Consider the following 65126-nt stretch of genomic DNA (forward strand, 5'->3'; position numbering starts at 1 on the left):
ACAAGCAAACCCCCCTAACTCGGAATCGCTTGCAGAAATGTTTGGTTGCATAGCAGGGGGCTAGACTAGATGTCCCTTGAGGGTCCCTTCAAATTCCGTGGTGTGGTGGAATATAGTTCCCTCCATTGCCTGTTGGGAAACCTTCTCTGAGACAGAATGCAGTTGGCTCGGGGGCTCTTAGGACCCCTGCTACCCCTGCTCTGACGTCAGAGGCCCTTCTCCCTGGCCTGCCCCTCGGGACCCCCGGGTGGGCAAGTCCTGGCTGGGCGGGGGACACGGCAGTGATGCTTCTGCAGCTGCTTGCAGGAAGCCCCAGAGACGAACCCCCCCCCCCATAAAAAAAGGTCAGGGAGGAGCGCACGCCTCTCTCAGCATGCAGAAGGAAAGCTGGCTTGGCTTCCCAAGGAGAAGGAACAGTATTCTGCACGTGCTCAGAGACAACCCTGTTCTTTGCTCGGCCTTTTCCAGCCTCGAGGCGACGCGCTCAAGCTCAGCAGACGCGGCACCTCCGCGCCCTTTCCCTCTGCCATCCCAGACGGGCTTGAAGAGGGTTCCCACCTCATCCTCGGGACCGTGGGTGCGCGCCATCCTAACGCAGAGGGGCGGCGTCACCTGCACATGGCTGCACGTAGTGTGCGCGATGTCACACGCACCATGTGCAGCAGGCATGTATCCGTGGCATCGCAGGTCCGTGTTGCAGCGGCCAGCGGTGGCAGTTCCTCTTGCCCCCCTCTCTGCAGCCAGCGAGACCCCCTTCTCTTTGGGGAGGGACTCGGGGACGGAGAGACTCTGCCTCTGTGTCCGAGCCCCCCACGGAAAGGGGGCCTCGCGGGCTGGCTGCGGACGGGGGAGCTGAACTGTTTCTCTTGGAGGCAAGACCACCAGCTTTGCCCACTGACTTTGTGGGTGCCCGCCCCCCAATTATATTATTCTGGGCGCCCAAGCCCCCCATGGGTTGGCTCCTCTGTGACTGACTGCCCTGCTATCTCCCCAGCGATGCTGCCTTGCGCCCTGCGCGCCCTTCTGGCGACCCTGGTGGCCGCGGCCGGAGCCCCCGACGCCGCGCCGCCCTGCGAGTCCGAGATGAACAAGATCAAGGACCTGCTGCAGGTGAGCTGCGTGGGGCAGGGGCTGAGCAGCGTCCCCGCCGCGCTGCCCACGGACACGGGCATCTTGCTGCTGGGCTCCAACCGCCTGAGCCGCGTCTCGCTGGCCTCCTTCCAGCACCTGAGCGCGCTGGTGGAGCTCGACCTGTCCAACAACAGCCTGAGCGCCCTGGACACCGGCGGCGCCTCGCTGCCCGGCCTCCAGCAGCTCGACCTGTCGCACAACGACCTGCAGAGCCTGCCCGCCTTGTGGGGGATGCCCGCGCTGAAGCGCCTGGCGCTGGCGCACAACGCGCTCTCGCGGCTGCCGGCGGGGGGATTCCGCGCCCTGCGCGCCCTGGAGGATCTGGAGCTGCAGGGCAACGGGATCCGGGATCTGCCCGAGGGAGCCTTCGAGGGGCTGCAGAAGCTGAGGGACGTGGACCTGGCCGACAACCTGCTGGAGGAGCTGCCCGGGGGGCTGCTGGCCGGGCTGGGCAACCTCGAGATCCTGCGCCTGGAGAGGAACCGGCTGCAGAGGGTGCCCGACGGCTTCTTCCCCGAGGAGAACTACTTCGCCTACCTGTACCTGGCGGAGAACCCCTGGGTGTGCGACTGCGCGCTGGTCTACCTGCGCGACTACATCCTGGACTACGAGACCAGCGTGTATACTCGCGTGCAAGGCCCCGGGAAGGAGATCACCGAGAACAAGCCCGAGAGCGTGGAGTGCCAGGCGCCCGCGCCCGAGAAGGGGCGCCCCGTCATGCACTTCCAGGCGCACTGCGAGGGGCCCGAGGGAGACAGCGACGGGGGCCAAGGGGAAGGGGGCGCCGCCACCACTGAGCCCCACGCCACTGCCCACACGACACTGGTCTCCAGCACCGCCGCGCCGGCCACGCGTGTCCGCACCCCACCCTCCACTGCAGCGCCGACCACGCGTGTCCGCACCCCACCCTCCACCGCCGCGCCGACCACGCGTGTCCGCACCCCACCCTCCACCGCCGCGCCGACCACGCGTGTCCGCACCCCACCCTCCACTGCAGCGCCGACCACGCATGTCCGCACCCCACCCTCCACTGCAGCACCGACCACGCGTGTCCGCACCCCACCCTCCACCGCCGCGCCGACCACGCGTGTCCGCACCCCACCCTCCACTGCAGCGCCGGCCACGCGTGTCCGCACCCCACCCTCCACTGCAGCGCCGGCCACGCGTGTCCGCACCCCACCCTCCACCGCCGACCACGCGTGTATTTGTCTATGCTAATCTCATACTGAGTCTTGCCCTGCAATGTCTGCTTATGCTAATCTGGTACCAAGGACTTGTCTGGCATGTTTGCCAAGGTTAACCCCTCCCCTTTTGTGACATGTCAATGATGCTGTACAAACTGTATTCTGGGATACAGTGGGAAAGTTTTAAAAGTCCTTGTCACCCCATCCTCGGGGTTCAAATTTGCTCTTTGAACCTGCTGCGCAATAAACTTTGGTCTACAGCTATTTGCTCCGGTTCGCTGGACTCCTTTCTTTATTCTGCAGGGACCCGCGGGCTCTGCTCTGCTCTGCTGGGGGACTGAGCAGCCTCGCACCCAGATTTTTCCATAACATGATGGAAGAATAGTAGCCCTGGAAAGGCACCCGAGGGTCATCTAGTCCAACCCCCTTTGATGCAGGAACTTGAACTGAAGCATCCAGGACAGATGGGGCCCCAATGGTCAGGGATGATGGGAGCTGTAGTCTAGCAAGAGCGGGAGGAGGGGCGCAAGTTTCCCACCCCTCCTGGGGCAGAAGAGATTCGTTAAATCCACTTTTGTCTCTCCTCACCAGAAGATGCGGCTCGCTTCCCCCTTAGTCCCAGGGCAGGGAGTCCCCTTACTTACTCTGGCCTTGGGTTTCAAGCTTTCTGGGGCTTCCCACTGGAATTAAGAGGCAAGCCCAGGAGCCTGAAGACGCCCCCCCACCTCCCCAGGGGGCCAGCCTGTGTTTCTGGGTCACCCCCAGAGGCACCGCAAAGCCATTTCCCGTAGGGTTTCTGCTTGGAAGGTCGCAATCCAGCTGAGCTGTCATTTGGGCCGCATCTGGACGCTTGAGGTTCCATCCAGTTTGGCGAACAGCATCAGCCCAAAGGAAAGTGTTTGCGTGTGTGAGAGGGAGAGAGATCAACAAGCAAACCACCCTAACTCGGAATCGCTTGCAAACTGGTATTCGACATCCTCCTTCATTTGAAAATAAAAACAGATTATCTCATGTTCATGGAATGAACTGCAGCCGCAGGATTTGAAAGATGATTGTAGCAAGGGGCAACCCCTTACCGGAGCAGAGGTGTTTAGAAAATAATCACATGTCACACACCAATTAAATACGAAGCTGCAAGGAAACTAACAGAATATGAAAAGATGGCAATAAGAGATAGCATGACGACTAAAGGGATCAATTCCCCTTTCATACAAATGTCCAGAACAATTGTGGAAGGAAGTTTGTCAAAGAGGTGTCTCCGATTACAGCTCAGGCAATCCAAATAACCCAAATAACTTTAGCCTTACTTAATTGATATACTTCAGAACTGTACTGTTTGCGGACATTCCCACCACATATGTTTGTATGTACCTATAAACTGACATCCTCTCCCAACATAACAGGACATCATTGGGCTTCATATCTGATAGGCGCCTCAGTGTTAAAACATCCACACGGACCAGCAGCGAGTCCCACTCCCAAGGAGAAGAGATTAGTCTCTGTGGATGTTGCGTTGGCCTGTTTGATGGCCTTGGATTTGGACTCAGAGGCTGAACCTGAAGAATCCCAGCCTGCACAGGATTCCCCGCCTCCAGAACCAGCTGAGCCGGGGCTGGGGCCTGAGCCTGAAGGGTCCTCCCCTGTGCTGGGTCCTCAGGTGCAGGCACCAGCTGAGTCTGCTCTGGCTCCGGAGGTGATGGAGGACCCATTGCCTGCAGGTGCTCCACTCTCAGCTCCGTCAGAGGAAGCGGAGGTTGCCTCTGGGTCCGGTAACCCTCCAGCCTCTCCCGAGCTGCAGAGGCTCAGGGGCAGAGAGGCGGAGGGAACTAAGTTCCTGCAGGAGGAGTGCTCGCCTCCAGGCCAGGAGAGGCGAGTCACCTGAGGATCGGGGCCGCCCTATGCCTCGGGGCAGATAAAAGCCGGCCAGCCCCAGTCCCAAGTTGCGGGAGCAACATTGTTGGTTGCTAGCTCCTGCCTGAACCCTGTCCTGCCTTTCTGCCAGAGCTCCTGACCCCACCCAACTCCCCGCCTTGGACCCAGCTTCAGCTTTGACGGACAGCCTCCATACCGCACCCTCGACCTCGACCTCGGACTGGACTCGGACCTCGCCTCTCGGTTAGCCCCCGGGACCAGCACAGCCTGTAGGAAACTGGGAGGTGGCAATGCGAAGAACCTCACAATGGCCAGAACCAGCCCAGGCCCAGCCACTGGGATGGCTGTGAACATTGCAACGCTTTTTAGGATGTGTTCTGTAGACCGAGGCCAAAACTGTCTCTCCCAACCTGGATCCCGGCCCTCTCCTCATAGAGTTGGGTCCCCATGAGTCATCTAGATCAACCCCCTGCAAGGCAGGAATCTCCTTGTTTGGTCTGTCCCTTGTGACCGGTCCCAATCCTCTTTTGTTCACACTCTGCAATGCAACCATCACAGCTCAAAAAATAAAACCTGTGACTCACAGTCGTCCCACCCACAGGGAAGATTTTCCTGCAACACCCATTTGGCATCTTCCTTCAGGTTCCAGGGAGGCGTCCCGCCCCAGGGTGGTGGCCTTGAAGCTTCGCCCTTCAGCGCTGCCTCTGAGCTCCTTCCCTCCCCTTTGGCCTTGCAGAGGGGGCAAAGGTGGGAGACCTTGAGCAAATGATTGAGCAAAGAGGATCCTGCGGACTTGACGCAATGGCGTCCTGGCCTCCTGGGCCAGAGAGCCTTTCGTAACGGCACAGCTGGAGAAAAGCAACGCTGCCTTCGCGAGATGCTTTATCCTTTTACCCCTGAAGGGTGAAGGAGGACGGGGGCTGAGAGAGAGGAAGCAGGGGCTGGAGAGAGGAGATGCACCCTCCCAAAAGAGCCCTGGGGGACCAGGCCCATCATTCTCCCAGCCCCGCGTCCTGTTCTCACAGAAGCCAGCCAGATGCCTCAATGGGGAATCCGAAAGCTGGATCCACACACAAGAGCAAAACACTCCTTTTCCAGCAACTGGGATTCAAAATCATCACTGCCTCTGACTGTGGAGACAGAGCAACAGCCATCCTGGTTTCTGAACGTCTCGGAAGTTGAACGCTTCAGTTTCCGAAGGCCGAAAACCTGGAAGCAACTGCTTCGGTTTTCGAACACTTTTCAGAAGTTGAACGTTCCACGTGGCTTCCGTGTTGAGTTTTCTGTAAGTAAATTCTTCCGGAAGCAAACGTTTCAGTTTTCTAAATTTTTGGAAGTCGAACGTTCTTCCGGAACGGATTACGTCCGGAAACCAAGGTACCACTGTACTGTAAAGGTAAAGGGACCCCTGACCGTTAGGTCCAGTCGCGGACGACTCTGGGGTTGCGGCGCTCATCTCGCTTTATTGGCCAAGGGAGCCGGCGTACAGCTTCCGGGTCATGTGGCCAGCATGACTAAGCCGCTTCTGGCGAACCAGAGCAGCGCACGGAAACGCCATTTACCTTCCCGCCAGAGCGGTACCTATTTATCTACTTGCACTTTGAGGTGCTTTTGAACTGCTAGGTTGGCAGGAGCAGGGACCGAGCAACGGGAGCTCACCCCGTCGTGGGGATTTGAACCGCCGACCTTCCGATCCGCAAGCCCTAGGCTCTGTGGTTTAACCCACAGCGCCACCCGCATCCCTCCCAATGTACTGTATTCCATCGCATAATAGTCACAGCCCCCCCATTTTTTGGTCCTTAAAACTGGTCCCAAAGCATTCGCTGCGTTAAGAGTTGCAGGGTTTTCTCCACACACCTTTTCAGCGCCAGTCGAATGTGCAAGGGGAGCAGGCGGCCGAGCGAAGCTGCCGTGAACGACGTAAATGTGTTTGTTAGTAAAAAACCTTTTTCTCGCATAATAGTCGCACACCCCTTTTGGGGAAAGAAAAATCAGCATCAAAAATGTGACCGTTATGCAGTGAAATACGGTAGCCAAAGACAGCCCTCTTCTCCTTGGTCCAATCTTCTTTCAAAGCCACCTGGCTGCCTCTGGCTCCTGTGGCAAGGAGTTCCGCAGTTCAACTATCTGGACTTCCACTTATCGGTCTCAAATCTCCCAGCGTTCAGCTGGGTGCCCAACCAAGAGCACACACCCCCTCAGACTCCGCAGAAGGACGTCACAGCAGAAACAAAAAGTTTTTAAGACCATGATTGGTTTTTACTAAGTCGAAAGCAAAGTTGGGGATGGGGACGGCGGAACCGTCACTGGCCACATGGCCACAACCCAGGCGGCAGTTCGGTTGCAGGGAGGGAAAGGGAACGTCCCACCGGCGGCCCCCGGCATAGAACTCCCCCCTCCCCAGCAATAAATAATTTTAAATGCATTTTAACCCCCCCAAAAAAAACACAGCGTTCTCCAACATCTGCCCACAGTGCAACAGGAGGGGAGGAACCCTGCCTCATGATTGGCTAGATGTGTGTGTGTGAGAGAGAGAGATGGGGACAGCAGGCCTAGACAGACTCTGAAAAAATGAATTTTTTAGGGGTTGGGCGAGGGAGAAGGCAGGCACCCCCTCCCTCCCCACAGGTAAGGGGCTCTCGGAAGGTGCGCTCATGGCACTTGAGAAAGGGGAGCTCCAGGAGTCGAGGGGGGTCTCTCCTTCGCTCCCCCAAACTCAGGCACTGAGGAAGAACTGCTTGTAGAACTTGTTCATCTGTTCCAGGAAGATGAAGGTGAGGACGGTGTGGGGCCCCAGGCGGGCGTAGTAGGGGGTGAAGCCTTTCCACAGGCTGAAGAAGCCCTCGTAGCGGATCACTTTCACCAGCACGTCCTGCAAGGCAAAGGGAGGCGGGGTCAGGGGCAGCGATGGTACAGTGGTTAGAGCTAGGGGAGCAGCGCGAAGGAAGCTCACTTGAGGGCCGGGGAATCACTCTCTCCACCTGACCCACCTCACAGGGTGGTGGTTGTTTTGGGGATTAAATGAGGTGGGGAGAGGTGGTATTTGACTCCTAGTAAGTTAGCAAAGGGATGCGGGTGGCGCTGTGGTTTAAACCACAGAGCCTAGGGCTTGCCGCTCAGAAGGTCGGTGGTCTGAATCCCCGCGACGGGGTGAGCTCCTGTTCCTCGGTCCCTGCTCCTGCCCACCTAGCAGTTCGAAAGCACGTCAAAGTGCAAGTGGATAAATAGGTACCACTCCGGCGGGAAGGTAAACGGTGTTTCCGTGCGCTGCTCTGGTTCGCCAGAAGCGGCTTAGTCATGCTGGCCACATGACCCGGAAGCTGTACGCCGGCTCCCTCGGCCAATAAAGCGAGATGAGCGCCACAAGCCCAGAGTCGGCCACGACTGGACCTAATGGTCAGGGGTCCCTTTACCTTTACGTAAGTTAGCAAAAATGTATAGGACAAGTTCAAATATCTGCTGGAAACGTAAAGAAAGGGAAGGTACCTTTTTATCACATGTGGTGGAACTATAACATAACAAAAGCTTTCTGGCAGATGATGTATAATGAAATGAAGAAAATGTTTAAAATAACTTTTGTTAAAAAACCTGAAGCTTTTCTATTAGGTATTGTAGGTACCGACATCCCAAAGGATCAGAAAAGACTTTTTATGTATGGAACAACAGCAGCACGGATGCTACTAGCCCAGAGATGGGAAGAAGGCAAAGTCTCTACCAGAGAGGAATGGCAAATGAAGCTGTTGGACTATGCCGAAATGGCAAAACTGACCGGAAAGCTCAGGAAACAAGAGGACAAAAACTTTATAAAAAAGAATGGGGGGAAATTGTAATTTATTTAGGAGAGCACTGCAAGCAGATGAAAACATTAGCAGGGTTTTAATCTCAGTTGTAATGCAACCAACAATATGTCTAATATGGATGGATACAAAATATAGATTATGGGATAATATGCAGTTTTCAAGGTTGACAATAGGACCCATGGTGGGGGAAGTCTCGAGATTCAGAGTAATCTCTATATAAGGATATGCATCTGGATTGTTATAAGTTTATATTTGTAAAATCAAATGGAAATGATTTCAAAAACAAAAAAATGAATGAGGTGGGGAGAGCCAGGTGAGGATGCCCTCTTGGACCCCATGGGGAGAGAAAGGTGGGGTGCAAATGTGATAAGAAGGAAGGGGAAGGCGGAACAGGCTGGCTTCAGGGTGGGAGCAAAAGAGCTTCCCTCCACGGAGGCCAACAAGCAGGAACCCGAGGGATTAGCTGGGGTTGGACTGGATGACCTCTGGAGGCAAGAAGAGGATGGTGCAAAGAGAAACAAAATGAAGGAGTCTTAAGATTGTTTGGGAAGGAATCAGGGAAGAAGATGGGGACTGGGAGAGCTGGGGCAAGGCAACTGACCTACTAGGAGAGTCGCTCGGCTCCCCAGGCCTGACCTGTTTTTTTCTTTCCATAAAGAGAATTTCACCAGCCCTCTGTGATTTATTGCTTTATTGCTGGCAGCGGGGAGGTGGGTGTCTGGTGGGCAGATATAACAGTGGGAGGACAGGGGAGGCCTGAGGGGGTCACCAGCCCCCGTGCAAACCTGGCTCTCCAAGAAGGGAAAGAGCGACCAGCCGCTTGGACTTTGGCCCCTTCTCTCCTCCGGCAAAACAAGACGCACCGGAAGCCGACGGGGCAAAGTCCAGGGCAAAGGGAGATCTGTTTTGTACCTGCCAAGCAGCCCCTCCGAATCGGCTGCAGGGAGAAGCAAAACGCCTCTCCAAGGGCAAGAGAAGGGAGGCCGGCACTGACCCCCACCGCTGGCGGAGGAGCGAAGAACAGAAGTGAAACCCTGCAGGATCCGCCCATTGGTCCACCCAGCCCAGCGTCTGGTTCCCACTGTGGCTGACCAGATGCCCCCTAGGGAAATCCAGAAGCAGGACCCAAGTGCAAGAGCAACCCTCTCCCCTCCTGCCCATGGACTGTCTGGCCAGAGTGGTGCATGCTCTGGTTATCTCCTGCTTGGATTACTGCCATGCGCTCTACGTGGGGCTACCTTTGAAGGTGACCCGGAAACTGCAATTAATCCAGAATATGGCAGCTGGACTGGGGACTGGGAGACCACATAACACCGGTCTTGAAAGACCTACACTGGCTCCCAGGACATTTCTGAGCACAATTCAAAGTGTTGGTGCTGACCTTGAAAGCCATAAACGGCCTCAAAGGCCCAGTAGACCTGAAGGAGCGTCTCCACCCCCATCGTTCAGCCCGGACACTGAGGTCCAGCTCCGAGGGCCTTCTGGCGGTTCCCTCGCTGCGAGAAGTGAGGTTACAGGGAACCAGGCAGAGGGCCTTCTTGGTGGTGGCACCCGCCCTGTAGAACGCCCTCCCGCCAGATGTCAAGGAAATAAACACCTACTTGATTTTTAGAAGGCAGCCCTGTTTAGGGAAGCTTTTAATGTTTGATGTTTTATTGTGTGGCTGGGGAAACCTAGCCAGATGGGTGGGATATGTATGTAAAGGCAAAGGGACCCCTGACCATTAGGTCCAGTCATGGCCGACTCTGGGGTTGCGGTGCTCATCTCGCTTTATTGGCCGAGGGAACCAGCGTACAGCTTCCGGGTCATGTGGCCAGCATGACTAAGCCGCTTCTGGCGAACCACAGCAGCGCACGGAAATGCTGTTTACCTTCCCGCCAGAGTGGTACCTATTTATCTACTTGCACTTTGACGTGCTTTCGAACCGCTAGGTTGGCAGGAGCAGGGACCGAGCAACGGGAGCTCACCCCGTCACGGGGATTCGAACCGCCGACCTTCTGATCGGCAAGCCCTAGGCTCTGTGGTTTAACCCACAGTGGCACCCACGTCCCTTGGGTATGTATGTATGTATGTACGTATGTATAAATAAATAATTATTATTTCCAGCAAATTGCGTTCAGAAACATTGCTGGCTCCAGCTGTGAAGGGAGAGCAAGGGTTAGGAGCTCTCCGTGTTTTTCTACCCAGGCGCACAAGCAAGGGAGGGAATACCGTGGGCTCCGTGATCCGTCTCCAGAGCCCTTGGCTGGGAGGGCAAAGTCCTCCTCCGAAGGGAGAGGGGCCAGGGGTCCAAAGTCTCCCCCCCCCCCTTCCAGGAGAGAAGGAGCAGAAAGCAGCTTCCCGCTGCCAGCCAGGGAGAGAGGTGGCCCTTTGAACTGCAGGCTCTGGGCTTGGTTCTGGTGTGGGGCATGAGGCAAGCTGTGGGGAGAGGAGGGGGGGGTGAGAGTGTGAACCCAGCCTCCCCACTTCCCCAACAACTGCAAGGCATCCTGAGCAGCCCACTCCAGTCCATTCCAGCTGCTGATAATAATAATTTATTATTTATACCCTGCCCATCTGGCTGGGCTTCCCCAGCCACTCTGGGCGGCTTCCAAAAAAATTTTAAAATACTGTAATACATCAAACATTAAAAGCTTCCCTAAACAGGGCTGCCTTCAGATGTCTTCTAAAAGTCTGGTAGTTGTTGATCTCTTTGACACCAACACTTTGAATTGTGCTCGGAAATGTACTGGGAGCCAATGCAGATCTCTCAGAACCGGTGTTATGTGGTCTCGACGGCTGCTCCCAGTCACCAGTCTGGCTGCCACGTTCTGGATTAGTTGTAGTTTCCGGGTCACCTTCAAAGGTAGCCCCACGTAGAGCGCATGGCAGTAGTCCAAGCAGGAGATAACTAGAGCATGCACCACTCTGGCAAGTCAGTCTGCGGGCAGGGAGGGTCTCATCCCGCGTACCAAATGGAGCTGCCCTGGACACAGAACTGACCTGTGCCTCCATGGACAGCGGTGAGTCTAGAATGACTCCCAGGCTGCGCACCTGGTCCTTCAGGGGCACTGTTGCCCCATTCAGGACCAGGGAGTCCCCCACACCCTCCCGCCCCCTGTCCCCCAAAAACAGTACTTTTGTCTTGCCAGGATTCAACCTCAATCTGTTAGCCGCCATCCATCCTCCAACCGCCTCCAGACAGCTCTGCTGAGCAGTTGCTCGCTGCCAAACTGACGTTGCACATCCTTGAGGACTAGAAACCTCTTTCCCCCCAATGCCAAACCCCATGGGGGCTTCCATGCTTCCCTGACTGGGGTGGGGAAGAGAGGCTGGATCCCCCCCAAAAGAGCCCGGCCCACACTCACCAGCCCGTTACGGTATTCCGGCTTCCCGTCAATCATCCGCATGTTCTGGATCCTGGAGGGAGAAATGCAAAAAAAAAGAGAAGGGGGTAGATGCACACCTTCTGCTGCTGAATCCGCTTCCGGCCAGTGCGGAACAGTTGTGGGTGTGTTGGACTAGGAGCTGGGAGAGGCTGGGGTTCGAATCCTCCACTCAGGCATGGAGCTCGCTTGGGTATGACCTTGGGGGGTCAGCCACTGACGTCTCTCAACCTGGCCTACCACACAAGGTCGTTGTGGGTATTAAACAAGGAATCAGCTTGAGCTCCTTGGAGGAAAAGGCGGTTTAAACGCCATAGATAAATTAGGAACAAATTGCCTGTTTGGCACCTGCCTCTTGCAATATTTCTCTTCTTGCCTTTTGTCTCCCTACCCTGTACCTGATCGGGCTCAATTGTTCCGTTTCTCTTGAAATTGAAATTTGGGGATGTTCTTCTTGTTATGCATTTAATAAGGTCCACAAATGACAACATTTTGGAGGTCCCGAGCCTCAAGGAGGTTAGATTGGTCTCAACTAAGGCCAGGGCCTTTTCAGTACTGGTCGGGCCCGACTTGGTGGGACGCTCTGTCCCAAGAGACTAGGGCCCTGCGGGATTTCACATCTTTCCGCAGGGCCTGCAAGACAGAGCTGTTCCGCCTGGCCTTTGGTTTGGACTTCTTCTGACCCTTATGTTTCCCTCCCCTTATGGCTACTTTTAAATGAGGCTGCATATTAAATTGCATTTTAACCTGTATTTTAAATCGGTTTCCCCCCCCCCCCATTATGTTTTTACTGTAATTTTACTGGTGTTAGCCGCCCTGAGCCCGGCTTTGGCTGGGGAGCGCGGGATATAAATAAAATATAAATAAATAAAATTATTATTATTATTATTATTATTATTATTATTATTATTTCTACTACTACTACTTTAGTATTATTATTTTTTACAAAGAAGAGGGTCAATCCCAGGCTGCTCTCTCCCTCCCTGACCTCATTACCCACCCCCAAAGGCTGCTCTTCCTTCCTCCCCCCGCCCCCAGCAGACCCAAGACCCACTTCCTGCCCTCCTGGACCCTGACCTGGTCTTGGCAATATCCACCGGCATGGAGGCTGCAGTCGTCACCAACCCACTGATCATGCTGGCACAGAAGTGGCACAAGATGTTGTCCCGGAAGTAACCTGCAGACAAGGCGGGGGAAGGAAGTTTCGGATGCTGATGCTGCTATCGCCTTTGGGACCCCTGAACACACACCCCCGGGAGTCCTCAAGCCCTACAGGAAAGAGGGCGGCAGAGCTTGCAGGGGCCTGACTGGGCTGGCCAAGAGGACAGAGACCCCTCCAGGCCTTCCTCGCCCCTCCGCCCCCAACTGGGACGCCGCTTACCCGAATCAAGGAGGAACTGCTTGGACTGGGAATAGGAGGCCAGCTGGGCTGCGTTGACGACGACGGCTCTGGCCATGGTGGGGACGCAGCCCTGTGGGATGGAGGAGAAAAGCCATTAGGGGTTGGGGGCACCAGAAGCTCCCCTCAAGGAGGGGAGAGGGGCTCTCGCCTCACAGTGGAGCAGCTGCTCAGATCAGCGGCCACGAAGGGCAGAGGGAAGACCAGCCAGACCACTGGGTCCGTCTAGATCAGTGCTGTCTACACTGACCAGCCGGGACGCGTGTGGTGCTGTGAGTTAAACCACAGAGCCTCGGGCTTGCCATTCACAAGGTCGGTGGTTCGAATCCCTGCGACGGGGTGAGCTCCCGTTGCTCGGTCCCTGCTCCTGCCAACCTAGCAGTTTGAAAGCACATCAAAGTGCAAGTAGATAAATAGGTACCACTCCGGCGGGAAGGTAAACGGTGTTTCCATGCGCTGCTCTGGTTCGCCAGAAGCGGCTTTGTCATGCTGGCCACATGACCCAGAAGCTGTATGCTGGCTCCCTCGGCCAATAAAGTGAGATGAGCGCCGCAACCCCAGAATCGGCCATGACTGGACCTCATGGTCAGGGGTCCCTTTACCTTTTTACAGTGATCAGCAGCAGTAGAGGCTCTCCAGGGTTTCAGGGAATAAACATCTCAGTCAGCAGGCGCCATTAAGAGATTGAACCCGGAGCCGGCTGAGCTGTGGCTCTTCGCCTCCTGGGTTGGCAGCCCCGAGAAGGGGCAAAAGGTGGAGGCTGGGTGGCTGAGGCCATCCTTGTGTCCAGGGCCAGGCCAGAGGGATGGGAACCCAGAACGGAGTCTAAGGTGCCGCAGGACCCTCTTCGATGGTTTATCTTTTTGCAGAGAGTCTAGCCTGGCTGCAGCGACCTCAAACCCGCCCAGACCCCCAGAGATGCTCTCTTAAAATGGACGCTGGAGATCAGCGGGAGGAAACCCCTTGCCCTGGCAGAGGTTTGGCTCTGTTTCATCCAGAGGCACAAAACACAGATCTGTGTTTTGGGGCGAGGAGAGCACCGGCTGGCTTAGCAGAGCCCAGAATTAAGGTGAGAGCGAGCTGTTTTTCCAGGCCTGACAGGGAGATCCCCTTCCTTATTTCGCCCCCAAGAAAGTTCAAAGAAGGGCACATAGCTAAGGGAGAAATACACTTGGGAAACGCAATGGGGGAGACGAGAGGAGGAGAGGCAGCAAGAACAGCCCCCTCCCGATACGGCGGAACCTCGGAAGTCAAACATAATCCGTTCCAGAAGGACGTTCGACTTCCGAAATGCTTGAATTCCGAGGCTTCTTTGGCAGCGAGGCTTTTTGGAGAGCAGAAGCCGTGTCGGACGTTCGGGTTCCGAGGAACGTTCGAAAACCGGAACATTTGCTTCCAGGTTTTCGATGTTCAGGAGCCGAAACGTTCGGAAACGGAGCGGTTCAAGAACAGAGGTCGCCCTGTACCTGGCCAAGGCAGGTGAGTCAGCAAGGGAAGTCGCATTTCAAGAGTGGTTTAATACAGAAAGCAGGGTTTCCTTTCCATTCCGTTATCGGCATCAGATAGCCAGGCAAAAAGAGGAATTCTCAAGCTCGCCTCTGTGCGTACTCGCAAATGAACGGGAGCCCATTTCCTCTGCTGTAATAAACTCATTAAATGGCAGAAGAGACCTGACCCTCCTCGTTGGGTGAAACCTGAGCAACCGTGAGGGCAGAGTCAAAACTTTCCCCCTGAGCCCACCCCTCTTCCTAAAGGGCCGTACCCTCCAGAGCGTGGGAACCCCCTCCTCGCGGGTTATCCGCAGAAGCGCGTTGAAGACGTTTGTGTAGCCCCTCCTTTGGTCAGGAGGCAACCTGGAACAGAGGAAAAAAGAAGAGAGAAGACATGAGAAAGAGAGAGAGGAACAGGCCCAGATCTTCCCAAACAGAACCAGTCTGCATTTTTGGCATTCCTTTATCACATGAACGGCCGAGGAGCCTTCGTTTCCAAGACGAGCCGGCCAAATCCGGGACCGGACTCGATCCTCAGATAACATTCTTTGCTTGGAAACAGCTGGACTGTTTCCAGCTTTCTTAGGGCAAAATCCTTGAAATCAGCACACAGACAATAACCCTCTTCAAATGCCAAAAGTGTTTTCTTCCAAATTGCTGGAGGGACTGCAGAAAACCTGGCACGTTAGTGGCAGGAAAGTAAGTCGCTGCAAGGTTTCAGGGATCCGGTTTCAAGAGAAACGATAAATATTACTAAAGGAGTTACCGCTTGCTACCCAAAATTAAAGTTGCTGAGTATTTTTGGTGATACCAATGTGGATATATTGTCCAAAGAATTGGTCTCCTATTCTTGACAGCACAAATTATAGTTGCAACTCAAAGGGAAACAGCCCCAAATATTACACCGGAAGCTTGGTGCTATAAAGAAGAAATTTACAGATAAAGATACAAGGATCAAAACCTCCAGACACTTTCAATGTGATTTGGCATTCTTTTAGGACCTAAAGAGCAAAACCATCGTCGGAACCCTGGCACCTGTCTCTGGAGCAAGACTGGATGGGAGAACGCCGACAGTCTTTACTCGGACTCTGGTTATTTCAACCCTGAATTCATTCTCCCTGCCAGTCTTCTATGTTTGTTTCTTATCTTTCAATGTTCTAACCGTTCTCTCTTGTTTTATGTACGAAATAAAAATTATCTGCCCAAACAGAAAAGAGAACCGGTCTGCATTTCGTCGCCAGCACAAGGCCAAAAATGATGGAGGCGGCACCCACTTCTGGCACAGGGGTGCCCCTGCCCCCTGCCAATGCACCACGGGTCTTCCCCACCCACCTGCCGTCGGCCGTCATGCGGATGAGCGCCACCTGGGCAGCCCCTGGCCCCTTGAGAATCATTGGCGCCCGCCGTCATCCCGATCACAGCCTTCATGAAGAAGTTGGGGGGCGTCCCGTCGGAGGAGGTGAGCTTCTCAAAGAGGATGTGTAGATGCCCAGCCGGGTGGTGGTGTAGGTGGCCTGGCGCAGGAGGCCGGCGGACAGCCTGCCAAGAGAGAGGGGGCATGCGGGGGGAACCCCCAGACTGAGAACCAGAGCCAGAGGAGCCCCTCCTGCCACCCAAAGCCACACACGCCTCTCGCTGGCACTGAAGGGGTTTGCGGCTGCAGCGCTTCGAGTCTTCCAGGCTGCGCATTTGAGCCATGTTCACACTCGGGGTCAACTTGAACAAATAATAATGATGATAGCAATTTTAGTGTTTATATGCTGCTCATCTGAAGGTGTTGCCCCACTCTGGGCAGTTATTAAAACAAGATAAAACCTCAAACATTAAAAAACTACCCTATAAAGGGCTGCCTTCAGGAGTCTTCTAAAAGTCATAGTTTTATCTGTTTGATGTCTGACCGGAGGGCGTTCCGCCGGGGGGGGGGTGCAGCTACTGAGGAGGTTGTGGGGCTACACACCACCCAAATAAACAGGGCAGTTGGGCAGCTTAGCCCCCAAGTGGAAACCAGGCCCTCAATACATCCTGCCAGGGACAGCCTTCAAACGTCTCTTCCTTCTGCCCCCACAGAGGAGAGGGAGGGAAAGGAGGAAGGAAGGAAGAAAGGGATGGAGGGAGGGAGGAGGGAGGGAGGGAGGGAGGGAGGGAGGGGAAGGAAAGGAAAGGAAAGGAAAGGAAAGGAAAGGAAAGGAAAGGAAAGGAAAGGAAAGGAAAGGAGGAAGGAAGGAAGGAAGGAAGGAAGGAAGGAAGGAAGGAAGGAAGGGGAAAGGAAAGGAGGAAGGAAGGGGAGGGGAGGGGAAGGGAGGGAGGAAGGAAGGAAGGGAAAGGAGGAAGGGAGGAAGGAAAGGAAAGGAGGAAGGAAGGAAGGAAGGAGAGGGGAAGGGAAGGGGAAGGGGAAGGGAGGAAGGAAGGAAGGAAGGAAGGAAGGAAGGAAGGAAGGAAGGAAGGAAGGAAAGGAAAGGAAAGGAGGAAGGAAGGAAGGGGCTAGTGATATATAAACTTAATAAACAATAATAAAAATCACCTTTTCTGCAGCCAAGTGCCCCTGCCATACTCCTCTCTCTCTCTCTCTCTCTCTCTCTCTCTCTCTCTCTCTCTCTCTCCTCTCACACACACACAACACACACACACACACACACACCAGGCCCCCCAAGGCCCCTGCTCCCCTTGGGAAAACTTACCCGGTGTAGATGCCCCGCACACCCTCCTTGCGGAGGATGCTCCCCACGGCATGGAAGCTGGTCTTGTACTCCTTCGTCTTGGCGCCTTCGCCGCTCAGCTGCATCCGGTTCTTCACCAGGTCCAGGGGCTGCACAAAGACAGTGGCCGCCATGCTGGGTGGGGGGCAGAGAGAAGGGGCAAGAGGTCACTTGAGGGCTGGGGGAGAACAGGGAGAAGCGGCAGAATGGGCTAGAGAGGGAGGACCCCCTCCTGCAACCCTGACCCAGATATCTCCGATTACGGTCCTATACATTTTGAGGATGGCCAACGGAGTTTTCCCCTGGAATGAAGTTCCTCCTTTTTCCTTCCTCGCTTGCAAGACACTCTAACCTGCTCCTCCAAGCTGCTTCCTTCCTACGCTCCAAGAAGCTGGACTCAGGGGGAGTCACGGATCGCTCTCTCCACCTCCATGAACTTGTCTCATCCTTCTTTAAAGCTGTCCCTGCCTCCTGCAGCAGAGAGTTCCGCAGTTTCACGATCAGTTAGAAGGACTTTCTGTTCTCTGCCCTGAATCTTCCAAAGATCAGCTTCGCTGGATGCGAGTGGCGCTGTGGGTTAAACCACAGAGCCTAGGACTTGCCGATCAGAAGGTTGGCGGTTCGAATCCCCGCGACGGGATGAGCTCCCGTTGCTCAGTCCCTGCTCCTGCCAACCTAGCAGTTCGAAAGCACCTCAAAGTGCAAGTAGATAAATAGGTACCACTCCGGCGGGAAGGTAAATGGCATTTCCGTGCGCTGCTCTGGTTCGCCAGAAGCGGCTTAGTCATGCTGATCACATGACCCGGAAGCTGTATGCCGGCCAATAAAGCGAGATGAGCACCGCAACCCCAGAGTCAGGGTCATGGGTCCCTTTACCTTTAAGGCATAATCAGGTATCCTGGCAGACAGGAGAGAAGCAACACTTTCAAATTTCTGCTGGAGACTGCCTCCTTCTGCAATGTATGTTTGGGGGGTGGTCCTGGGCCCCAGGGTGGGCAATTTCAGAAGCCTCTATAGGGGCTTGTGCACCATTGTCTCTCCTACCTCCTTGCAAGCAGAGGAGGGAACTCTGTTGCAACAGAAAAATCAAGATCTGCCTTGCTTTCTCTGGATCTTGCCTCCATCCATTCATCTCTGACTGATCATGGACTTAGGGAACTCAGTCCCTTGGGGAGCTGAACAGCAAAAGCAAAACCCACTATTTTTTCTGTAGCAACTTTTCTCCCAAACAACGCAGACTTTCCTCCTAAGGGAGCCACCCCTCTCCGCAGAGCGCACAGGAAATATTTCCCTTGTTCTACTCAGGATTCAGTGAGAGCTGGACCATCAAGAAGGCTGATCTCCGAAGAATTGATGCTTTTGAATTCTGGTGCTGGAGGAGACTCTGGAGAGTCCCATGGACTGCAAGAAGATCAGACCTCTCCATTCTTAAGGAAATCAGCCCTGAGTGCTGATTTCAGATCGTGAAACTGAGGCTCCAGTACTTTGGTCACCTCATGAGAAGAGAAGACTCCCTGGAAAAGACCCTGATGTTGGGAAAGATGGAGGGCACAAGGAGAAGGGGACGACAGAGGATGAGATGGTGGGACAGTGATCTCGAAGCTACCAGCATGAGTTTGACCCAACTGCGGGAGGCAGTGGAAGACAGGAGGGCCTGGCGTGCTCTGGTCCAGGGGGTCACGAAGAGGCAGACATGACTAAATGACTGAACAACAACAACTCAGGATTCAAATCCTGAAGCACTCCCCCTCTGTCCCACTTCAGATCCTTCCAGAAACCTAAGTAAGCCAGATTCCCTCTGTGTCCCTCTCCGCAAGGCAGCCTAAATCTGCTTCACACACCCCCCAGTTACATAACAGGCTTTATTTAGGGAGGGTGGCAAGGAAAGCACCCCAGGAGACAGAGGAGACCGTTCCCCCCGAAACCTTCCTCCCTAATCCTCTCTTTGCCACACCTCTTCCTGCTCTCCCCAGCTGTTCCCCCGTGAGACACCCCGAAATTTGACCGGAGGGGAGCCAGAGCAGTTGGCATTCCATCGCCCCTTCCCCTGATGCGGTTTAATCCCTCGCTTGGCGCTTAAGCGGATTAGCAGTTCTGGCAGCACAAAAAGCACCGCTCCAATCACAGAGAGCAGCTCAGCCCTGGATCACTGAATTGTAGAATCATCGCCGGATGACCGTGGAATCATCTAGTCCAGTGGTTCTCAACCTGGGGGTCCCCAGATGTTGTTGGACTACAACTCCCATCATCCATTGTTAACTAGGGATGATGGGAGTCGTAGTCCAACAACATCTGGGGACTCACAGGTTGAGAACCCCCTACAATGCACAAATCGCAGCTAAAGGATCCCTGGCAGTGTAGAAGCTTAGCTCCATAGGCAGAGCGTGACACTCTTAATCTCAGGGTTGCGGGTTCGAGAGCCACGTTGGGCGAAAGGATTCCTGCTCAGGGTTGGAGCACATGACCCTCATGAACCCTTCCAACTCTATAATTCTGTGAGCGGATGGCCTCTCTTTGAAAACAGCAAAGCAGCGTCCACCACCTTCCAAAGTCCATCGATTCCAGTGTTGAACAGCTCTTGCTGCCAGAAAGTTCTTCCTGATGTTGAGTCGGGATCTCCTTTCTCGTAACTCAAAGCCGTGGGTTCGAGTCCTACCCTCTGGAGCAGCAGAAAACAAGCTTGCTCCGTCTTCAGATATTCGAAGATGGCTCTCATCTCCCCTCTCAGTCTCCTCTTTCCTGTGTTAAACTTACCAAGCTCCTTCAACCGCTCCTCATCAGGCTTGGTTCCCAGACCCTTGATCATTTTGGTCTCCCTCCTCTGCACACCTGCCGGCTGGTCAACATCCTTCTTAAATTGTGGTGCCCAGAATTGGACACAGGACTCCAGGTGTGGTCTGACCAAGTCAGAATAGAGTGCGACTATTCCCTCAATCTGGACTCTTCTGAGGATGCAGCCTAGAATTGCATTAGCCTTTTTTGCTGCTGCATCACGCTGCCGGCTCACGTTTAGCTTGAGGTCCACCAAGACTCCCCCCCCCAATCCTTTTCACATGAGCTGCTGGCAAGTCAGGTGTCCCCCATCTTGAAGGAGGTGATAGACCCCCCCCCAAGCCAGAGCAGCAACACCCAGCACCTAGAGCCCCCTGTAATTGTGCATATCTCACTCATATTCCCCGTTTAAGCATTTAACCTCTCTCCATGGGGAGTTGCTGCACCAGAGAATTTGAGCTCCTCTTTTCCAGCAACCTCCTTTTGCAGCTTGGGATTCTTCAGCTCTGATTCCAGCATCGCATGGGGCTGACCCTCGGAGGATGCCTTCCAGCCCTACAGTCCTATAGGACTCCTCGCTTAGCCAGCCTCATCCGCTCTTGCACCACGACCCGAGTCCCTGCGACTTCCCTTGGTCCGGACACTAGACTTCGGAGGACGCCGCCTCGAACAGCGTTCGCCTTTTTTGCTGCCGCAGCACACAGTGGTCTCAGGTTCGGCTTGTGGCTCCCCGAGACCTCCCCCTTGACTCTTTCCCTACGTGCTGCTGCCGCCATCCCATAGTTGTGCACCTGCTTCACCCTGCCTCAGTGCGGACCCCCAAGCAGATCCTTTCTCTTCATTGTGGTGCCAGTTGCCTGGAGGGTCAAAGGATGGGAGAAGGAGTGCCTTTGGGGCTGGGGGAGCCTCCATTGCCCATCAGCCCTTGCGGCAGATTTTTTAAAAAACCAGGTGCCTCGTACTACAACTCCCAGCAGGTGGGAACTGTAGCACGAGGTGCCTGCAGGGCCCCAGGTGGGCGGAGCCTGGGCCTTTGGGTCTGGGGGAGAAGAGACCCCCATTACCCATGAGCCTTTGCAGCAGATTAAAAAACACCTGTTTCCCTCCCAGGTGCCTCGTACTACAATTCCCAGCAGGTGGGAACTCCCAGAGCCCCAGGTGGGCGGAGCCTGGGCCCTTGGGTCTGGGGTGGGGGGGGAGAAGAGACCCCCATTACCCATGAGCCTTTGCGGCAGATTAAAAAAAACACCTGTTTCCCTCCCAGGTGCCTCGTACTACAACTCCCAGCAGGTGGGAACTGTAGCACGAGGTGCCTGCAGGGCCCCAGGCGGGCCTTTGGGTCAGGGGGGGAGAAGAGACCCCCATTACCCGTGAGCCCTTGCGGCCGCAGGCGGGTGCGCGCGCAGCCGGGCCTGGGGGGGGGGGCCGGGAGGCGGCTCTTACCCGGCGAGGCCCCCGAAGAGGAACTTGACGGACTTGGGCGACGTTTTGGGCTTGCCGGGTCCCGACGCCGCCATGACGGCTCCGCTCGCGCCGGGACCAAGGTGACTCCGGCGGGCGAGAGCGAGGGGAGCGCCAGGGAGCCAATGGCTGCGCGCCGAGAGGGGCTTCCGGGGCGGGACTTCCGTCTGGGAAGAGGAGGAGGAGAAGATGGGTAGAAGGAGGCGCCTGCGCAGTAGGCCTCGCGAAGCCGCCGGGAGGGTGGGCAAAAGGAGGGCAACGCGCTGGGCCAATCGGAGCCTTCCTTGGCTCCCACTGGGGAGGAGGCCCCTGCGGGACTACAGCTCCCATCAGCCCCCGCGGCAGGCGCGCAGGCGCAGCTCGGAAGATGGGCGGCGAACTTTGGCTGAGCCGGGCGAATGAATTGACCCGGTTTAGTCCGTGTCAAGAATGGCGAAAGAAGCGAGGGAACTGATTAACTCAGACAAATAATGGATTCATTCCTAGGACACACCTAGATACATACATACATACATATATATATATATATATATATATATATATATATATATATGTATATGTATATATGTGTGTGTGTGTGTGTGTGTGTATATACACACATATATACAGTGGTACTTCAGGTTACATACGCTTCAGGTTACATATGCTTCAGGTCACAGACTCCGCTAACTCAGAGATAGTGCTTCAGGTTAAGAACTTTGCTTCAGGAGGAGAACAGAAATCGTGCTCTGGCAGCAGCAGGAGGCCCCATTAGCTAAAGTGGTGCTTCAGGTTAAGAACAGTTTCAGGTTAAGAACGGACCTCCAGAACGAATTAAGTTCTTAACCCGAGGTACCACTGTGTATATATATTGTTGTTGTTGTTTGGTCGTCTCCGCCTCTTTGTGACCCCCTGGACCAGAGCACGCCAGGCCCTCCTGTCTTCCACTGCCTCCCGCAGTTTGGTCAAACTCATGCTGGCACCTTCGAGAACACTGTCCCACCATTTCGTCCTCTGTCGTCCCCTTCTCCTTCTGCCCTCCATCTTTCCCAACATCAGGGTCTTTTCCAGGGAGTCTTCTCTTCTCATGAGGTGGCCAAAGTCTTGGAGCCTCAGCTTCAGGATCTGTCCTTCCAGTGAGCACTCAGGGCTGATTTCCTTCAGAATGGAGAGGTTTGATCTTCTTGCAGTCCATGGGACTCTCCAGAGTCTCCTCCAGCACCAGAATTCAAAAGCATCAATTTTTGGCGATCAGCCTTCTTTATGGTCCAGCTCTCACTTCCATACATCACTACTGGGAAAACCAGAGCTTTAACTGTACGGATCTTTGTCGGTAAGCTGGTGTCTCTGCTTTTTAAGAAACTGTCTAGGTTTGCCATCGCCTTTCTCCCAAGAAGCAGGCGTCTTTTAATTTTGTGACTGCTGTCACCATCTGCAGTGATCATGGAGCCCAAGAAAGTAAAATCTCTCACTGCCTCCATTTCTTCCCCTTCTATTTGCCAGGAGGTGATGGGACCAGTGGCCATGATCTTCGTTTTTTTGATGTTGAGCTGAGGCTCCAAGACTTTGGCCACCCCATGAGAAGAGAAGACTCCCTGGAAAAAACCGTGGTGCTGGGAAAGATGGAGGGCAAAAGGAGAAGGGGACGGCAGAGGATGAGATGGTTGGACAGTGTTCTCGAAGCTACCAGCATGAGTTTGACCAAACTGCGGGACGCAGTGGAAGACAGGAGGGCCTGGCGTGCTCTGGTCCAGGGGGTCACGAAGAGGCAGACACGACTAAATGACTAAACAACAACAAATCCATAGTTATAGCATGTATCCACACAGTCTCAGGCCTCTTCTGTTGTGCAGATTGCTCTGCTATGTATAGTGTGCTCAAGTCTGGGAGACCTGAGTCGCTGATTTATGTCGGAGCCAGAGGTTGATGGATCTTCACAGCAGCATGGCTGGAAGGACACGATCCACTGGGGGCTAGCCAGCTGGCCTTTCGACCCCAGGATGCCGACAGCTGAGGCCTCTGGAGGGCAGCTTCAGAAGGGGCCAGTGCTGGGCGCCAGGGGGCAGCCTTGACTCAGGGGAAAGGCGAGATCAGGGGCTGTTTTGGGGTGTTTGAAATTTGCACCCAAGTCTCTTGATGACCCGCCCACCCAGTTGGATTACCCAATGGGCAGACTCAGCAGGTGCTGAGCATCACCAGAAAAGTACCATCCCCCCCCCACGAAAAAAATAAATTAAAAAATCAGGACAGATTTGATTTGGTTTCCCCGCAATACTGTGCTTTGAAGCGGAGGTAATTTCCCCATCAGGAAATCAAGGAAGTAGCTATTTTTAATTTCGGCATACATATAAGTTTTGCATCATTCTGGGGGGAAATAGGATGTTAGCTTGTGGTTTTGTAATGTTTTTATTTTGCATGACTTAATACTCCTATTATTATTAATTGCATTTATATTATGGCTGCCAGACATCCCCGTTCCCTGGGGACAATCCCCGGATTTTCAAATCAGTCCCCTGACAAAATCCTATTGTTCCTATTGAAGTTGAAAAGTGTCCCCGGATTCATTGAAAACAAATCTGGTAATTGTTGCAGGAATTTATGTATCTGTTGGGGGGTGTTTGCCCCTCCAGCAGATATCATGCACATGCAGCCCACTACCAAAACCAGCACAATCACTTTTGTGACTTGTCCCAACAAAACACTTGCTCACAGTTTATTCCTATCTATTCAAAGGGCCTTTGCTGCACGATACTGTTGTAAATAAAAATATGCCCTTTTCCCTTATGGGGTATCCAAGAGCCCATATAGAGTCCTTACATAGGTTCCCTATTGGTAGGAGAAAATAACAGAGGCCAACCAGAGAATATTTGAGAAGCAAAGCAGCTAGTAAGCTTGATCTTTATTGATCTGTTGCAACAGGGTACTCCCCTCACACGCAGGAGAGGAAGAGGACCCCCCAAAAATGCTGTGCAAGGGCTTATAAAGACTTTTGAAATTCCCATCCTCTAGATCAAGACCACCCCCAGAAACATTATGCATTCATCACAGAAGGGGTGTAACCTAAGACCACCCCTCAGATAAGGCGGTCTAAAACAGAACATTTGCATGTTGTTTTCTCCTGTCGCTCATACCAAGAACTAACTTAGTTGGTCTTTAAGGTGCTACTGGCAGAAAAAAAAAATTTGTTTTGTTTTGACTATGGCAGACCAACACGGCTACCTATCTGTAACTTAAAGATTAAATTAAATTATGCCCACTAAACAGTGAGAATCATTCCCCACGGCCACCACAAAAAAACCTCACCCCATAAATGTTTGCGGTAAGAAAAGTGGCAAGGAGAGTGTGAGCGAACACTGGGGGTGGCTGAGTAATAATAATAATAATAATAATAATAATAATAATAATAATAATTTATTTATACCCCGCCCATCTGGCTGGGTTTCCCCAGCCACCCTGGGCGGCTTCCAACAAAGTATTAAAATACAGTGGTCTGTTAAACATTAAAAGCTTCCCTAAAGGGGTCTGCCTTCAGATGTCCTCTAAAAATCTGGAATATAATAAGGCCATCTAACCTCTGCGCAAACATGTAAGAACAAACGCAGCCTCGTAAAATGCAAATTACGTGCAAATAAAACAAGGATAAGGGGGAATGCACAATGAAGAGATCTTTTGGGGAGAGCCCCAAATGAAACAAAGCAAACCATGGAATAACTCAGCCATCCTGTATATAAAATAATCATGCGGCAATTTGCCAAGCAATAGGTTTTAACCTGTTCCTCCTGTCTGACTGCTTGTCTCTTATCTCACCCCTACCGGGAACATGTGGGCGAAAGAGCCACTTTGTGTTTGTTTGTTTGTTATTTATACTTTTCAAAATTTATACATTTCATTAGTTTTACAATCAATCAAACATCTCAAAACTTGACTTCCTTCCCCCTCTTTCTGCGGTTCCGTAAATTTATTTTTTAACATCTTCTGCATATCCAAATGCATTTAACTTGCTCGTTTCATTATCTACCGTAAATATATACTCTTATGAAACTGCAGGTTATTGCAAACATCCCACTAATGTTTTTATCTGTTTGCAATTTATCTGTAAATATTCTATAAAACATTTCCATTCTGTTATAAAAAGTTATTTACCTTGATTTCTTACTCTTCTGGTAAGTTTCGCCATTTCTGCATATCCCATAAGTTTTTTGGGTAAATAACATTCTTGCTGCTGTAGTCGCAGACATAAATAAATTTCTATACAGTTTAGGTAGTTCTGTCCTTATACCGGTAATTCCCAAGAGAAAGGCTTCTGGGTTTGTTTGTTTTTACAAACTTCATTTTTAACATCTTTTCTGATTCATTATATATCATTTCCCAGTAAGCTTTAACCTTACTACAAGGCCACCACATATGATAAAAAGAACCTTCTTTCTCTTGACATTTCCAACATTTGTTTGATTTAGATTTACACATTTTTGCCAGTTTGTTTGGTGTTAGATAATAAGTAGATACCATCACGGATGGAAAAGGAGCCACTTTGAAAGGGAAACACCGATGTAATCCGCTTTCACACATGCAGAAGACCAGCAACCTCGCATGGAAGGGATGGAGAAGCCACGAACTACCTTTCATCTTTACCACATTCTCTCAAACTTTGGGACTGTTGAAATATATATGACAAGAGACCCCTCCTCCTCCGTGAATTTGCCCCATCCTCTTTTAAAGCCATCCAGACTGGTAGCCATTGCTGCCTCTTGTGGCAGGGAGTTCCGCAGTCCGCAAAGCTTTAAAACCAATGAAGCTGGAGCCTCAGGGCCCTTAATCCCAGAGGGGCCCCAGAAGCGATTTCAGTTCACACTGGTTTTTGTTTTAAATTGGGGTCTAGCAGAGTCCAATCTGAGTCGCGCAACTCCAACAGATTAATCTTCTGTTGCATATATTTCAACGATCCCACAGTCTGAGAGTCAGATGTTGTCAAGGGGGCGTGTTGTGGTAAGTTAGTCGTTCTTCTTCGGCAAATGTACCGTATTTTTCGCTCCATAAGACGCACTTTTTTCTTCCTAAAAAGTAAGGGGAAATGTCTGTGCTTTTTGTGGAGTGAGTGCATGGTCCCTGGAGCCGAATTGCCCAGGGACAAAAAGCAAATGATGCTCTTTTTTTTGAAAGAGGGAATTGGGTGTTGAAACAAAGCCGCTGATCGTCTGCGATCGGGGAGAGGGATAAGAGACACTAGAGATAAAGGAGGCTGCCTGGGAGGGGGGAGGTAAAAGCCCATGGATCCTCAGGATTTTTGCATTGGGTCACCCCAAATTCACCATCAGATCACATAGCATGTCCATGGCTGCAGCCTGCACCAAAATAACCACCCACCCACTGTTTCGTGGGGCCGCAATGGCGCAAAAACGTGGTTACAAAGCACAGATCCACATGGATCCTCAGGGTTTTTGCATTGGGCGACCCCCAATTCACCATCAGATCACATGAACCACAGCATGAACCACAAAAATCATACATCCACTGTTTCGTTCAGAATATTTTTTTCCTTGCTTTCCTCCTCTAAAAACTAGGTGCGTCTTATGGAGCGAAAATACAGTGTTTCCCCACCGCCCAAACCACCACCACCACGCAGAGGTCAAGATCCTTGAGGAAGAGCAAGGAGTTCACAAAAGTACTTAAGTGGAGTCCCAAAATCGTGGGAAAAGTGGGGCGATCTGTCATGGAACAAGCCTATTGAAGAAGATGGCTGTGGTTTCCCGGACCTCGTCGGTTGCAAAGGGGGGCCCATAACCGCTCAGGCTTCAGGACCCCCAAAATGTAGGTCCTTTTACCTGTCCTAAATCCCCCAGCATCCAGCTTCCTGGGACGTCCACGACTTCGGCTGTGATGGGGGGGGGGGAGAAAAAAATATTCTCTGTCCACTTTCCACATTATTTTCATTAAACTTCTATCCTGTCTCCTGTTACTCTCCTTTTCCTTTAGCCAAAAAACCCCAAAGGCCTCCCACCGCTACAATATCTGTTTTGAGGCGAGGTGACCAGAATCACACACAGCATCCCAACCTGGTTGTGCCACAGATTTGCACAGGTTTGCACAATTCCTGGTTGCGCCACAGGTTTGCACAGATTTGCACAATTCCTGGTTGCGCCACAGATTTCGACAGGTTTGCACAATTCCTGGTTGTGCCAGAGATTTGCACAATTCCTGGTTGCGCCACAGATTTGGACAGGTTTGCACAATTCCTGGTTGTGCCAGAGATTTACACAATTCCTGCTTGTGCCACAGATTTGGACAGGTTTGCACAATTCCTGGTTGTGCCAGAGATTTGCACAATTCCTGGTTGCGCCACAGATTTGCACAGGTTTGCACAATTCCTGGTTGCGCCACAGATTTGCACAATTCCTGGTTGCGCCACAGATTTGCACAGGTTTGCACAATTCCTGGTTGCGCCACAGATTTGCACAGGTTTGCACAATCCCTGGTTGCGCCACAGATTTGCACAGGTTTGCACAATTCCTGGTTGCGCCACAGATTTGCACAAGTTTGCACAATTCCTTTCCAAGTATGCAATGTGTGTTTTCACTGGGTTGATGTTCAATGTGCAAGCCACTCGTCCGTATAGGATCTGGGCCTGGAGACGCCGCTGTTTGGGTCAGGGCCTTCATTCCAGGCGCAACCACATTCCTGCCTTGCTGTTCCGGCAGCGATTCCTCCGCCCAACGCCCTCAGCATTCCTTGGCAGAGGGATCGCCTGTGGTGAAGGGAGAGCAAAGGCAGGAGGACAACAGCAAGGGAGGTGGGGGGAAAAACAAGGCGGCCCTCTGGGTCTGCCATCTCTAGGCTCTCCATCTCCCAAGAAAACCCAGGCGTCCTGGGCCCCCATTTCAAACAGCTGATCATAGAATCATAGGGCTGGAAGGGACCCTCAGAGGTCATCCAGCCCAACCCCGTGATGCCGGAATCTCAGCTAAAGCATCCATGACAGGTGCTCTGCTTGAAAAAAACCCTTCTGCATTTATGGGCATCTCTGCCCCATCTTTTCTCCCCCTCTGAATTTAACCCCCATAACAACAGCCCTGTGAGGTAGGTCCGGCTGAGAGGCAGCAACTGGGGGCCACCCCAGGTGAGTCCCTGAGGAATGAGGGTTTGAATCCCCCCCCCAACTTGGCCATGAAGCTCCCTGGGGGGGTGACCTTGGGGGAAAAGACACACTGGATCTCTGGGTCCAACCTACCTCGCCGGGTTGTCGTTTGGGGGGATGAAATGGGGCGGGGAGAGAAGGGAGCACAAGGCACCTTGGAGAGAAAAATGATTGAATATAAATGCAATAATAATAATAATAATAATGCAGTAATAAATAAAAAGGGGGTGACTCTCAAAGCCCACCCCTCCCCTCCAGTTGCTTGCAATTTCACTGCGTGGAGGAAAATAGTGTTTTTTCATTTAAAATATACTGCGAATATATAGCAAAATACGGTAGAAGGAAAAAAAAACAACCACCCAGCAATAATAACGCAAGGAAACTGACTTAAAAAATAGGTTTTAATGTAAATACGTAGCAAAGCGCACTAGGACAATTACACGAAACCACTAATAAGAACACAACAAGGAAATTTGACTTTTTCTGCAGGGTCCCTTCTGAAAGAGAGGAAGGGTGCGCGCGCTCCTGGGTGCGCTCCTCTCCCTCCCTCCGTCTTGGGAACCCAGGCGTCCGAGGAGGAGGAGGAGGAGCTGCTCCCTCCCTCCCCCCCCGCCCCCTCCCTCCTCTCGCGAGATCTCCCAGCCATGTTGCAGCGGAGGGGCTTGTAAACAGAAGGCAGCCCAGGGGAGACCACCCGGCGCGCGACCCCCCGCGAGCCCCGCCACCCGGGAAAGGTCAGTGACCTGCGGGGGAGGAGCCTCCCCCTCCCTCCTCTCCCGGACGCCTGGGTCCCCTGCAAGGAGGTGGGCGGAGGGGCAGGCGCCTCCTGCCCGGACTCCTGGGTCCCCAAGGCGGGGGGAGGGTCGCCTCTGCGCCCCCAGGGTCGAGGGTTGGGGCGCAGCAGCCGCGCTTGGGTGGGGGCGCCCCCTTGGCACCCTGGGGCGCCCTTCCTGGTGGGGGTGGGGGAGCGCCCTGTTTTTAGGGGTGCGTCCTGCGCCCCACGGTCCAGGGTTGGGGGGCACCCCTTTGGGCTGGGTGGGGGCGCTTTTCCTGGCGCTGGGAGGGCGCAGGGGGCAGGGAGGAGTCTCCTTTGATGGTGGGTGTGCCGGGCAGAGTTGGGGGGCAGCTTGGGATCTCCCTCCCCCCAAAATGTGGAAACTGGGCAGGATCTGGGGTGAATATTTTGCTCCCCTCGTTTGACATCGCTCCCTCCTCCAGATTTGGGGTGCCCTGCCCTGGTGAGGGTGTACCCCCCCAACCTGACAAGTCCAGGGCATAAATGGGTGCATTTGCCCCTTGGCACAACCTCAGGGGCCGGAGATCAAGTCTACCTTGGCCAGAGCCTCTTTCTTGTGCCCGGTGCCCAAATCTTGTGCCCCAACTTTGGGTGCTTCTGTGCAGTCTGACGGTCAGGATCACAGCGTTGGAAGGGACCCTGTGGTCATCTAGTCCAACCCCGCGCAATGCAGAAATCTCAGCTACGGGTTATGGGGTCGTGGAGTCGGAAGGGATCCCCCAGTGGTCATCTAGTCCAACCCGCTACCGTGCGATGACCCCGGGGCCTGACCCTGCCAACTCCATCTCTCTGTCTCTGTGATTGGAGTTTGGCAAAGTCGGGCAGGTCTCTGCCCCGAGCCGCTTGCAATTCAACGGCAGGAAAGAGACAGGAAAATAATGTGTTTGTTTTGATTCTCCGCAATCCAAGCCCTAGAGAGGGAGGGAGGAGGCAGAAGAAAGGCTTTCTCCCTCTCCTGTAACACTCCATCCAATGCTGGAAGGTTCAGGGTGGATAAAACCGGGTTCGAAACCCCCCGGCCGCATTTTGCTACTGGTTTGGCTACTGGTTGTGTCAATGTGGAGATTTCTGGGCACCAGGTTGGCGACCCCAGTTCAAAAAGCTCCGCCTTTGTCCAGATTTAATAGCAAGTCCATTTCCGCCCTGTGCCTTTTTCCTCCTTGCAAACTGGGACAAGGGAATTGTTGTGAGAGCGAGCAGTGGAGTTGAGATCGTAGGGTCCTGGAAAGGGACCCGAGGGTCATCTAGTCCAACCCCGTGGCAAAGAGACATTCCGTTGCGGCAAACGCAGTGTTAGATTTCTGGATGCTGGGTTGGTGGCAAAATGTGACTTTGAGCAGGAAATATATTTCTTGCACCTTGAACCGATTTGATTGTGCAGCGTTTAATTGGATGTTTTAATGTGTTGCCAACTGCTTTGCTCTTTAAAATATACTCCCAGGAATATGGCCCCTTCCCCACGTCGTCCCTACAAAGACCTTGTGAGGTAGGCCAAGAGGCTGACTCCAAGGTCACCCGACGGAGGGCAGATTCGAACCCAGATCTCCCAGGTCCCAGCCCGACACTCTAACCATTACACCCCACTGCCTTCCTAGATTCCTCCCGCTATGGGGCAGCTCTATAAAAAGTTGGTAACTAAATACTGGGGAAAGCAAAATGTCCCTTAGAGCAGGATCCAAAATATTTTTTTCTGGAAACTTGAATTGGTTTTATTCCGGTTTGTTCTCCTTGATGTGTCGTAAATGGCTTTGAGGTGAGATATAAAACAGTATAGAAATGAAATGAACGATGAGGACGATAAATCTCATGGCCAAAAAAGGCACATTTTTATTATTGGATTTATTTCCTCCCTGACTCAGGGAACCTTGCAGCTGAAACAGAAGCAGCTGAAAACATTGGGGGGGGGGTGAGCCATCATTAAAGAAGAATTATACATGAATATACACTAGATCTGCTAAGAACAGACAGGCTATTGTTATGTTATCGGCCTTCCCTGAAAGCAGTCAGCTCCCCAAAGTCTTCTCGGTGGCGGAATCTCCTTCCGTGGAGGTTTCTTAATCATTCCTTGGCTGCAATTTCTGCATGGCAGGGGCTGGGGTTGGGCTAGAAGACCCCCGGGTGTCCCTTCCCGTGCTCTGATTCTACAAGAACCTGGGTTTCTCTTTGGAGAATTATTTTTCTGGTTCTTCTCTGCCGACGGAAGGACAGCCAGGAGGGAGCTGGTCTGGCTTCTCTAGGCAGGGAGTTCCAAAGTTCTCTGGAGGAGCCACCACCGAGAAGGCGCTGCCTTGTATCCTACCCACCCGGGTCTTCGAGGGCAGCAGGACCTCCAGCCCAAAAGTATCCAAACCCAGGAGGGAATATGGCCTTTCAGACAACCTGGACCTAAGCCGTGCCGAGCTTTAAAGGGGTGAAAGATTCCGGTTTGGCACGGGGTTGGTGTGCGTGACCCTCTTCCCTGTGACCTCCAATCCTGACTCCTTTGCCCTTGGGGGGTTTGGCCAACCAACCCCCGTCTCAAGGCAAAATTGTCGGGTTGCGAGGGACCCCCAGTGGTCATCCATCCCAACCCCCGGCAACGAACGCAGAAATGGCAGCTGCCCTTGGGGGGTTTGGCTCCAGGCGGGGCTGGCCGATCCGCCCCAGAAGTGGCCACACGGACTTTGCTGTGTCCTTGTGTCCCTGATGGGTGTGGTCGGGGGGGGGGGACAAACTGGATGGACCGGCCCCCTGCTGAAAAAGTTTGCTGACCCCTGAACTAAAGGATCCCCGAAAGACGGCCACCCAACCTCTGCTAAAAAACCTCCGAGGAAGGTTCCAGGGTCATAGGATGGAAGAGTTGTCTGGGACCCCTGGCGGTCATCTAGCCCAACCCCCTGCGAGGCAGGAATGTCAGCTAGCTCTGCTTGGAAACCTCCAAGGAAGGAGAGTCTGCCATCTTTGGAGAGGGTCCTTTTGACTATCGGAACAGCTCTCTCCACCAGAGACTTCTTCCTAAAGCGAATGGTTCTCCTCCCCTGCAAGAATCCTGTAGCCTTGGGCTGGCGCCTGGTTGTTCCCATTTTACAGAAGGGGAACACTGAGGTTGGGACTCTGATCCCACGCCTATTCCAGATCCAGAGCCTACTTGTGGTCTCCCCACAGCGCTGCAGCCCCTCCGGCTACCGGCACCCTCTGCTCTAACCCACCAAGGCAGTGCTGCCTAGTGGTTAGAGAGCCAGGCTGGGACCTGAGAGAGCTGGGTTCAAATCCGCCCCCATTTGGCCCTGAAGCTCCCTGAGGGTGACCTTGGGGGCCAAGTCCCCGATTTGCACTCCCCGGGCATTTCAGATCCTAATCTAAACGGCATTTTTCTTCCCCCCGCCTTAATTGATAGAGCTGTCCCATAGCAGGAGAACTCTAGCAAGGCAATGTGGTGTAGTGGTTAGAGCAGAGTTCCCCAAACGTCGGGTCTCTGGCTGTTTTTGGACTACAGCTCCCATCATCCCTGACCGTTAGTCCTGCCAGCTAGGGGAGGATGGGAGTTGTAGTCCAAAAACAGACCCAACTTTGGGAAACACTGGGTTGGAGTGTCAGACTAGGACCTGGGAGTTCAGGGTTCGAATCCTGATCCAGCCTGTTATCCACATCCTCTTCCAGATGGTGGGGGGTGGGGGGCACTCTGGACATGGTCAGAGGCCATGTCCAAAGGCTGCCTGGGCCTGCTCCTTCCTTTTTTAAAAAAAAAATTCTTAAAATTCATTTTTAGGTTTAACAAGTAGCGTCCCCAATAAGTCATCATCATACACACATCGGATTCTCTGAATCCCTGGACCCTGTTTTTTTAGAATCCTGCCCATGTTTTTAATTGTTCGCAGTGTTCTTTTCGGTAACTTAAAAATTCCCCCCATTTCGCCATAGCCCATCCTCTTTGTCCGCCATTCTGTTCTTGTAAAGTCCTTTTACCTACTTCCGCTTATTATGTCAGCGTACGTAAGAACAGCCTTTTCTGCTACCTTTGGGATATCCGGACCCAGAATTCCTAATAAAAAACGCTTCTGGCTTTCTCACAAAAGTTCTTTTAAACTTTCCCTGCTCCTTCCCTTGACTCTCCAGCAATGATGATTCTGTTTCCCCTAGGAGTCGCTGGGAGGCCCGCCTGCCTGCCAGGCGCCATGATTCGAATGCAGAACCCGCTCCCGGTGGTGTTCCTGGTCTTACCGGTTTTCCTGCTCCTGGAGCTTCCGGCTGCCCAGGGCTACATTCACGCGGTGAGTCTCCCCTTCCCCACGGAAAGCCCTAGAGGGGTCCTGCTCCAAATTCCCCAAAATTGCGTTTCCCCAGACTTACCCAACTCTTTTTCCCTTTCCGTCTCCCCGGAAAACAGATGTCGGATCACAATTCCAGCATGGAGTTCAACGACCTGCCGGCGCTCTTTGGGGAGTCCCTGCCACACGAGGGGCTCGTGGTGAGTCTCCCTGAAAAACGGGTGCTGCACAACCTGTCAGAAATCAATATTTTCGGCATGGTCCTGTGGAACTCCCTGCCTCATGACACCCCGAACCCTTTTCAGGAGGCTCTTCCCACATTTCTTCTTCTATTAATAATAATAATAATAATAATAATAATAATAATAATAATAATTTTTATTTATACCCAGCCCTCCCCAGCCAAAACCGAGCTCAGGGCGGCTAACAAGCAATAATAAAAACAAGTTATACTGCCCTATATCTGGGGGTCTCAGAATGCCGCTGTGTTTTTTAATTCATAGCTGGTTTTAATTTCACGGGTGTTTTAAACAGTCGGGGTCTTTTACCTATAGTTTAATCGTTTTTTAAAATAATATTTCAAGGTTTTTTTGGGGGGAGGCAATCAAGCAACAGATGAAAACGTTAAGGAAATCGGAAGAAGTACTAACATTGAAAGATTGGCAATACAATTTTTTTGAAATGATTAGCAAAAATGACGGCAATCCAGTCCAATCGAAATCTCCAACAGGGATTGAAATGTGTAGATGAATACATGCCCAAAAGATGCTCAGAACAAGAATTTATTGATACGTACAGACTGATTTCACAAAGTTAAGCTTAGGAGATATAGAAGATCGAATGTTTAATGATTAAGATACAAAACGACAATCTCAGTAATAAAGTTACAAAATAATAACAAGGAAGTCAGGCACGGGGAAGAAATAAGAAATGGATAAACGTCGGCACATAACGAAATGTGAAAATTTACAAATATAATGTATATGTATCGATATGTAAAGATTTCATGTATGTATTGCAACATTAATAATAATTTAGTGCAAAAAAAAAAGGTTAAGGAAATAATGAAATAACCGAATTTGGAGGAGCTGTTAAATGAATAACCTTTTTTTTAAAAAAAGGGGGTGGGAAAAAAAAGTTAAGGAAAGAATTAAATAACCGAATTTTTGAGGAGCAGTTAAATGTATTATTATTATTATTATTATTTAATGGGGTGGTTAAGTAAATAGAGAGATGCCTTTTGTGAAATGATTAAATAAGACAGTAGGAATAACCGGATTTGGAGGAGCCGATAAATGAATAAACATTTTCCATTTTTTAAATGGGGTGCAAAAAAAAAATATGTTAAGGAAATAATTAAAAACCGAATTTGGAGGAGTGGTTAAATGTATTATTATTATTATTATTATTATTATTATTATTATTATTATTTAATGGGGTGCTTAAGTAAATAGAGAGATGCCTTTTGTGAAATGATTAAGACAAGGACAAATTCCTGGCGGGATCCTGCCAGCCTCTGGCGCCTTTTTCCCTGACACTCTGGGGCAGAACTTGTGCCCGGTCATTAAGGTCAGGGGGGGCTCCAGGCTGACCCTTCTCCCCCCCCCCCCCAATATCTCATTTCCAGGGCTTTCTGGTGGAAGCCAAGCCGGCCAACGCCTGCCAGGCCATCGAAGGCGCCCCGGTTCTGTCCAACGGCACCGTCTTCATCGCCCTCATCCGGAGGAACGACTGCAGCTTTGACCTCAAGGTGACCAAGGGGGGGGTTCAGTATGAGCCCCCCTTTTGCTCTGGGGCGGGAAGCCTGTGCATCTTTAACGCCGGAAGATTCGGGGCCAATAGAAGCCCTTTCTCGCGCAGTTAGACAGCGGAACTCCCCGCCACAAGAGGGGACCAACCTTGTCCAAATAGCCTTTTCCTCCACCGTTTCCCCTGCTTAGGGAAGTTTTTAATGTTTTAATTCTGTTTTTAGTGTCTTTTTTGGGAGCCGCCCAGAGCGGCTGGGGAAACCCAGCCAGAGGGGTGGGGTAGAAATCATAAAGTTATTAATATTATTATGATTATTATTGAAATAAACAACGATCTGACTTTTAGAGGACATCTGAAGGCAGCCCTGTTTAGGGAAGTCTTTGATGTTTGATTGTATTTTTAATATTCTGTTGGAAGCCATCCAGAGTGGCTGGGGAAACCCAGCCAGAGGGGCGGGGTATAAATAATAGAAAATAATAATAATAATAATAATAATAATAATAATAATAATAATAATAATTGCAAAGAGGACTGGGCATTTTTGTGGAGGTGAATCAGGACGGCCGCACAGAGGTAGCCAGTGCTTTGGAGTATGTGCTCGCCGAAAACCGCAGGAGGGGGGGATTTGGTCTTGTGTTCGAATCCTGGAGAAAGTCCGCTGGGTTTCCTATCCTGGGCGCCTCGTTGGCCCCTGGGAGAACAGGAGGCTGGACCCTGATGTTCTTGCAGTGGAACCTCCAGGGCCAGCGGCAGTCTATCTCGATCCCTCGGTTCGGAGGGCTCTTTGGGCCCCTGGAATAAACGGGGCCCCTTTTGGCCCCATGTGCCAGACCCTCCTGGCGATGAGCTCGGCCTCTTCTGCTCCCGCAAGGCCGTTTCTCTGCCCCTCTTTGCCCCTTCCCCGGGACGTGTGTTGTGGGCCGGCTGGGAAAACAGCACCCTCTGAGCATGCGCAGAGCGCTTTTCAGGCTTTGACATTCCTCCTCTTCCTCCCGCAGGTATTCCACGCCCAGAAGGCAGGCTTCCTGGCCGCCATCGTCCACAACGTGGGTTCGGACAAACTGCTCAACATGGTCTGGGACAGCGGTGAGCTCTTTTTGGGGGGCAGATAACGCACCCCCTTTTCCAGCACCCCTTTTCCGGTACCTCTCTGGGGGCTCCTGGCTGACTCCTCGGTTTCTCTCCCCCCCCCAGAGGAACTACGCAAGCTGGTCACCATCCCCTCCGTTTTCATCGGGGAGACGGCCGCCAGACTCCTCCGTGACTCCTTCACCTACGAGAAAGGGTAGGAGCTATGGGGCAGCGGCTGTGGGGCGGGGGGGGACTCATTTATTGGCGCACCGAAATTCCCAGCGCTGGGCTGGGGGGGAGCAAAGGGGGTGCCTGAGCTGCCCCCCAAGCGCCCCCACTGCCCCCCCAGTTTAGCGCTTGTGGTCAAAGGATTGTGGGGTTGCAAGGGAACCCCAAAGGTCATCCATCTCAATCCCCTCCTGCGACACAGGGATCGCGGTGAAATGCGGAGATTGCGGCCGGGCAATCCCCCCCCCCAATATTTTATTTTAAAATAATTCAACATTAATACAAACATATTACGAATATACAAACATACATTTTATACAATCCTTAAAAATATTCATACATACCCACACTCAATCCCACAGATACTTCCTTTATCTACTCAATTGCAATTTCTTTCCGCTTCTATTACTTCCTTTCACACACTTTTAAACCAGTTTTTCTACATCTTTTTCTGTTACACATTGTTATCCGTCTTATTTAGTATTTCAGTATTTATAACGGAACTTGTTTATTCTAATAGGAGTTCTGGTTTTTCAATATGATTTTGCAAGTATCCTTTAAACACCTTGTCTATCTTCTCTTTTGAGATCCTTCCAATTTCTCCCATTGTTTTGGATATATTGTGATACTCCAGTAATTTGGCAAGCCACTCTGTTTTTGTCGGTATAATACCACTTTTCCAATTTTTCGCAATCAATAGCCTTGCGGCTACTGTTGCGTATAATGTCTTGTCTTCTTCCTTTAGACTTCCTGGTACTATTCCCAATAGAAAACCTTCCGAAGTTTTCCTAAATGAATATCTGATTTTTTTTTTCATTTCATTGTATATTGTTTCCCAAAATGGTTTGATGTTTAAACAGTTCCACCATATATGCTTCATAGTACCTTTTTCAGTGTTGCGATGCAACGCCGATTCGGGTATCAGTGCAGGAAAAGGCACGGAAGAGAAAGGAAAGTTTAAAAACCAGGACTCTGTAAGACATCAGGAATGAAAATACATCTATATCCCTGTATACCGTATTTACGCAAATCGAATGCACCCTGGAATCTAATGCGTGCCTTGATTTTCAAAACCATGAACCCCCAAAAAGCAGGGTGGATTTGATTTAAATCAAATCGATTTAAATCACGATTTAAATCACTAGTCAGTAAGACTATTTTTTTACAGGAAGACTCATTCTTGCTGGTATAATCCTAATGTTTACAAACCAGATCAAGGTTTAATTTTTGGAATAATGAATATTCAGAGTTGTTTTTACAGTTATATAAAAAATGACTGATTTGGTTATACTATTGGAAATACATAGAGAATTATGAAATTATGGTGAGGTTTAATAAGTTAACTATGTTTGGACAACTTTTCTGCTGTTCTTTATTGGAAGGAGAAAAATAATCATTTCCTTAATAACAATTTTTTAAAAAATATTTAACTAAAACAGTAACATTATAGCACATGTTTGTTAACTGGTGTGGTTAAACTATTTTTTTAAAAACACTTTGACAGAGTTTTAGCACACATGAAGAACTCAAATCATTATTTCCTGATCAATAGCCCTTGGCCTATAATAAAAAACATTTTTTTAAAAACAATTGAACCCCCAAAAGTGTTTGCTGGCGACTGTAAATGTGCCCTCAAATCTATTGCGCACCCTAATATTCACAACGTAACTCAGCCCCAAAAGGTGTGTGTTACATTGGAGTAAATACGGTATATGGATCATGTTGACCAATTTGCTGTGCAACTGCGTTTGGGCTGCTGCGTCCGGTTCTGGTTGCCTCGGCCCCCTAATAATAATAATAATAATAATAATAATAATAATAATAATTTTTATTATTTATACCCCACCCATCTGCCTACGTTTCCCCAGCCACTCTGGGCGGCTTTCAACAAAATATTAAAATACCGTAATACATCAAACATTAAAAACTTCCCTAAATAGGGCTGCCTTCAGGTGTCTTCTAAAAGTCTGGTGGTTGTTTTTCTCTTTGACATCTGGTGGGAGGAAGTTCCACAGGGCAGGCACCACCACCGAGAAGACCCTCTGCCTGGTTCCCTGTAACCTCGCTTCTCGCAATGAGGGAACTGCCAGAAGGCCCTCGGGAGAGGGACCCCGGTGTCCGGGGTGGAGACGCTTCTTCAGGTCTACTGGGCCTTTGAGGCTATTTAGGGCTTTCAAGGTCAGCACCAACACTTTGAATTGTGCTCGGAAACGTACTGGGAGCCAATGTAGGTCTTTCAGAACCGGTGTTATATGGTCTCGGCAGCCGCTCCCTGTCACCAGTCTAGCTGCTGCATTCTGGATTAATTGCAGTTTCCGGGTCACCTTCAAAGGTAGCCCCACGTAGAGCGCATTGCAGTAGTCCAAGCGGGAGATAACCAGAGCATGCACCACTCTGGCGAGACAGTCCGCGGGCAGGGAGGGTCTCATCCTGCGTACCAGATGGAGCTGATAAACACCTGCCCTGGACACACAATTGACCTGCGCCTCCATGGACAGCGGTGAGTCCAGAATGACTCCCAGGCTGCGCACCTGGTCCTTCAGCGGCACAGTTGCCCCATTCAGGACCAGGGAGTCCCCCACACCCGCCAGCCTCCTGTACTTCTGCCTTGTCAGGATTCGACCTCAATCCGTTAGCCGCCATCCATCCTCCAACCGCCTCCAGGCACTCACACAGGACCTTCACCGCCCTCACTGGTTCTGATTTAAAAGAGAGGTTGAGCTGGGTATCATCTGCTAGAGGTTCAGAAAAGGACCCCCAAAAGGATCGAGGGGCTGGAGAGACCCCCCTGGGCTTGAGGCTTTTAGTTTGGAGAAAAGGGCAGACATGATGGGAATTTTATTTATAGTCGTGGGCAGAAGTTGTGGACATCTCAGAAAGCTGAATTTTGGGGAGATTCAGGACGGGTAAGATAAACTCCTTCTTCGTGCAGTTCATCTGTGGAACTCCCTGCCACTGGGGCCAGCGATGGGGAAACTCAGCCAGATGGGAGGGGTATAAACAATAAATATTATTATTATTATTATTATTATTATTATTATTATTACCTGGATGGCTTTAAAAGAGGATTAGAAAAATTCATGGCAGAGGAGAGGGCCGGCGATGGCTACTAGCCCTGGGTGGCTGCATTTTGCCCCCGCAGCCAGTTGCTTCCAAATCCCAGTTTCTGGAAACCCCAGGAGGGGAGAGTGCTGGTCTTGTGTTCGAATCCTGTATGGGGCTTCCCTTTAGGGCAGGCGTAGGCCAACTCAGCCCTCCAGCTGTTTTGGGACTACAACTCCCATCATCCCTAGCTAATGGGACCAGCGGTCAGGGATGATGGGAGTTGTAGTCCCAAAACAGCTGGAGGGCTGAGTTTGTCTATGCCTGGTTTAGGGGCTCCTGGTTGGCCGCTGTGGGAACAGGAGGCTGGACTAGGTGGGCCTGATCCCGCAGACTCTCTTTATGTTTTTACATTTTTCCTAACTGCAAACCGTCCAGCAGGTGGCATTTTAAAACCATAAAAGTTTCCCTTTATTTATTTATTTTTGAATATATCTTTATTGATTTAAAGTACTGTCACACAAATGCATTACAAATGGTTACAGCAGAATTCCACACGAAAATGAAAAAGGAATAACAAGAATAAAAATAAAAAGCCAAGAAGAATTAACATTAAAACAAATGAATATCGGTTGTATTCTTGTAATCTTGACCAATAAAGTCTTCTGGAACAAAAACGTCCAATCATTCTCGCTGTACTTTTTTCTAATGTCTTGATTTTATCGCGCAGTTTATTTTTTAGCTTTTCCTGCATATCCTTCTAAAATATTTTTTCCACTTATTTATTATACAGAAGTATCATTCAGTTCTGCCAGGATAGTTGCATTGATCTTAACAGTGTGATTCCCTTTAAAAGCCAGCCACCATCGATGACACCGGCTTCTTCCTTTTCCAAAAAATCTGAATATTCTCCGCCATTCCTGGACTTTGGGAGAAGAGTTGCAGACCCTTCCGTCCCAACCTTAATTTTTTTAGGGATTTCCCCAGCTTTTTCCTGGGCAAAAGGCACAGAAGGAAGAGATTTTTCATCTGGGGGTCCCTTTGGGCCAAAGCTTTGGAGGAAACAGCAAAGGGGGTTCCTGCCTCGCAGCGGGTTGGGATGGATGACCTCTGGGTTCCCTTCCAATTATATCATTGTAGGTCCCAAAAGCACAAATTCGGTGCCTTGAACCTGTTCCTTGTACCCTGAAATTACAGATGAGGCAAGAAGGGGAATTTCAGCTGAGCGCCTCTCCTATTTTTTTTAGAAAGCAGCCCCTCTTTGTGAAAATATCAGGGGGAATAATTTTTTCAATTTGGAAATAACTAAATTAATGGTTCTTATTACCCTGAGCAGCACCAAGTTAAAAACAAAAGAGGAATGCAAATGGGTAAAATTAATGGTTATAGACAGGTTATAGTGAGTAATTGGGAAAATGCAGAAGAGTTAGGGGTGAACCAGTGGAGGAAAAACTGAATAATATTATAATTTTAGGTACATAGAATGAAAGGGTTTAAGGTCAGTGAGAAAGAGGAGGATTGGTTTGAGAAGATATCGAATTATTTGGGTAGGTTTGAAACATTTGGGGCAATTAAAATGTTAAAAGTTACATAAACTTTGTGGAGCGTTAAGGAATATAGAAGTGTACCTATGGTTGATTTGAATATGTTATTATTGAATATTATTGAATATGTATATTATTGAATATTCTGTATTATTGAATATTCTGTATTATTGAATATTGTATACCCAATCTATCAGCCGCCTGGGGGGGTTTCACTGTGTTTTGGTGGTTGGTAAAAAATAATATCTATTTTTTTAAAAAGAAAAAAGAGAGATTTTTTCCAATTTTATCTTTTGCACCTTCCTTGGGGCTCGAAGTGCCAAAGGGGGTGAAACGGATTTGATGGCATTTTCCCTTCTTATTGACTCTGAATTGATTTCAGAATGAATTGATTTTAGAATGTATTTTAATTAATGGATTGCAATTTTATGTAAACTGCGTTATTTTTACTGTTGTTAGCTGCCCTGAGCCCGGCTTCGGCTGGGGAGGGCGGGATATAAATAAAATTATTATTATTATTATTATTATTATTATTATTATTATTATTATTATTATAGAAGAGGCACTAAACAGATTTTGAGCCAAGGCTGAGATCTTTGGGGTTTCTGAATGTCCTGGTTGAATCCGCTCTCTTTTCTCCTCCTCCGCAGAGGCCAAGTGATCCTGATCCCGGAATACATCTTCCCCCTGGGCTATTACCTGATCCCTTTCACGGGGGTCGTGGGAATCGTCATGGCCGTGATGTGCACCATTCTGGTGAGTGACCGTGCGAGGAAAGCGGGGGGGAGAATGGATGGACGGACACCATAGTTGTCAACTTTTCCCTTTTCTTGCGAGGATTGATTTTGGTAGTGGGCTGCATGTGCATGATATCTGCTGGAGGGGCAACCCCCCCCCCCAATCTATACATAAATTCCTGCAATGGCTTGAAGGAGCTGGGTTTGCAGCTGGCCTCTTGCAAAGCTCATCTCAGTGGGCAGCTGCTCTCTTGCAAAGCACATGCACCTCAATAGCTCTAGGGCTCCCCTGAAAGTCTAGTGTTGAGATTTGGGGAGTCAGATCACTCCCCCAGGTGCTGCCTTGGTCAGACCCCCGGCTGGAGGGCTGGAGTTCTGGGCACCCCAGTTTGGGAAGGAGATTGACAAGCCAGAAGGTGGGCTGAGGGATTGTCAGGGGTCAGGGAAATGAGCGGATGAGGAACGGTTGAAGGAGCTGGGTTTGCAGCTGGCCTCTTGCAAAGCTCATCTCAGTGGGCAGCTGCTCTCTTGCAAAGCTCATCTCAGTGGGCAGCTGCTCTCTTGCAAAGCTCATCTCAGTGGGCAGCTGCTCTCTTGCAAAGCTCATCTCAGTGGGCAGCTGCTCTCTTGCAAAGCTCATCTCAGTGGACAGCTGCTCTCTTGCAAAGCTCATCTCAGTGGGCAGCTGCTCTCTTGCAAAGCTCATCTCAGTGGGCAGCTGCTCTCTTGCAAAGCTCATCTCAGTGGGCAGCTGCTCTCTTGCAAAGCTCATCTCAGTGGGCAGCTGCTCTCTTGCAAAGCTCATCTCAATGGGCAACTGGGAGCAAGCTTGTTTTTTCTCCTGCTCTGGAGGGTAGGACTCGAACCCGTGGCTTTGAGTGCCCAGAAAGGAGATTCCGATTAAACTGTCGGAAAAACTTTTCTGACAGTCAGAGCTGTTCAGCAGTGGAGTTGTGAACTCTCCTCCCTTGGAGGTTTTTAAGCAGAGCTTAGATGGCTGTCTGCCTTGAATGCTTGAGCTGAGATTCCTGCATTGTGTGCAGTGGGTTGGGCTGGATGACCACTGGGGGTCCCCTTCAGACTCCACGATTCTGTGATTCTAGAGATTCTTTTCCACGAATGTATTGGGATCAAAAAAGGAGTTTTGTGCCTAAAATGAGGGGTGTGCAATAGCAGTAACCCCCTACTAAGGACTCCTTGAAGCAAGAATCGTAGATTGGGAAGGGTCCCCCAGAGGTCATCCAGCCCAACCCCGTGCCATGCCAGAAGCGCCGATCAAAAATCCCATTTCTCCCTTTCGGAGCAGATTGTGCGCTGCATCCAGCACCGGAAGAGGATGCGGAGGAACCGGCTCTCGAAGGAGCAGCTGAAGAAAGTCCCCGTCCACAAGTACAAGAAAGGTAAGGTAGGGGGGTCCCGGGGGGGGGCAGAGCTACCGCTTGGGAGGGGGCTGCTGGCCACATCCGGGCGAGGAGGAAGCTTCCTGGAGTAGCAGCCTTTTCCCTAAAAGCTGGAGCTGGCTGGCGGGAAGTGTAGTTGAAATCTTCCTGACTGGCATACAAAGAGTTGGAAGGGACATCGGGGGGTCATCTATCCCAACCCCCTGCAGGGCAGGAATCGAATCACAGCCGGGGTGGTGGAGGGAGAGGGCAGGTGTCCCCAGGCAGGTGGGCAGCAGACTCCTCTGCATACCCAGAAGCAGCAGCGAAATTCGTTTTCCAGTTCACCTGCGGAACTCCCTGCCACAGGAGGGGCCACCGACCTGGATGGCTTTGAAAGAGGACTGGGCCAATGCATGAAAAGGCTATGGGTGGCTACTGGCCATGTGGCTACCGTCTGCCACAGCAGCGAACGCTTCTGAATCGCTGGAAGAAGAGGGGAGAGGGCTGGTCTTGTGTTCGAATCCTGATCACCGCCTAGCCTTGGATCTCAGATGGCTGCCTGGAGGGGGAGACGCGGACCCAGACGGATTGAGGAAGGAGCAGGAGAAAGGGATATTGGGCGGGGGGCGGGGGGAGCTTGGAAAGGTCTAGGACAGGCATGGCCAACCTTGGCCCTCCAGCTGTTTGGGGACTACAATTCCCATCATCCCTGACCACTGCTTTCCTGTATGCTAGGGATGATGGGAGTTGGCCATGCCTGGTCTAGGACAGGGGTAGGTCAACTAAGGCCCAGGGGGCCGGATCCGGCCCAATCGCCTTCTCAGTCCGGCCCGCGGATGGCCCAGGAATCAGCGTGTTTTTACACGAGTAGAATGTGCCCTTTTATTTCAAATGCATCTCTGGGTTATTTGTGGTGCGTAGGAATATTTTTTCCAAAATATAGTCCGGCCCAGGGATTTGTCCACAGGAGTGTGTGTGTGTGTGTGTGTCTTTGTGTGTGCTTTTGTGCGTGTGTGTGTGTGTGTCTTTGTGTCTGTTTTGTGTGTGTGTCTTTGTGTGTGTGTGTGTGTGTGTGTGTGTGTGTGTGTCTGTTTTGTGTGTGTGTCTTTGTGTCTGTGTCTTTGTGTGTGTGTTTGTGACTGTGTCTGTGTCTTTGTGTCTGTGTTTATGTGTGTGTGTGTGTCTGTGTGTGTGTGTGTGTGTCTTTGTGTCTGTGTTTATGTGTGTGTGTGTGTCTTTGTGTGCGCTTTTGTGTGTGTGTGTGTGTCCCTGCAGTGCCCCCTTTCCCCACCAGAGGGCACCCTGCCACCCTCCTCTCCCCCCTCTTCCCGCCAAAGAGCTGTATCTTCCTTCCCTTTTCAGGGCCAAAGGGGGGGGGGCGGGGAGCGGCCGCGCTGCAACAGCCTTGACTGCGCTGCAACCCACACCTTGGGGTTTTTTCCGTTCTCTCTGCCTTTCTTGCGAAAGGGGAAAGGAAGCCCTTTGCCTTTTCACCTCCTTCCCAGCCCAGAATCCTAAGGACTGGAAGGGGACCCCCAGGGGTCATCCAGCCCAACCCCGGGCAGTGCAGCCGTCCGACCCGATTCTCCTCTCTAACATCTTGCCTTTCAGGCAGCAATTTCCTCCACAGCAGAAAAGCAGCAATTAATTTTGACGGGGAGAAGGTTTGACTCCTCCAGCATTTTGAACACACAAATGTGTGTGTGTGGACCCCGGAGAGCGGCTGCCGGCCAGTGGCAGCGTTGCTCAGTGGGTAGGAGGCCGCTTCTTGGGTTCCTATGCCGAGCCGTCCCGCCTGGCCTGGGGGGCGCGGGGTTTTCAGCCTCAGCCTCCTTTTGGACGCAGGGGCAGGGGTGCGAATCACGCTCTTCTGGCACATGCAAGCAAATGGTCAGGAGAGGAACCCAGGCGTCCGGGCAGCCAGGGAGCCCCCGACATGAACCCCGGGAAGAGGGCGACTGTGGAGACTTGTGCCCAAATGGGGATGTCTTCCCCCTTTGTATTGCGGGGGGTTGGGCTGGATGACCCCTGAGGGTCCCTGGCTTAGCTCCGCACTTCTGTCCTCATTAGGGACTAGCTGCTTGCAAGGTCCCAATCGGCTCCAGAGAAGGACAGTCTCCCTCATTCTCCTTCCTTTCTAAGCAGAGGTTGGGTGAGAGAATCCTAGAACCGTCGAGTCGGAAGGGACCCCGGGGGTCATCCAGACCAACCCCAGGGATTTTGCGGCTGGGATTCCTGCATTGCAGGAGCCGGGGTTGGGCTGGATGACCTTTGGGGGAAAATTCACAGAGGGAAAATCAAGCTATTGGAGGCGATTGTGAGAAGCAAGCCGTGCTTCCTCGCCGGTCCTGTGTTCGAATCCCGCCTTTGCGGTCGGCGCCTGTGAGAACGAGATGCTAGCGAGGCCGGGGCCCTGATCCGGCGGGCCTCTTGCGGCCTCCCCGCCCCTTTCCTCTCCTCGGTCTCCTGCCTGGCTTTGGCCAAGGCTGAGTCAGAGCGGGAGGGAGAGGCCCTCCTTCACCCGTCTGCCGTTTGCCTTATAAGGCCCGGCAGAGAGTTTTGCAGGCTTCAGCTGAGCAGCGGCAGCCGGGCTCTGACCGCTTCCCTTCCCTGACGCCGCTGCTGCGAGGGAGGCCGCTTCCTGTGTTCACAGGGTTGTTGCAGGGGAAAGAGAGAGGGAGGCCCATGCACAACTTGGGGGGGGGGGGATAGAGGAGCCCCCCACATGCCCCAGAGCAAGCTGCAAGGAATCCGTGGGGGAATAGGAAGGGATCCCCAAAGGTCATCCATCCCAACCCACCTGCAAAGGGCAAGGAATCCGTGGGGGAATAGGAAGGGACCCCCAAAGGCCATCCATCCCAACCCGCAAGGAATCCATGGTGGAGTAGGAAGGGACCCCCAAAGGTCATCCATCCCAACCCGCAAGGAATCCGTGGTGGAGTAGGAAGGGACCCCCAAAGGCCATCCATCCCAGCCCGCCTGCAATGCGCAAGGAATACATGATGGAATAGGAAGGGAGCCCTGAAAGGTAATTCCATCCCAACCCGCCTGCAATGCGCAAGGAATCTGTGATGGGATAGGAAGGGACCCCCAAAGGTCATCTATCCCAACCCGCCTGCAATGCGAGAATCGCAGCTCCAGAATCCCAGGCATCTGGAAATTCAGTGCTTCCTTTTGAGGTTAATAACCCCCCCACACCTTTTTCTGACCCCCCACTCCACCCTTTGCTGCCTCACGCAGACGGTGCTGAGAACCTCCTGCCTCTTCTGTGCTTCCTTCACCTATAGAGTTATGGATGGGACCCCCAGCGGTCATCCAGCCAACCCCCCCCCAGCATTGCAGCAATTGCCTTATTTCTGTGCTTCTAGCTTTCAATGGACGTCACCCACCTTATCGTTGGAAGGCAAGCAATTAATAATTATAACAACTAATAACTGTAGTAATAAATAACGGCAGCGGACGTTAATAATAATTACAGCGGCGATAAATAACAACACATGATTGGTGACCAACCCCTGCAGCTAATGATTAATAAGCGAGACGACAGTTAACGATGAATAATAGCATCCTGAGAATTGAGGGCTGGCGTCTTGACTGAAGGGGGGCAGGCAGCAGCCTGAGCCGGACTCCCAGACGGAGGGAGCGGGTTCGAATCCTTCGCATGCAGAATAGCCTTGCCTGCACCCAGATAACAGATCCTGCCTTGGGTGTTTCTGAGCACGGGGAGATGGATAAGAGAGGCTGTTCGCTTTTATGGCCGGCCAGTGGTCAGGGAGGGGGGGCAGGCTCCTTTGTCGGTCACGGATTTCTTCCGCATTTCCTGGGGTTGGTCTGGATGACCTCTGGGGGTCCCTTGCAACTCCACAATCCCATGTTTCTTTGAGGATGATGAAGCTCCTCCTGATGATGTCTCTCCCCGCCTCCTTTCCGCAGGGGACGAGTACGACGTCTGCGCCATCTGCCTGGAGGAGTACGAAGACGGGGAGCGGCTGCGAATCCTGCCCTGCTCTCACGGTAAGGAGAACCCAACGACTCCAAAGCGCTCCCTTGCCAGGATGCGTCCTGTTCTGGGCGCCACGATTTTGAGAAGGATAGTTTGCAAACGGGGGGGGGGGCGACCCTTTAGCTGGAATCGGGGTTGGGCTGGATGACCTTGGGGGGCCCCTCCCAAGTCTACAACTCCTGTGACCCCGGACGGCGGAGGATTCTCCTTCCTTGGAGGCTTTTGGCCGGCCATCTTCTGGGGATTCTTGAGTTTGGCCGGCCATCTTCTGGGGAATCCTTGAGTTTTGCACCCTGTGCGCCGCCCGCGGGTTGGGCTGGATGACCTTCGGAGTGTCCCATCGGGCGGATCCCTCAATCTCTTCTCTCTTCCCAGCTTACCACTGCAAATGTGTGGACCCCTGGCTGACGCAAACCAAGAAGACCTGCCCCGTCTGCAAGCAGAGGGTGCTGCGCTCCCCGGACGACTCGGACTCGGAGGGCGAAGAGGGTCTCCGCGCCCCCCAGGACGAGGAAGAGGCGGGGGGCCAGGGGGGCCATGGGGAAGAGGAGGAGGAGGACGAGGAGGAGGAGGAGGAAGGAGAGGAAGGGGGCGACTCGGAGCGCACCCCCCTCCTGCGCCCCTCGCCCAGCGCCGCCCTGGGGGGGCCCTCCTTCGGCAGCATGGGGCAGTCGCCCCCCTCTGCCGCCCCCCAGGACCACACGCAAGAATTGGGGGGCGAAGGGGACCAAGATTGGGACCAGACGAAGGGCCTTCTCCCCAGGGGCCCCCTCCCAGTCTAGCGCCGTGCTGGGCATGGGGGGCGCAAGAGGGGCACCCCCCGGTCAGGCACCCCACCCCAAAGGGAATCCAGAAGTGGGGGGCGGCTGAAAAGTCCCCCCCACTTCGTCCCTCTTGCTTTTGACCACTGAGCTTCCACTATATATGTTAACTTTTCAGGGAGTCTGGGGGTCTTTGCAGCATTGGGGGGGCGCAGGGCAGGAGTGGGGTGGGGGGGTCGGTTCAAGACCCCTTTGGGTGTCTTTTTTTGGGGGGGGGAACAGGATGCAAAAGCCAAGAGGGAGGCGGCAGGTATCTCCTGCCTGGTTCCTTTGCAGGGTGGAGGGCACACATCTCCCCCCCCAGAGCACAAGCCCCCTTTTTCCTGTGTGTGGGGGGGGAGAGAGACCCCATAGCAGCCGAAGCAGAGCCTCCCCCTCCCCAAACTTGGTGCAGGGGGGGTCCCAATTAAACACAGTATTTTTTTGTGGGGAGGGGGCCAGAAAGTCCTGTATCCTTTGGGGGGGGCGGCGAGGAGCTCATGATGATGGACAGTATATAAATTTAACACATGGATGGGGAGCCCCCCCTTGCAAAGCATGCCAAACCTCCCCCCCCAGCACCCTACAATTCCCAGGGTGGGTTGGGGGGGGTCCTTTGGGTGTAGACCCCCCCTCGGGATCTCCCCCGCATTGCAGAACCCCCCCACTCCTCTTGCGATTTTGCACTTTTCTCCCCATTGTGTGCCAAGGAATTGCGGGGGGGGGGGGCTTCTTGTTCTCTCTGCCCCCCTCCAATTAAAAAACCCCTCCTCTTGGGACTGCCAACCTTCCTAATTTTCCACACTAACTTCCAAATTTAGCATCCTATAATGATGATTATTGCGGGGGGGCGACTCTACCTTTTAACCCCCTTTTTCCTTCCATGCCCCCCCCCGGAAATTTCTGCCGGGGGTCCGTTCCTTGCCCCCCCCTTGCAATGGGCAGGATACTGACGTTCTTTCCGCGTAGAAACTAACAAGCAACGGGCCTCGGGGGTGCTGGGTTTATTGGAGTGGGGGGGCACCAGGGGGGCCATTTCTCCTCTTCCTCACCCCCCCCAGCTGCTGCCTGCCAGAGTGGCTGCTGCCTAGCCTTCTCTCGATCGCCTTGAATAATTTTTACTGTAAAGGACTTTTTATTTTTCACTGTACAGTTTTATGGTGGGACGCAAAGGGGCTGCTGCCGGGGCTTTTGCCTGGGGGGGGGGAGATTGGGGAAGACACCCCCCCCCCAGCAAAGGGCTCAGACATGCCCTGGATGCAGGGGGAAAGGAAATCACGACTTCCATATAAGAATATTAAAAAAAAAAGAGAGAGATTTAAGTCGGAATAAACGGAAGATGGTTTAAAATAAAGTCTGCTGGGCTATTTGTGTTTGCAAAGTGGGGGGAGCGAATGGTTTTCTGCTGCCTAAGTAGGGCAAAAGAGGAAGAAGGCTCCCAGCGCCACCCCCTTCCTAGCCAGGCCCCATAAAAGAGCAGAGGAAGAGGTTTGACGCACAGCCCAGAAGAGGCAATGTTTATTAAAATGATGTGCACACACGGAGAGGTTATTCCTCCCTCTTTCCTAACACTGGAACTTTTAGAACAGAAAAAAAAGCCCTCCTAGCCTATGGAACTCCCTGCCACAGGAGGCTGGGGCCGTTGCAGACCTGGATGGCTTTAAAGAGGATTAAACCAATTCTGCGGAGGGCTGCATGGAGGGAGAAGAGGGCTTTTGCAGAAGGGGCACCCGGGGTCATCTAGCTCAACCCCCTGCGAAGCAACCTTGAACCTGCAACCTTGGCATGATCGGAACCAGAGACCCAAATTTAGTGGAGGTTGTGGAGGGAGGGGGAATAGTGTGGCTCTTGCACCCGGGTCCTGCTTGCTGGTTCCCTCTGGGCCCAATCCAGCAGGCTGTTCCACTCCATCAAAAGGCAGCGGCCTCTCCTTCCTTGGAGGTCAATCTGCAAAGATCTCTGCCTCAAAGCGGGTTGGGATGGATGACCCCCCGGGGTGCCAACTCTGCACGTTCAGTGGAGAAAAGGGGCTTTCACCAGGAAACGCCTCCGAATAGCATCACTTGCTGGGAAGGGCCCGGCTCTCCCGTTTGGGGGCTGATTTGGGGTCATCCGGACGGACAATTTGGGGACAGGGACACAGACCCCCCCCCCGCTTTGGCCTGATTCGTTTTGGACTCTCACCCCCCCCCCAAATGCAGAGAGAAAGAGGCAGCTGCGGTGAAAGGCTGCGAGCGCACGGCTCTCCGACGTTGCCGGAAGATGTGGGTGACGGAGGTTTTTTCGAGAAATAAAAGGTTTCCTGGGGTGGAGGCAGAAGCCAGAGCAGGTTTTTGCAGGGCCCCCAGCGGCTCAGGGAGGAGAAAGGTTCACAAAAGGGCTGCCAAAACGAGGCAGCGTGGGGGAGCTTTTAAGTTTGGAGAAAAGGCAAAAACCGTAGTTGGGACACTTGGGGGTCATCTAGCCCAACCCCTGCAATGCAGGATCGGGCAGCCAATCCGTACGGGGAATTGTACCTGCAACCGTGGCTATATCAGCATCATGCTCTAAAATAAGTTTTTCACACTCTCACTGTAGATCTTGTTGAATATTGCAGGATTCAGGACAGATATGTCCACTGTTAACCTGTGGAACTCCCTGCCACAACGGCCAACAACTTTATGTCCCATAGAGACACCCCCTTAGGTCTGGAAGCTGGAATAGATGTGCGTCCCCCCCTCCAGTTCTATCCAGGGCTCCCTTCTGACGCTCTCATGCCATGTTCTTCAACTTGGCATGTATTGGACTACAACTCCCATCAGCCACAGCTGGCTTGGCCCAGGATAATGGGAGTTGTAGTACGAATCACACCTAGGGAAGCAAGGTTGCAGGTGGTGGGAGTCTTCCTCCGCTGGAGGGTATTCAGCAGGGCTCAAGGATTTTCTGTGCATTTTAGGAGCGGGTTGGGCTGGATGGCCTTTGGGGATCCCTCACCAACTCCACGATTTGGGATCTAGAACAGCTCCGAGATGCAGAAACCGGGCTCTGGCCAGGCGCCTCCCGATGCCAGGGCAACGGCACACGCCCAAAGCAGCGCCTGGCAACGGCTCCCAAACAATGAGTCACCGGCCGCATCCAGTGTTGACAAGGAGGGTTAAGCCAGGCCAGGCCCAGCGGGTGGACTTTGCGCTACAACTCCCAGCCGGGAAGGCGCTCTCCGCCCTTCCTAAACAAAGCAGGGGCCGGCTTCAAGGGAGGGCAGGTGGCTTTGGGCAGAGCTAAGGGGTCCAGTGCAATGCCCACTGCCGCCACCTCTTGGGAAGCAAAGCACCCCCTTTCCCTGCTGGGAATTGTAGCGCAGCAACGCCTGGCTGCTTTGCTCCTAAAACGGCAACATCACACACAGCAACCTGGACCTGCTAGGGCTGGCGTCCCACAGCCTGGCACCCTCCAGACGCTCCACACCACAAATCCCTTCGTGGCCCCCAATGTGCTGGCGGGAGTTATAGTTCTGAAGGGCGCCAAGATGTCTTGCACATCCTTTTCTGCCAGAAACCCTCTGCCCAGCCGCCTTTTCTTCCTTCCCCACCCCAAGGCGCCCGGCGCAACCAGCTCTTGTGCGCGCAAGGCTGTCGGAGGACAATGGCACCTCGGTTGGCGGTTCCCATTGTTTGCCAAACAGGCGCCTTCTGTGCTGGGCCTGCGGCTGAACCATTGTTTCCCGCAGCCTAAGGGAGACGGGCCCTTGTCATCGGCGTCAGGGACCCAGGAGTCCTGCCCCCAAGACCGGCTCTCCCCCCAACTCTTTGTCCATTGACAACTTCCAAGGCAGCGGAGGCCTAGTGGTTAGAGCGCTGGACCTGGGACTAGCCCCTTGCGTCGACCAGGGTCCAAATTATTGCTCCGCCTTGAGGCTCTCCCTTCAAACTGGGCTCCCAGTTCTCCCACCGCCCCCCCACGCCCGGCACCACCAACCACGACCACGTTCAGAATTCAATTTCTCTTTAATTTCGTTCGTCTTGTTCCAATATAGTTTTCTTTTTTCTTAACCCCAAAAAAAGCTACACCTTGTAACCATCAGAAAATTTGGCAGCGATAAGGATTTCTCGTGATAGAAAAAAATGGCCCGAAGGGGGGGGAGGGGGAGAGGAGAGAGACGGGAGGAGGGGGTGCGATTTTTGGGGGGTGGGGGGGTAGAAAAAAAAATAACAACCGTTGAGAAAGCAGGAAAAGTGGGGGGGGGGAGAGGAGAAAGAGAGTGGCGGTCCGGCGCCGGGGGGGTGGGTGTCCCACGCTGGTCAGGCCGGGGCTGGGCTGGGGGTCCCGGGCGGTGGCAGCCCCCGTGGGCGTCGTGTCCCCCCCCCGGTCCCTCAGTAGTACCGCAGGCGGGGGCAAGGGGGGGGCCTCAATATTGCGACCTCCGCAAGTGGTTGGCCATCTCGAAGCACTTCTTGTTCACGCAGCCGCCGTGGACACCTTCCTTGCCCATCACCAGGACTATCGCTGGGGGGGAGAAACGAGAGGGGGGGGTCAGCGGAAAAAGGAAATTAAGACCCCCAACCACCCAAGGAGGAGGAGAAGGGGGGTCCATTTGCACCCAGGCGCTGCTTTTCTCCAGCTCAAGGTCTGCCAATTGCAGTTTTCTCCAACTGGGGCAGAGGGACTCCGAAGCCCATCATCCGCAGCGAGTGGGATGGGTGGGTCGGTGGTCATGGCAGATGGAGTCCCCCTGCAGCAAGGCTGAGGGCCACTGATAAGTTTCTGCCTTCTGTGTAGGGTTCGCAGCTGGGGTCCGACTACAACTCCCATCGTCCTCTGCGAGGACTACAACTCCCATGCTAGGGATGATGGGAGGTGTAGTCTAAGAGACAGGTGGGGGCAGAGATCGAGAAGCGCCGAATCGGTGCCGCCGTCAATGGTGGGGTTTCCCAGCGGGTGTCGGACCACACGTCCCATCGTCCACAGCAAGGAGGATCGGTGGTGATGGGAATTGTAGTCCAACTGCAGCTGGGGACCAAACTTGAGAAGCACCAAATTTACACTGCTTTCAATGGGGTCCCTCAACTGGGGTGGGACTAGAAGTCCTATCAGCCCTAGCGAGCAGGACTAGCAGTCAGGGACGATGGGAGTTGTAGTCCAACCACAGTAAGGGTATTAATGCCATTCTGGGCAGCTTCCGACAGAGATAAAGACACAATAAACAGCCCTGGACTTTTTTATGGGTCCTGCAAAATCCCCTAGAGCCCCTTCAGGGACATTTAAGGAGAAGCCTTGGAACGTGGAAAACCCCTCTGCAATTGCAGGCCAAAGGTGAACCACTGCGGAACTCCCCGCCACAAGAGGCAGGAAGCGCAGACAGATCAGGCAGGGAAAATTCACAGAGGAAAGCGAGGCTTTTAGATTTTGCGCAAAGCTGCCCAGAGCAGCTGGGGCTACAAGGAATTTAATTATTATTAATTATTATTATTATTAGGATGGTCCTGATCCAGGAGGACTCTTCAAAGGTGCAACTTCAGGGTGTGTTTTTTTGGAGGGGGGAGCCCAAGTCAGGGCTCCTCTAGCCAGAACCGGGGGTCACCTTCATGTTGAGCAGCCGACACCCCGCTAGCCAGAAGCTGTGCCAGAATTAGGATACCAAATTTGACTTGGGCGGGACCCCTGGAGGTCATCCATCCCAACCCCCTGCAATGCTACAGCATCCCTGACCGGCGACCAGTGCCTTGAGCTGGATGACCCCTGGAGGTCCCTGCCAACCCTACAATGCGCCCCAACCTCAGGTGCCAGACTCTTCTCCCCTGCCTTGCAGCGGGTTGGGCTGGATGACCCCCAGGGGTCCCATTCCTCCTTCCTTCCAGCTAAAAACCCAGCTCCCGTTAAGCAAGATTTACGACCCCTTGCAGCTGCCGCGGCAAAACAGAGGCCGCCTTCTCTGCCCAGCCGGGGGCTGGATTAGCAACAGCTGTCCACCCCCCATTTGAAACAGCGGGACACCCCCCCACACACAGCTGTTGGGGGAAAGAATGCAAGTCGTCCCTTCTGCAAGAGATGGACAGCTGCAAGGAGATTTGGGGAGGGGAGAGGAGAGGGTGCCCCCCCCCGGTTAACTCACTCTTGGCCGTCATGGCGGCTGTGATGTTGAAGGTGGGAGCCCCGCCAGTGCTTTTGGTCCTGAGGTCCATGGTGCATTCGCCGTCCGTGTGAAGGCTGTCCCGGATGACAGAGCACTTTTGCCCGCCCAGAGTCAGGCCGTTGACAAACAGGTTGCTCCGGTCCTTGCCCACCAGGATGTTCACTTCCGCCGGCTGCCGGGGGGCAAAATAAAAAGAAGAGGGGGGAAAGTGAGGATCCACAGCCTGACCCCCCCAAAAAAGACCCACTGAGCATCTCAAGGAACCCCAAAGTCCCCCAGTACTGAGTCACGCCCCCCCAAAACTAAACCACAGGTTGCCAAATGGCTTTAGCATTAAGATTGGATGTGCCTCAGTCAGTAGAACCTCACAGTCCTGGGTTCGAGACCCACACCAAGCCAAAGATTCCTGACTCGCAGCGGTTTGGGCTAAATGACCGCTGGAACCCCAACCCTACGATTCCATGATTCTCGGGGGTTATTTTTGAGCTGCAATTCCGGCCTCGCAGCGGGGGGGGGGTTGGGATGGATGACCCCCAGGGTCCCCTTTCAAGTCTAGGATTCTAGCAAAGTTTGGATCAAGTTGGTCAGTTTGGTGGGCTGGGAAAGCCAGCCAGATTTTTGGGGGAAGGGGGGGGGGAGAAATAGTAGAATTATTTACAAACTTCAGTCAATGCAAAAAGTTAAGAAAAGAGTTATGGGGAATAAGTGAATAATGTGTACAACACAATGTAAAAGTAATAAAAAATAGAAGAAGCTGTGTTGTGGTAGAAATAAGGGAAATATACATTCACAATTAGACATATATATATACATGGTATAATTCTGAATGTACTGTAAAGAACGAGAGAAATGTAAAAACTGGATGTAATCTTCAAAAAATAAAACATACAAAATAGTAAAACTATTATTATTCCTCAATTAAGCTAAATAGCTTATTTTTTATTTAATTGGACAATTAAATTGTTGCCTTGGGGAGAAAATGCAAGCTTCTCACCTGAGCAGTGCTTTTGTGAAAAATAGGGGGTGCTAGGTGTGAGTTTTCTGCCCCCCCAAAAAAGTTTGGGAGCCACTGGACTTCAGTGCCAAACCAGAGAATGAAGATGGGGATTCGGGGGGGGGGCATAGAGCAGCAGAGCCGAAAGGGATCCCCTTGGGTCATCTAGCCCAACCCCCTCTAATGCAGGGGGGCAGATCTTTTTTGGGGGGGCGCAAGGGGTCAGCGCAAGCCATGGGGCTGACCTTTGCATCTGAGGACACCCAAAAAGCAGCTGCAGGCAGCAACTGTTCCTTGTGGGGCGAAGGGGGTCTGGACGGGGGGCAGAGGGACAGAAGGAAACCCCCCCCCAAATTAAGCCCCTTCTGTCCTGCCCCCTTGGAAGCCGGAACGGAGCCCCAGCACCTGTTGCCCCTGCAAACAAACCACCCTCTGTCTCCTGGCCATTAAGTCCCAAAGGAAAACAGGGGAAATCCAGGGGTGTTGGTTTTTTTGCTTGGGGGGGGGGGCAAGAAGAGGAAGTCCTTTCCAGGCTCTCCCCCCCAACTTGGACACGGCTAAGTCCAGTTTGTGGGTCAATTTCCCCCCCCCAAAGCGTGCTTACGTACAGGGAGGTCGTTCTCCACCCAGGACTAAGGCCCCCCCTTGCTCCCGTGGCCTCTGCAAGCCCCCCAATATCTAGGGGTGCAGTTCCACCCCCCTACAAGGAAGGGAATGTAGTCAGCACACCCCATGGCTCAAGGGATGGCTGGGTCTTTTTTTGGGGGGGGGGAACAACTGCAGACTCCCCCGCCTCTTTTAGCTGCTCAGAAGATATATGTCTCCATTTGGAATTTTGGGACCCCCCCAGGTCATCCAGCCCAACCCGCTGTTAGGCAGAAGAATTTGCTGGTACTTTCTCCGTCAAGGCAGCCTACGCCCCCCCCAAGATATGTAGGACGTCAAGTTTTTTTTGGGGGGGGCGGGAATCTGAAGTGGACCCTGCCCTGTAAATACTCTCTCTGGGCTTACTGCACCCCCCCAGCTGCGCTCTAATAATTGATGCCCCTGCTTAAGGGGGGCGGGGAGAGAGGAGACCTTCCTATACACACAGCAAGCAGTTTACAGCTCAGAATTTTCACGTTGGAAAAAGGGACCCCCAGGGGTCATCCAGCCCAACCTGCTGCGATGCAGGTCTTTACCCCCCACCCAAATGCTCTCTCCTCTGCCCCCAATTCCCCAGGAGAAGGAGCAGGGCTGAGTGCACACACAGCAAGCTTTATTTTATTCCCCCCCCAACAGTGCCAGTTTAGGGCTGGGCTGGCAGCGACTCCGGTTCCCAGGTTGCACATTAACTGCGGGAACACACAGAATAGCCTCCCTGAGTGGATGGAAGAATGGAAGAGGCAGCGGGGGGTGGGGGGAGGCAGGCCTGGCCGCCTCCGCCCATTGCGCCGCACTCCCCTCCCAGGAACAGAGGAGGAGGGGACGGGGGGGGAGGGGGACAGAGGGAGCCTGGGCTGCTGCTGCTTCCCCAGAGGGAAGAAATGGGGTCCCTCCAAGAGACCCCCTGGGATTCAGTCGGTTAAGGGGGGATCTCTGGATTGGGGGGTGAGGTTAGCCCAAGTGGCCACTTTTGCAAAAGGACAGCCCCATCTCTGCCCCCCAACTCACATAACCCCCCCAAAAAAAAATCAGGAGGGATGAAGCTCAATTGCCAAATTTGGAGAAAAGTGAGAAACTGCGGAAGAAGTCAGAAACACCTCCTCCCAAAAAAATGCACACACAAATTGCACTTCCGCTAAGGTTGGGGAATTGGGAAGTTTGAAGCAAAGGCCTTCTTGGGGGGGGTGTTAGGAGTTCTGTGGGGCACCCCTTCTTCCCCTCCCCATCATGGGGCGATGCTGGGCCTCAAGGGATAATGCGGGGTCTCTTCCCTCCCCAGCACTGAGCAAAGGGGGCACAGATCCCCTGCATCAAGGGGGGGACAGAAAAGAGATTTTTAAAGTCCTCTGATCCTCTCCTCCACAGGGAGAACAGTGGATCCTTAATAATAATAATAATAATAATAATAATAATAATAATAATTTATACCCCGCCCTCCCCAGCCAAGACCAGGCTCAGGGCGGCTAACAACCAATAATCAAAACAAGTTGATTAAAATACAACTTAAAACACAATATTAAAATACAACATTAAAACATTAAGCTGCAGCCTAAAGGTCGATCAGTGGATCAACAAGGAAAAGTAGTGGATCCCTTGCAGGGGGCGCCCCCAGGCCAGCTGTTTTGGGCCCCACCCCAGAAGGAGCTCCAACAAAGCATCCCTCCAGATTCTTCCAGGGCTGGGGGGAGAGAAAAAGGGATCCTTTGCTCAGGATCTGGAAAGCAGGAACTGAGGAATTAATCTGGAATTTCTTTTGGGGGGGGTTATTTTTATTATTTGCACAGGTCCCCACATTTTGGAAATGGAGGGTGGGGAGACACGCACACCCCCCCTCTCCCCGCAGGTAAGTTCCAACGAAAATGCAAAAAATTGCACTCAGGCCTCGCAGCAAAATCTCCCCCCCCCCCAAAGATTCCTGCCAGAGGCCCAGAGCCGGGATTGCTCGGAGATTAGCCGCAGCTGAAAGGAATCCAGGTCTGGAGACGTGGCACTTGGGGGGGGGGGGGAGAGGGAAGAAGAAGAAAGGAGGAGGGGGGCACCCAAATTCCCGGCAAGGCGATGGATGCCCCGACGGGGCGGTTTGGGGTTTTTTGCAAAAGTTCTCTCCGGGCTCCACTCTGCGCGCCGGAAGCGCCCCAGAGAAAGGTGGGGGGGAGAGAAAAAGAGTTTTTAGAACTTTGCAACTTCTTTTCCGCCCGGCCTTTGCGCAAGGGGGGGGGGAGGGAAGAGAAGTGGGGGGGGGGGCATGTTTGCTTGCGCTCTTGAAAGTCTCTCCAAGGCGGCCTGCAAGCGACGCTTCTTGCGGCGCAAAAGCCCCACCTGTATCCTGTTTTGCAAAGAGAAAGAGAGAGGGAGGCGCGCTTGCCCCACATCCGGGGGGGGGGGGGTGAAGAAGCCAGCCCTACGGTGCAGAGGGAGGTCGTGCCCCCCCCCCAAGACTCAGCTCAGAAAGTCTTTTCTTTTTTTTGCGGGGACTGGGGAGCCGCTTTTGTGCCGGATCTGAACAAGGAACGCGGGAGAGGATTTTGGCCGGGATCTCCAGACCCCTTTGCCAAATTGGGGGGGCCGGGGTGGGGTGGGGCGCGGCGGGTCAGGCCACGAGTCAGCCCCGGCTAGACGCCCTTACGCAATCGCGGAGTGGTTTGGGGGGGGGGGGGACAGAGAGAGAGAGAGAAGGACAAGAGAGGTGCCGGGGCACAGCCTCCGCCCCGCGCACAAAGGCACGTGGCGGCCGTGGCCCCCGGGCGCCTGGGTGTGGCCCGCGGGGATCGGGAAGCGGCTTGGAAGCCAGGCAAACTTGGCGGGGGGGGGGGGGAGTGGAAAAGTTGGCCCCGCTCCCGCCGAAGTTTCCACGACGCCGAGGGAGCCGGGAGTGAAATCCCGCCCCCCCCCACCCCACTCCGCAAATCTGGGCCTGGATGAGAAATCCCATTACGCACGGAGAGGTTTAGGGGTACCCGCTCGGAGGGTGTCTTTTTGGGGGGTGTTGCCCCCTCCCCCGCCAGCTGCTTCCCCCCCGAGGGGGGAGGGGCGGCCTGCCTCCTTCTCCTCCCCCCTCCCCCCCCCGGCTTTTGAGTCATTTCCTCTCCCGGGCTGGGCGCGGGCAGGGCGCGGTGGCGGTCGCCAAAGCAGGAACCGCGGCCGCCTGGCGCGCTTCTCCCCACCCCACCCCCCCCAAAACGGGGAGAGGGCAAGATGCAAAGGGGGGGGGAGAGATGAAAGGAGAGGGGGGGATGCCCGCGATTGCGGGGGCCGAGCAGCGCGCGCCTCTCCCCTCCCCCACGCCCCCCCTTTCCGAGGCCTGCAGGCTGACTTTGCAAGAGGAAGTGGCGGAGGCGCTTTGCACAAAGGCGCACGGGGGGAGGGGGAGCAGGAAGAGCCCCTCCCTCTCTCCCCCCCCACAACCCCGCCGTCGGGGGAGGGTCGCCCAGGTAGCGCCTCGTTGCAGCGGCTTTGTCGAGGCCCCGCGCGCCCCCCGCAACTTCGCCCGGGAGGACGCAACCGGAGGAACCGAAACGCCCCGGGGCGCGCCTTCGAAGGAGGGACCCCTTCCCGCCCCCGGTGCAAATCCCTAGGCGGCCAGGCCGGGCCCCCCCCCACGCCCCCCTGGCTCCCCGCAACCCCGGGGCGCACCGTGATGTTGGCGAAGGCCTTCCCCGGGGCGGCGGCCCAGACGGACGGCACATCCTTGTAGCCCACGATGGCCGCGTCCTGGCAGGTGTCGTCCGCCATCAGGTTGTCGATGTAGCTGTTCCAGCCGCTCATGGCCGCGGAGGGCGATGCGGAGGGATGCAGGCGCGCACGGAGGAGGAGGAGGAGGCGGCGGCGAGGCTGCTGCTGCTGGGCCCGGATGCAAAAGCCTGGACGGGGCGGGCGGCGGCGGCTGCTTGCTTCTGTTTGCAGGGGACCCCGGGGGAAGAAGGGGACGCGCGATCCGGATGTGGCGCGGGCGGCGGCGCGAGCGGATCTGGCGCTGCTCCGGAGCGGCGAGCGAGCACAAGGCGGCGAGGGCGCCGGGCGCGGAGGAAGGGGCCGGCCCAGGGCGGGGAGCGGGGCGGGGAGGCCGGGCGCGCACACGACGCGCCCGCCCGCCTCTCCCTCCGCCCCCCAAGTGCAGCTCCCTCCTTGCGAGCCAGGGGGCGCCCCGTCCGGCGGCGGCGGCGATATTCGGGGGATGCTCTGCCCGCGTTGCATTTTGCAAGGGAACTTTCGCAGCGGGCGCTGCGCAGACTTGGCCCCGCGATCCTCTACTGCTGCGCGGGAGCCTGGCTGGTTTTCGTCACCCCCCAGCAGCGCCCCGTTTCTGCAGCCCTCCGTGCGCCCCCTGCATCGCTCCGTTGCGCAAACCCCCTCCCCATAATTCCTTGCAGACCCAGATTCCCTCTGGTTTGCTAGCTGGGCTCGTAAGGAGAGCTTTGATGGTGGATCAGGCCCTCCTAGGCCAGCACGGCCTGCTTTACGGTGGCCCCCAAGTTGGGCTGGAGCTCATCAGCAGCAAATCTCCCCGGTACCCTTGGGCAGGTGCTCCCAAGGCAACCCATGGGCCACGCTCCGGGGGATGAAGCAGGACAGGTCAGTCGGTAGAGCAAGAGGTTGTGGGTTCGAATCCAACGTTTGGGCAAAGAGATCCCTTTATTGCAGGGGGATGGGCTAGATGACCCCCTGGGGTCCCTTTTCCACCTCTACAAGATTCCAACCCAACCAGGCCCTCTTCCCTCAGTTTCTCTGCCTCCATTTCCCCAGGAAAACCTGCCTTTTTGTGGAAGCTGGCTCTCAATTTATTAAAAATTAAAAAAACACCAGGACCTCGTTTGCTTGGGCTAGAATTGCAAGCTAGCCGGTTCTTGCAACAGGGGAGAGGAGGGAAGTGTGCGGGAATCGCACTCGGAGCATGAATGGGCATTGCAACAGTGTGTGTGTGGTTGCAGGGGGGTCAGGAAGAGGGGCCTCAGTGCACGTGCTTATCCATTCCTTCTCTTAACCTGCTGCATTTATATCCCACCTGTTTGCCTCCTGGGGATGCACTCTGTACACTCTCAGAGGAAGCAGCATGCGGCCCAGCGCTTCAGGGTATCAACTAGTGTGTGTGAGAGGCCTGGGTCCGAATCTTCCTCCACACTCGTCTTGGCCCAAAGGCCATCCAGTCCAACCCCCTAGAATGCAGGAATTTTTCCCCAACCAGGAACTCGAACCCATGACCCTGGAGATTAAGAGTCTCCTGCTCTAACGACTGAGCTCTCCAGGCAGTGCAGTAAATGAATAGGTTAAAAAGATAAAGGTAAAAGACCCCTGGACGGTAAAGCCAGTCAAAGGTGACTATTTATTATTATTATTATCATTATTATTATTATTATTATTATTATTATTATTATTATTATTGGGTTGTGGCGCTCATCTCGCTTTCAGGCCGAGGAAGCCGGTGTTTTTCCACAGACAGCTTTCTGGGTCACGTGGCAGCAGGACTAAACTGCTTCTGGCACAACGGGACACCGTGATGGAAACCAGAGCGCATGGAAATGCCATTTACCTTCCTGCCGCAGTAGTACCTCTTTGTCTGCTTGCACTGGTGTGCTTTCTTCCCTGCGAGGTTGGCAGTGAGCGAATAATCCTGCCTTGCAAGGGGCTGGGCTAGGTGATTCTTCCAATTCTACAATTCTATGATCTTACATAAGAAGCTGAATGTTGCAGGATTCGGGACAGGTTAAAGAAGCCCCTTTTTGCACAGCGGAAACTGCAGAACTCCCTGCCACTGGCTTTCAAAAAGGATGGGGCCCGATCCCTGGAGCAGAAGAGGGCTCTTGAGGGCTGCTTTCTGCCCTCCCCAGTCGGAGGCCGCTGTGCTTCTGGCTCGCAGTTGCCAGAGACCAAAGCGGGGAGAGCGGCACTCGCACTCGGAGCCGGCTTTTGGTCGGCCACGTTGAGAACCGGATGGCGGGCTAGAGAGGCTCCGTGTGGCCTCCAGGAGACTCTCTCTTCTCCATACATGGGCAGGCGAAGGGAGACAAGGGCGGCTTCCTCTGGTGGCCAAACGGAGCCGGTGCAACAGGAAGAAAATCGGGAGAGAAACAGCTGAATTTTGCATCTCTCTTGTGTGCCTGTGATAATGCAAAACCAGGCAGGGAGATTTGTCTCATCCCTACAATTGCAAACCTGAGTAGGCCCTGCTTTGGGGCTTGCACAAAGGAAAGGCTGCAGGATCGAGCCCGGCGTCCTGTTCCCACAAGGGCCAAGCAGATGCCCGTTGCGGGAGATGGCAAGCAGGATTCAAATCCAGCCCTTCCGTGGTTCCCAGCAATAGGGATTCTGAAGCCAAGCCCTTTTGTGTTTCTGTCTCGACCTCTTTCAAAGCCCGTTCAGGTTGGTGGCCGCGGCCGCCTCTTGTGGCAGGGAGTTCCGCAGGTCAAAACGAGGGTCACGAGAGAGGGAGGAGAATTTTTCTCTCTCTGCTTGGGACCAGCGGATCCCAGCCTTGCCAGTTTCCTGAATTTATTCTGCATCGATTGCAGGCAGTTAAGAGCAGCGCCCAGAGGCAGCAGTTCTGCCAGCCCTACTCAAGCCAGGAGGGGAAAGCAGAGCAGGCTCAAATATTTCCCCTTTTCATATTTAAAAAAATGCAAACGCAGCATCTGCGTTTGCGTCTCGGCGGAAGCGGTGGCAGCCCAGAGCGGCGCCTCTGGGGAGACGGGTGCAAACCCTGCAGGAAGAGATGGGGCCCTCCTGTGCCTGGCTGCCCTTCTTTGGACACGAAGGGGGGGCCCTTGGCCCCAAGCGGAGCCCAGAGCTGCCTTGCAGGGGGACTGCATCTTTAATCTGGGGGACAGTTTGGATCATCATTTCATTTCAAAATGTGTGAGCGGTGGTCAGATCAGGTGGAGACTGAAAGAGAAAGAAGCTGTAAAATGGGTATACAGAATTCCATGGTTAAAATAACTGTAGAAATCCTAGCATTGTGGAGTCAGAAGGGAACCCCCACGGTCATCTAGCCCAACCCGCTGCTAGGCAGGAATTGCAGCTGAATTATTCCTGGGGGAAATCAGTCCGGACACAGCCCCACATGTACCCACCAAGCCGGGGCCCGTGTGTGTCTTCTGCCCCAGGAGCTGATACCCAAAGGGTGCCAGCCTTTCAGAAATGATTGACATGGTTTCCGTCCCGGCAGAACGGTTTGCTTCCCTGTCGGCTGCTTGTCTGAACCCTGGGGGAGCTCAGTGGGTAGAGTGTGGGCCTCTGAGTCTCAGGGCCCTGGGTTCGAGCACCGCATTCAACAAAAATATCCCTGCATTGCAGGGGGTTGGCCTGGATGACCTTTGGGGGTCCCAACTATTTCAAATAGCTCAGTGGGTAGAGCGTGAGACTGTTCATCTCAAGGTCATGGGTTCAAGCCCCACGCCGTGGCGGGGGGAACTAGGGGATGTTGTGTCAAAGAAAGTGTTATCTGTTTTCCTTTCACTTCCCTTCCTGCAAATAGTCAGATCTTTTTGGGGAGGCATTATTTATTATACAAAACCTCCCAGTAATTTCACACCCTCAATTTGACAGCGTAAGTTATTTAAATAATGGTATAATGGCGTAAATAATAATCATAAGATTACATCTGAAGGCAACCCTGTATAGGGAAGCTTTTTAAGGTTTTCCTGTGTTTTTATATGTGCTGGAAGCTGCCCAGAGCGGCTGGGGCAACCCAGTCAGATGGACGAGGTATTAATAATAAAATTATAATTATAATCACTGCATTGCATTGGGCTAGATGACCCTCGTGGGTCCCTTCTGACTATGATTTGGAGAGAGAGAGAAACCAGGGTGTCATCCACACAGACACATCTGGTCTCACCTGCAAGGTGTGGCAGGCAGACAGGTGTCCTGGGTTCAACCCTCTGCCTGTATCCCTGGAGAGATGCTGCTGCCAGACAAAGCTGAGCTTGGTAGATCCCAGTGGCTGGACTGGAGCTCTGCACTGGGAATTTTGTTGCAGGAATTTATGTACAGGTTGGAGGGTGTTTGCCCCTCCAGCAGATATCCCCCACATGCAGCCCACTACCAAAACCAGCATAATCCCTTTTGTGACTTTGGTGACTTGTCCCCACAAAACACTTCATCACAGTTTCTTCCTATCTATTCAAAGGGCCTCTGCTGCACGATACCAAATGTAAGAATTCACTGATCAATGGATCTATGCACTGGCTCACTGGGAAAACTCCAGAAATTCATCTAGACAGGTGAGCTCAGCTACTCAGCAGCCCCTCTGCCTGAGGGATAATCCCTGGCCTCCTGATACCTGAGTGCCAGACAGGTAGCCATTCCAGAAAGAACAAACCCAGATGAAGGCAAAAGGGTGTGATTAACTTGGCTGGGAAACAGGGAAATGTAAATATCTCTTTTGTTTCACTTGATGGGTGTTTGGTGGAGGGCAAGGAGAACCATGGGGCAGGATCCAGGATGCTCAGATTCCTGCCACCAGACCTCCCTTTCATGATGTAACTGTGATGTAGTTTGGGGAGGTGTAACATGGGGATAAGCAGCCAATAAAAGTTTGGGTTCTCTTTTGTTTGGGGCTTCCATCTTGTTCCACCTGGTGGCAGGTGGGAGTCCTGTCGCGACAGCCTTCAATCAAGACCAAGCCTGCTGGCTGCTGTTTTGCTCTGGTATTCCTGGCTGGGGTCCTTGTGTTTTGTCCAAGGGAGCCCTCAGATTTCTCCGTTAACAGCTTCTACTGGGAGTGGTGGCGGCATATTTGCCCCTGCAAGGGCGTCTGTTAAACTGCAGTACTCCCTCCCTCAAGTGGCAGCGATGGCTTTCTAAGAGGATCCAGCAGATTCTCCTCTCCGCCTCCCCAGCTGGCAACAGCAATGGGTCACAGGGGGTTCGACTAGATGACTCTGGGGTTCCCTTCCGACTCTGCGCTTCTACGGAGACCACGGGATGGGACAGAGTTGCCCTTGCATCCGAATCCTGCTTGCACATTTCCCACTGCGAGTGTCTGGTCAGCCCCTGTGACAACGGGACGCGCTGTCCTTCCAGTTGCTTCTCTGTCCCGGGTGCGATTCCTGCCTTTCTTCGGGTTGGGCTGGATGACCTTTGGGAGTCCCTTGCAACTCTTCCATTCTAGGGTTCTGCTTTCTCACGCAGCAGTGGCCAAACCCGGCAGAGAGAGGAGACGGAGCGTCACGAAGGCGGCAGCGCAACGTGCCGGGCCTCAACCTCCAGAACCGCAAAAACGTTTTGCAACCCGGAGCCCCTGCTTGCTGCCTGGAAGCCGACCCTTGGAAAACCCCCCCGCCCCACTTCCTGTCTGGGCAAAAGGAGCTTGCGGCTTCCCTTCTCCCGCTGCCCCTTTGATGTGGGGCAGCTGCTGGCCCCAGAGGGATCTGCCTTTGTTGCAACTGGGCCATGGCCCATCTTCTGCTTTTGGCAACCCTAAAAGATTGCAGCTTTGCTACCTAAGTTGCATGGCTCTCTGTTTGCAGCCTGAGCCACTTAGCAAACCTGGAACTGGTTGAT

The 65126-nt window shown here is 53.1% G+C and overlaps 4 protein-coding genes across 4 annotated transcripts in view; 2 read left to right on the forward strand and 2 right to left on the reverse strand.

The window, feature by feature from the left end:
- GP1BA (glycoprotein Ib platelet subunit alpha) overlaps positions 1 to 2563 on the forward strand; it is a 4177-nt gene extending 1614 nt beyond the window's left edge. Inside the window, exon 2 of the mRNA XM_083581993.1 lies at positions 995 to 2563. Coding sequence (XP_083438119.1) covers positions 997 to 2349 — 1353 coding nt within the window. The 5' untranslated portion in view covers positions 995 to 996 and the 3' untranslated portion in view covers positions 2350 to 2563. The remainder of the gene's footprint in view (positions 1 to 994) is intronic.
- Positions 2564 to 6424: 3861 nt separating this feature from the next.
- Positions 6425 to 21313, reverse strand: SLC25A11 (solute carrier family 25 member 11). Its single transcript, XM_083581172.1, is given in 10 exon segments — positions 6425 to 7059; positions 11335 to 11386; positions 12430 to 12529; positions 12734 to 12824; positions 14514 to 14604; positions 15574 to 15614; positions 15616 to 15719; positions 15722 to 15780; positions 16920 to 17072; positions 21153 to 21313. Coding segments are annotated over 10 exon segments (921 nt in total). The 5' UTR covers positions 21227 to 21313; the 3' UTR covers positions 6425 to 6903.
- Positions 21314 to 28883: 7570 nt separating this feature from the next.
- RNF167 (ring finger protein 167) lies at positions 28884 to 49234 on the forward strand. The gene is made up of 10 exons (XM_083581091.1): positions 28884 to 29015; positions 33197 to 33327; positions 33444 to 33524; positions 34952 to 35074; positions 36072 to 36159; positions 36268 to 36358; positions 41609 to 41714; positions 43002 to 43095; positions 47011 to 47091; positions 47456 to 49234. The coding sequence occupies exons 2-10, from the start codon at positions 33232 to 33234 to the stop codon at positions 47860 to 47862; spliced, it is 1167 nt and encodes a 388-aa protein (XP_083437217.1). The 5' UTR covers positions 28884 to 29015; positions 33197 to 33231; the 3' UTR covers positions 47863 to 49234.
- A 2610-nt stretch (positions 49235 to 51844) lies between these two features.
- On the reverse strand, positions 51845 to 59674 carry PFN1 (profilin 1). The gene is made up of 3 exons (XM_083581289.1): positions 59262 to 59674; positions 53969 to 54161; positions 51845 to 52362 (listed from the first exon to the last, which is right to left on the reverse strand). Exons 1-3 carry the CDS (start codon positions 59391 to 59393, stop codon positions 52265 to 52267), a joined length of 423 nt encoding a protein of 140 aa, XP_083437415.1. The 5' UTR covers positions 59394 to 59674; the 3' UTR covers positions 51845 to 52264.
- Positions 59675 to 65126: the final 5452 nt, after the last annotated feature.

Source organism: Podarcis filfolensis, assembly GCF_964270895.1.
Source record: "Podarcis filfolensis genome assembly, chromosome: 13".
NCBI lineage: Eukaryota > Metazoa > Chordata > Lepidosauria > Squamata > Lacertidae > Podarcis > Podarcis filfolensis.

Bases quoted from the DNA above. Each gene is read 5' to 3' on its own strand.
- RNF167 (XM_083581091.1), top strand. From the start codon at position 33,232: ATGATTCGAATGCAGAACCCGCTCCCGGTGGTGTTCCTGGTCTTACCG. The intron at 33,525-34,951 runs GTGAGTCTCCCT...TCTCATTTCCAG, and splicing joins TGCCACACGAGGGGCTCGTG to GGCTTTCTGGTGGAAGCCAA. The intron at 36,359-41,608 runs GTAGGAGCTATG...CCTCCTCCGCAG, and splicing joins TCCTTCACCTACGAGAAAGG to AGGCCAAGTGATCCTGATCC.
- PFN1 (XM_083581289.1), bottom strand. From the start codon at position 59,393: ATGAGCGGCTGGAACAGCTACATCGACAACCTGATGGCGGACGACACC. The intron at 54,162-59,261 runs GTGCGCCCCGGG...GCCCCCCGGCAG, and splicing joins AGGCCTTCGCCAACATCACG to CCGGCGGAAGTGAACATCCT. The intron at 52,363-53,968 runs GTGAGTTAACCG...TCTCCCCCCCAG, and splicing joins AGCCGCCATGACGGCCAAGA to CGATAGTCCTGGTGATGGGC.